General features: G+C 43.0%; 1 long non-coding RNA gene across 1 annotated transcript; it reads left to right on the top strand.

Annotated features, from left to right (window-relative positions):
• The first annotated feature begins 28,957 nt into the window (after window positions 1-28,957).
• On the top strand, window positions 28,958-53,748 carry LOC125428185. Its single transcript, XR_007243786.1, has 3 exons — window positions 28,958-29,056; window positions 47,464-47,473; window positions 53,737-53,748. It is a non-coding gene; the product is annotated as an uncharacterized LOC125428185 (long non-coding RNA).
• The last annotated feature ends 18,341 nt before the right edge of the window (window positions 53,749-72,089 follow it).

The following is a 72,089-nucleotide window of genomic DNA, read 5'->3' as shown; positions in this document are numbered from 1 at the left end:
GGCAGGGAAGTTTTCTGTGCCCCATGCTGTGCTGGAAGCATAGGTATGGGATAGAGGGCACAGAGTCTGCATAGCTGGTGTTGCTTGCTAATTCAAAACATTAAAAATAAGGGAGGAGGCTACAGTTTCATAACTCCATCACAATACTACACAACCAACTTGGATTTCCCTATGGGATGATTACCGCTCCATCAGTTCAGACTCAGGACAAAGCTACTTGTCCTGATGGTGAACATTATAACCTTGAAGAAACACACTACTAAAATAACAGAGGGCAGGGTGGTTTGTTCCTGATTAAACTTTTCATTTAAAAGCTTTGGTTCAGCTTTAACTGAGAGTGAGGAGAATATCCCCTGGATCAGTGTCATGTGATCCCAGCCAGTTGCAAATCACATCATAAACAGGATGATATTACTAGAATGCTCATCAGATTTGCCTTCATAATAAACTCACTGATGAAAAGCAGAGCAGAGGAAAAGAGGGAGAGACTGACTGACTGCATGAATGAGTAAGCGAGTGAAGTCTTCAACAGCCACAAGCGATCAAGTGAAGTCTTCAACAGCCAAACATACCATGTTTGAAGGTGCTGATCAGATGTGAGCTGATCACCCATTTTGTTCAGTTTGTGTAAACAGCAGCAAGTACTTGCCAAACAGGTTTGCATCAGGTTTCTTGAAAAACTGTGTATGTGCAAAGGCACTGCCAATTCAAACCAACCTGCCAATGGATTACTAGATGAACACGGAAGGGTGGGGTTTTTTTTATAAAACACAGCATTTATTTATGACTGATTTACATGATTTGACTGATTTGTTTGGTTTTTAAACAACTGCCTGCTGAATAGAACAGCCATGTAGCAAAAGACGAGAGGCTGGGGACTACAACTCAGCTGGGCTGTAAAAGAATATCCATCTGCAAAAAGTCAACAGTACTGAATGATTAGGAAGGAACATAGTATGCAACCAGGGAATAGGATGCCAGTCAAACCAGTGGATGATCAAGTAACCATAGTTCTTTTTTAAAATCTGACTATACTTTATAATTTAACCTGTAGATTAGATTGTAGATCTATTTGATCAGAAGGTGAGATGATTTAAAAATAAATAAATGAACAAATAAAATATAATTGATTAGATTAACATTTTATGGGCATTGCGAAAAATCTTCAAAAAGGGGGTCATTTTTTAAAAATTGCCAAAAAGTTTCCAAAATGCTGTACATTCATCTCTGTCTTAATCTAATGATTTTTATTCCAGCCCTGAAAGCTTGGTGCTTGTCAGCTTGGCATAGTGGTTAAGAGCAGATGGACGCTAATCTGGAGAACCAGGTTTGATTCCCCTCTCCTCCACAACAGTGGTGGAGTCTTATCTCATGAACCAGATTTGTTTCTGCACTCCTACATTCTTGCTGGGCGACCTTGGGCTAGTTACTGTTCTCTCAGAACTCTCTCAGCCACACCCACCTCACAATATGACTGTTGTGGGGACAAGAAAGGAGTTTGAAAGCTGCTGAGTCTCTTTACAGGAGAGAAAGGGGATGGTATAAATCCAAACTCTTCATCTTCTTGTCCATCAGGTTCTTTTCACTGGGACTTGGTGTGGGGGTAACACTTTGGGGATGGAGACAGCCAGGTCAGTATTCCAGCCCATAAGCATGCCACCTTTTCTTTGCTATAGGAAGTAGTATTCACAGATTTAACCACTGTTCATAGAAGCTATTAAGAATTTGCTGAAATTTCTTGCCTTTTAATCCCATTCTATGTATTTCAGTGGGGTTTTAAGCATATAATAGATTTAGGATCAGAATTTCTGGCACCAATTTCTGATACTTGCCAAACAAAGTAACGATCTGCAAAGTAACGATCTGTGTACTGTAGTCTCTAAAAGCTTCCCAAGGTGGCATATGTGTATTTCAACTCTCACGTCCCACTGATTAAATTGGGGCTCACAAGTTGAACTGAAACAGTGCCAGCCAGAGTGGTTTGTAGAACATGCTTTTTTAAATGCAGGGAGGGGGTTAGCCAGATAATATTTCGCTGGCTCCCTTCAAATGCAATAGAATACAGTCCTTAAAACCAACATTCCCAGCAGGGGATGGTTCTTTTTCTGCTGATGTCATCATGGTTTCTCAAGCATTTTGCTAACAACACATTTGACACATTTTTAATGCAACTGCTGAAGCAGGGGAACTCACTTTGTTTTTGATTGTAAGAAGCAGCAACAGCAGGAAAAGATGTGGCACCATCTTGTAGGAATGTGAGAAGATATGCTTGTGACTTACTTGGCATAATTTCTCTATAATAATGTCATCCTGTTCACCCATCATTGTCATTCGTACCAGCAACCCTTGCAAATTCCTAACAGAGGGTCAGGAAAAGTTATTTTAAAAGCTGACAAGCCTGGCCTAAAACAGTATCTGTAAACATATCTGCAAGATAAACATTGAATTGTATCAGTATTCTTATACCTGCACTAGCCCATTTCAAACTTAACATTCTGTTGCAGAATACTGGAAGAAGCAGAGGCAATCTTGCTGTCTTTTAACTAAAAGGGGGCTAGATGAACTTTCTGGTGCTGACTTGGCTTGTCTGGAGAGCATACCATCAGTACATATTTTTAAAGTCCAGTGAAAATTCTTGAAATAGCAGGGCAATGAAGGGGAAAGGAGTGGGGTTGCCTTGCTGTTTTTCTAACCCTTTTGAAATATGAACTGAATAAGCTCCTCAAGCACAGTAAAGGAGTAAACAGTCAAGGATATTTATAATTACACAAGAAAGGTTTCAAAATTTGTGTAATAGTAGTGGATTCTCGCTCATCACTAGTGGTGCTACACACATTATTCAAAAGGTGTCAAATTATGCAACTTTATTTTGCATAATATTTACAATAGAAACGCATGACTTAACTCTGGGGAAGAAAGCATTTTCTCAGTAGCCAAATATTATAATTTGAGTTCTGGAAGTACAATATTACAGCAACAAATGCCATCCTTGAGGAAAGACACCTGGATTCTGTGCATCCATACTGTACACTTAAAATGTTATAAAATAATCATCCCAAAAACTGATTCACAACTTTAGGGGAAAGTAGCACAGAAATGTTCTCCTCCTATCAAAATAGTGGTTGTGGAAAAGCAACAGCCAACACCACTACAACAACTATTGTTATGCCCCAGCAATATGGTCTATGCCACACTTGTCCACCCACTCAGGATGACTTCTGAGAGAAGTGCGATTTGGGATGGGGGTATTTTGAATTCTGAATGCAAAATGACATCTGCTGATCAGGGTGGAGGACAATGCATTTGACATGTGATGGGAGTCTCTCATTTGTGATCCACAACTCTGGTTCCCAACATCTGGCTTTGTCTGCACAGCATGAGCCAGTGGGTGCCTCGTCAACAAAAAAGGCTATACTCCCAGGGTCATCTGAGACAGGGCGTCCCACGCATAACGCCTCTGTATGCTATGGAAACATTTCCAAAGACCTTAGGAGGTGTGGGAGGAGAGGACAAAAGAGGCAGCAGTTTCCAGTTTTCAACAAATGATCAAATCCCTGGCAGTGCCATGGGCTCGGACACATATATCGAATGAGTAGAATTTGCGAGTAGAATTACATTTTGGCATAACATTCAATTTAAGCAATATTTAATATATATGCATAGATGCTATAGTACTACTAGTACAGTTTAGTGTGGGTAGTCAAGTCCAGCAATGGCAGTCATAGAGACAACTCTCAGCTGGTGCCTCTTGGTCAAGCTTCCTTCTCCCCTGGCCCTATTTTCTGTTCAGCACAGTCAATGGGGCAAGCAGCTGCTTCACAGTTAATCAGTTTGATTGAGAAGGACTAATGATAAGTCACAGTCTGCAGTTTGGATTGGATCATCGGGTGGCTTTTTAAAAAAAATGCAGACTCTCAAAAGAGGCCAGGGATGCACCATTTCCTTGCTGAGGCTTTTCAGCCTATGCACTGGGGCTCTTTTCTAGTCATTCTAGTTCTGAAATAAAGATATGACTTGTGGGTGGGAGGAAAAACTTCTGGTGCTTGGCTTCTCCCCAGAACTGGGCTCTCATGGAAGACTTTGTGGCTGCTCTGAGAGAAAAAAAAGCTTGGTTATGCTTGAGGAGTCTCTCAAGTGAGCATAGAGTTGTCTTTATCAGCTTTGGGAGCTGAACTGTGCCAATTATTGCTGCTGCCAGGTCAGGTGTAAAGAACCCGGCAACAGGACAGCTGCTGTTTCTAACATTCAGTGATCAGTGACAGAGATTTTCACAGCCTCCCAGGACATTGTCCTATAACCTCTCACTCACAGGGGGGGAGCATCACCTCTGCTTTCAAAAAGATGTCACAATGAATTTGTACCGTAGCTCTAGGGTGTCATTCTAAGTGAGACCTATCCCTTTAAGCCACCAGAACAGCTAGAACTGGGAGGCAGAGAGAAAGAAACTGTTCACACTCCAGCAAAATATTTCCTGGGAATCACACTCTGGACTTTTTAGACACAAGATGTTAGCACTGTCTTCCTCTGTCAAGCAGCTGCCTGTCAGAAGGATGAAAGCAGTTCACTTCTTTTTTTGTTTGTCTTCTCCCAGTTTAACTTGTCAGTGACCTCGGGGCAAAGGAAAAGACATGGTGAGCTTTTAGTAAGAACAGCCTGCCCTGAATGCAGAGAACTCCAATTGGCTTCCAAAGCTGAGCTACCATCCAAGCAAACAATTTTGCAGACCACCTTCTTAGCAGGAGTATATCTACCTAAAATGGTGCCCAGCACAAGCCTGGGTGCCCCACCTCCACTGGGTGAGGCGCAGTTGAAGGCTGGCGAGTGGGGTTGACCCTATTTGAAATCTCCACATGGAGATTGTGAATGAGGCAAGCCGGCTTTCTCTGTCCCCTTCCACATGAAGGTTGGGTGTGGCCTGCATGTGGAGGGAGGCGGAGGAAGCTGGGCTCACTCCGTTTGAATTCTCCATGTGAAGATTGCAAACGGAGGCAAGCCAGCAAGCTCTGCCCCCATCCCCACTGGGAGGTAAAATGTGGGGCTGGCCCCACCTCACCCTCTACATGGAGGGAGAAGCAGCAGGGGTTTTTGGAGAATGGCTGGGGCCAGGCTGGATCCAATCCTAGTTCCAGTCCCGCTCAGACTGAAGTTGGCTGCTCTGGAGCCTCTAGCTTTTTACTATTGGCTCTGATAAGGTAGAACTTGGGGTGGAGCCAACAGTATAAAGCTAGACAGAGGGATTGAGAGCAGCAGGCTTCAGCCTGAAAAAGGCTGAGGGTAGGCTTGGATCTAACTGTAAGATGCAACCTGCTTAGAGCTGGGTCCAAGCCTGGCCCTAGACGGGCTGAAACAGGACCTTTCTGTCCCCATTTCCACATGGAGATCGGTGTGGCATGCCCAAACTCCACATGGAGTTTAGCCCAACAGTGGGGCACAGTTGGGGTGGTGGTGGAGTGCCGCCACAAAACACAACTCCCAGAAGTGGTGCCTAGGCTTGAGACCCCCCCTTGCTCCACCAGATGCACTACTGCCTCTTAGTTAACATGGGAAGGACAGTGTATAGGCCACCAGGTTTGGAGGAGAGTATGAGGGGAGGTCAACACTGCACTTCATTTTGGTTTGATCATCCAGCCAGAGTGGCAGGATATGCTGCAGTGTCCTATGGAACACAGTCTCACCATGTTCCACAGCATTTTTTTCTAGATACTTCTCCTCACTCTTCTACTTTAGCACTGTAGCACTAAAGCTTCCAGTGTCATTCAAGCACAGCCATCTACAGAAGTGCCAGTTCTTGCTGCTATCTGCTTCAGAGCCACTACAGCATCAAACAAAGGTTGTGTCTGGATCTTTCCCATCAGACCCTCTCTACCCAATCCAGATATGGCATGCAACATGACTGTGGGACCCCAGGGAGATCACAGCCCCCAGAATCTTGTCTCTCTAGTCAACCCCTCATCTAGCATCCCTTAAAGCCACACCTTTCCTGCTTTTTGGCTACCAAACCCTCCTTGACATGCCAACCCTAATCTTTTTCTGTTGACATTTTTTAATCTACAGCTGCCTCTTCTGTTATTGCAGTCCACTATATCCTAGCTAGGCTAGTAAAGTTGAGTCCTTCTATATCCCAGAGTTGACTATGTTGTGAGTAGAAGCAGCTGCATTATTGGATTGCTTTGACGGTGTAGTTCCTAGGATCCATTAGCAATGGGTTACAAGTCGAGTACACTGGTTGAACATTTCAGCCCTCATTGGGATCCCTGGAGTTGAAAGGGCAGAGTATAAGCCTCTATTCATAACCAGTGAAGTATACAGTAGCCCTGCAAGCATCTGTGTTGATTGACTGATTGGGGATCAGGCGGACTGTGATCATTCAGTGATGGGTAATTAACACAGGAGGCCCTCCTGCCAAGACCAGCTCTCCTGCCTTTCAACAGCAAAACAAGGCTCTTGAATGTATGCTTCCATGTGCTGAGTCAGGGTGTGGAGAGGCCCTTGAGCCTGGAGCGCTTTTCTGTACACAAACAGATGTGGGGAATGAATGACAAATATGTGTCAAGAGGGCTTGAGTGTTTCAATTTATTAACAATTCAGATGTTATTGGCCTGACAGGCTAGACCAGAGTTGGACATCCCTGGGCTAGAGCATACAGATGTGCCAAAGTGTACAGAATGGATGAAATCAGGCTAGAATGGGTGAAGAGTGCCATATGACCTGGCTTACTGGTGGTTTCTAGTCTAATGATATTTTGGCTGCGTAGCACAGGGCCAGATCTGCCGATGTTCTCTTCTGTCATTGGCTGATGGAACTTAAGAGTTTGTTGTTCAATAGGGGATTGTGAACATATTCACCATTCTGTTTGGAGTCAGAAGAATATGCCTTTGTCTGTATGCGGTGAATTACTTATCACCCCTTTCTCCATTTGTCTAGGATAAGTGAAAAAGTGGAGAATACCATGCAAAAAAGGGGAGGGGGACCCTCAACAATAAATATGTTAATTAGTTCACTGGCTTAATGCCCATTGGGCAAGGTGGGCAGCTGCCCAGGGCATCACCTTGTGGGGGGCATCAAAATGCTGGGTTCGTTTTTGGGTATTTTAGTGGTTTTCCATTGTTGGCCTGCAGGGGGCGCAGTTTTTCTAGAAGTCTCAATTTCAGTGGGACATTTGGATGAACTGTCCTTATGATACCCCCCAAGTTTGGCGTAGTTTGGTTCAGGGGGTCCAAAGTTATGGACCCTCAAAGGGTAGCCCGCATCTCCTTAGCAAAGAATGGGGAATGGGGCACCCCCTTTGAGGGTCCAGGCAAATTTGACCCCTGGAAACCAAACTGCACCAAACCTGGGGGGTACCATAAGGACAGTTTCCAGATGATACCCTGAAATTTTGGAGCCGATACATCAAAAAATGCGCCCCCCTGCAGGAACATCCCAGAAATTTGCCCAAGAATCTTTGTTCTGCATTGAGTTTTCTGTATTGCTGTCCATGGGGGTTGCAGGCTGGGGGGGGCATTTATGAAGGCACCATCTCAACAAATCCTTTTCAGGTCTCGACTCAGATTACTGCCCTGATACTACGCCTCTAGGTTTGGTGCAGTTTATTCAGTTTGCGTGCTATGGACCTTCAAAACTGTAGCCCCCATCTCCTATTAGCTCCCATTGGAAACAATGGGGGATAGGGCACCCCCTTTTGGAGTCCATAACTTTGCACTCCTTGAACCAAACCTCACCAAACTTGGGGGTAGCATAAGGACAGTCTCCTGATGATATGCTGAAATATTGGTGCTGATATGTCTAAAAATGCACCCCCTGCAGGCACCAATTTCCTGGTGCAAAAAAAAATTGGTCGTGGTGGAGTGGCCGCTCATGGGGGGGGCATCCAACTCAGGTTTTGCCCAGGGCTATGGTTTGCCCAGGGCTGCCTCGTTACGCCCCTGAATTAGTTCAAATTGTGTGGAAAAAGAAGTCATAAGCACTTTGATAGTGATTTTCAGGTTCTAGGTCAGCAAACACAGGAAAAGAGGAATGGTTGTTATGTTTAGGGCTTATGTCCTATGTCTCCTCCACTGAGCTCCTGGAGCCCTAGTTACACCTCTGACTATCATTGATGATGTTGTTTAACTTTCTGGAAATAAAAAACACCCTGATGACTCACACTAAATGTCAACTTATGCTCAGGCACCCCTCAGCAGCTCCTCTTTTCAGGAAGCTGTACCTTTGATAACTACTTGGCTCCTTACTAGTATGAATGGCTGTGACACACAAATTTGATGACTTAAACTAATAGTTGAATTGCCTCACAAGTCATGGTTGTGATTGGTTTTTTTGGGGTGGTGGTGTTGAGGCACAACAAAGAATGAATGATATGTCCTAGTTGGTTAGCTGTTCTGAGTGGCCTACCATATATGACTGAAATGGGATGGGGAGTACAGATAGGTTTCTGAGGAGAAAATTCCAAATGTACGGTTGGTGAATAAAGACTGACAGTTCAAGGCTGAGGGGTAACCACATGTGGGTGAGAAGAGCTTGAGGTGCTGTTGGTAAGAAATGAGTGCTTCCTCACAATGCATATCCTCAATCCTCTCACAATCAGCATCCAAGTGTACCAGAGCTACATATGCCATCACCAAATTGTTTTGTCTCGGCACTGGGAGCTCGTGTGCTCTTCCATTTCAATGAACATGCTGTTGCTTGGCTTCTCAAGGCTGTGTTCCCCACAGTAGCTCAGAGAAGTAAAAAAACAGAGTGCTGCAACTTATTTCCTTGTATTTAATATGCTGCCCAATGTTTCCCTTTAGGCTTTGCCACTGATTCCATTTTAATTGCCCGGCCCTGACATCCCAATAACACTGCCTCCTCTGAGGAGGAAGGGGAGGTGTGAGCTTTGTTTGAAGGAGCTCTGGCTCTTACAAGCACATGCTGAGCCATTCTTTCCTGCCACTCCAGTTAGTGACAGCAAAGGAATCACATTTCTCCCAGCACCTTCCCCCCACCTCCCAACAGCATGTAAATTTCAATCTAAGCACATTAGCTACCACCTTTTTCTGATTTAATTATAGCAGGAAGACATGCTAGTTATGGGTAAAGTGTGTTTTCTTTTCCTCTTTCCTCTTCAACTTACAAGGCTTCTTGGCAGTTTTTCTGTTAATGTTGACTTCATCCCACACTCTCATTTAGAAAGAAGAATTTTGAGTCTCCATGTATACATTTCTAAGTTTTCAGGTTTATTGGTAAACAAAAACAAGGATTTTGTATTGCATGTGGGGTGAGAATTTTGTGCCTCCAAATGGACATATTTTCTGTTGCAAGCACAGCATGCTGGGAGAAACTGCTTTAGCCTCATCTCCACCATGCTGTTTTCCTCTCTACAAACCACTCCCATGGATCAGCTATTGGCTGCACTGTGGAACTTACACATAGCCACAAAGGAAACATGATTTTTACAATGGACCAACAAGTGGCTACCCGGAGTGGGTTGAGGATGCAAAAATAAAGTTCCCTTTGCATAACACACCAAAGTCCTTGAGTTGTTCCCCTGCAAACATGAGGGCTTCGCCATGTGTAAACGGAGCCTGACTCAAGAACATTTTCTGAAATTAAAAAGAACATTCTGCTGCGTCAGGCTACATGTCACTTTCTGCCCTGCCAACCAACACTGGGCAGCTTCTCTTCTAAGGAACCTCTGCTTATAATACCCATTAATTTGCTTCACTGCGATGGATGACTGAGACATAGAGATGCACAGAACTAGTTTTATACATGAGAAAGCTAAACATAGAAGGGCACAATCCATGTAATACCTTTTATTGGACCAACAGACAGGCACAAAACTCTACAAGCTTTAAAGATCACTAAAGCTCTTTGTTAGACTTGATGTTACAAAATTCAAAGAGATAGAAGTATAACAGGCAGATTCTCATGCTATGATTTTAAGTGTTGAATTGCCTCATGTCTATTAAATCCACAGCCTTTGAGGGCTTGAGGAAAACTGTAGCAAAGGAAGGGCAATAGGTTCTCATTGGTTGGCCTCTATGAAGAGATGGAGCTGAAAGGACATAGGCTGGAAAATCAAAAGCCAGGTTGAATGGCCCCTGCAGTGCTAAGCAGGGCTCTTTTAGCTCCTGGCTACTAGCACCCCTCTATGTGAGAGGCCCACCAGAAAATTTCCTTGTAAATTAAATTAAGTCTTCTCCTTGGCTCTTCCTATGAGACAGGAAAAGGATGCCCTTTGCACTTGGTATTGAGTGAATTCTGTGGAGGGAATTCTATATGGAATTAAAATAGCTGAAAGATTACAGAAATATTTCTTGTTATATTTTGTCGGCATTGCACCAAATCAGTAGATAATTTCTCAATGAGTATTAGAAACCTTTTGTGTGTGCCTATCAGCATTAAAGAAACTGTGCTTCACGCCTCAGTGAAAGGAGGAGGCAGATGGGTGTTTGTGTAAAAAGAAAGCACATTTGAGGAGGTAGAGCAGAGAAAGAGAGGAGTGGACAGGCTGCTGGAATTTGCAGCAGACCTGGGACAGTGCAGGAACTCTTTCTCTAGGGATCTTATATGAGCTGTGTAATTGCCTGGAGCAGGTATGCAGAAAAATATGAAATCTTTAAAAAGAAATATTATGTGGTTTTTTAAAAAACCTCAAAATAATAGCAGCAGCACAATATCTTTAAGAAACGAACTCCTTCAGTTCCCCATTGCTAGGCAATTACACAGTATTGTCAGCCTTCAAGCTGTGGTTTCAAGGCAGGGGATGAGAGAAGGATATTTTCTAGGGAGGATAAACTAGGATCTGGCTTGGCAGCACCCAGGGGGTGCCTGGTTACTGCATAATTTGCATGACTCACTAGGACCTACTGCTTGTTTCTGTTCATCAGCAGACACCATACAAAAGCCAGTGAGGTGTAGTAGTTAGAGTTTCAGACTAGGATCAAGAAGACCCAGATTTGAATCCCTACTCTTCATTGGGTGATCCTGAGCCAGTTATACATTCTCATTCTATTTTCAACATAAATTATCTCATAGGGTATAATGGAGGAGAAGAACAATGTGTAAGCTTCTTTGGGTCATCACTGTAAGAAAAAGCAGGGTATAAAATAAATAGACAATAAATATAGCTGAAGATTGGGGCAGATAAAAGGTAGCTTGATGGGTAGATGGGAAGAAGAGAAAGGAGTAGAGAAAGCTGGAAGTATAAAAGGAAGAGGGAAAGAAGAAACAAAGCAGAGAAGGAGATCTAGAGGTGCTCCCCACAAGTCCTTGTGGGTTTCCCATCATGCAGCTGGGACTGGCCCAGCAGCCAGCACTATACAATAGTTTTCCCAGGTATAAGCTGCTGAGTGAGGGAAGGAGGGAAAATTAAACGGGACAAATAAAGGCAAATCGGTTGGTGGGTGGGAATGAGAGGGAAGTAAGAAAAAGGAAGAGGCTGTGAAGGTTTTTAAGAAAGGGAAAGAAAAAATATGGAGGAGAGCAAAATGAGACACCCCCCCCCCAAGTCCTTGCAGGTTCTCCACTTGTCTGTCTTTACTACCTGCAGTAACCAAATTAATCCTTTGCTGAATGAAGATGTCTCTGGAGACCTCCAGCACATCACCAAGTTCCATAAGTGTTTCTGTGTTGAGACCACCATTCCACCACAGACTATAGCATGTTAAGTTTACTGTTATCAATGTGCTTAAGTGTGCTTAACTCTGCATTGGATTGTGGCCAGACTCAGTGGTCACTCATGGACAGAATATGATTGAGTTCTTGACCTCTAATCTGTCATCAACATGTACATAATAAATGTCGTAAAGTGCTATAAAGAAATGATGTCTTTAGGAAATGGCATAATTTATTTCTTCAATTTATTTACTGCCTTGTTCTTCAGCTGGTTGCTGAAGTTGGGGGCTTGTATATTTAAACCTTAATTCATCATATATATGTAACTAAATAAAATACTTTCTGGTAATCAATCAGACCAAGCATATATTTCACAAGCATCACTTCTTTCTTTGGTAATAGTACTGTTGAGTAAAGAGCCTTAACATTTACACAAAAACTTCCGAGTATTCTTCTCCCATTGTGACAAAAAATATAGTTAGGAGGATTTATAGCTGTGTCCTAAATCAGATATGAGTATGACAAGCTTCAGCTTGGCATATCCATGCTTGACTTATCGGTAAACAATAATTCCTTCCCAAATTACAGTTGTTGTCAAGGGAGAAGCTTGTGAGAACATTTCCATGAATGGAAATTTCAACATGTGAGGTGACCCTGAAATTACAGCTAAATTAGGAACTGCTTTAGCTTCAGTGTACAAAGAAAGACTTCTTCACTGCTACAGTTAAACAATCCAAGAGAGGCACAACCATCCTTTTTCTATTCCAGTAGTGAGATAGTTTGGAGGCAACCAGCACTACATGCAAAGAGCCAAAGCCTGTTTGGAGGCAACCAGCACTACATGCAGCCATCATCAAAGAGCTTATACAGTCCTTACTACTGGCAACAAATCCTGCATTTTGCCTCCCATCATTGATTCTAAGATATGCCTTTCCTTTGAACTGATTTTGGGACCCAGAAACCTAATGCTGTAACTCATGGGGTCATGAGAACTCACAGAACGTACCCTGATGCTGTAAGTTATAGGGTCTTGAGAACTTTCTGCCCTGCTTTCTGCTCCAGCTATCTCTTTCTCTTTCTTATGGGGAGGCAAAGCATATTGTCAATTATTCAGTTCTTAAAGTGAAGGAGTCTGGGAGCTGTAGTTCTGCTGGCCCATCTGTGTTTGGAAAACAGCACTCTCTGGACTTTATCTCCCAGACAGCTTTCTTTAAGAGATGAGTCATCGCCAGTACAGCTTGCCTTTTATATAGTAGGATAAGTCAGATGGACTCTGCTATTTTGCCATTATATATAGATTTACACTGGTGTGCCCACCTGTACCAAAAGACACAGCCAATCCAATATTCAGTCTTCATTCAACCACTCATGATTTTAATGCAGGAATACATTATTTTTACTGTTTTGTCAGTTAGACTTTTTTGTTTGCATTTGTAGATAAATAATTCTGGCTAAGGTAGAGTCCAAAGCCTTCAGGTAATAACCTCAGGTATGTGGTGCACAATGGTAAGCTGTAGTACTGCAGTCAAGGTTCTGCTCACAACCTGAGTTTGATGCTGACAGAAGTCAGTTTCAGGTAGCCAGCTCAAGGTTGACAAAGCCTTCCATCCTTCTGAGTAAAATGCTTACTGAAGGTAAAGTGTAGATGACTGAGGAAGACAATGACAAAACACTCTGCCTAGTAAACATAGTCTGCCTATTAAATGTCGTGATGTGATGTCACCCCATGGATCTATAATGGCCTGATGGTGGCATAGGGCACTGCCTTTAATAACCTGAAATGGTTCTTCTCTAAAGGAGGAAAAGAAAGGAAGTAGATGGCTTGTGGGAGAGAGAGGGAGATCCCATGAAAAAAAAACCCAAAGCAGAATATTATAAATGTTTGTGAGAGAGCAAGGAAAGGAAACAGTGATCTTTACACACTGGCTTGTTAAACTAAGATTCCATTGAGCTAACATCCCTGAAACTCATGTTCCTGTCCCCTCAGTTCACTGCTGTACACAGACCAGCAGAGCATGACAGCAGAGGGGAGTCTGCCATAGCATTGTGAGGATGGCTGTACCCATGCCCAGCATTCGTAATAGGTAGATGGACATTCCTGCAATCAATGCAAGAATCCAGCGAAGAATTTCAGTCAAATGTCCCTTTGCTCCTGAGTACTTAGTTGTGTCTCTTGAATGCAAACTGAAAAGTGTCTTTCATGATTTGAGACCAGAAATACACTTGGACTAACTGTACACCATGAGGAATTTGTTTAGAACACTGGTTTTCATCTGGTGGGTCACTTCTGATGACAGACACTTAAGTCATGACCTGGCTTCATAGCCACTACTAACATATTTTTTCTCTTCTCTTTTTAAGAGATGGAGAAAGAAAGATTAAAATGGAGAGAAAGAAAGGTAAGAATAGACAATTAGAGAAAGGAAAAAAGACTGACAGCAAGATAAACAGTTGAAAGCCCTACGTATGTGGTAAAAAAAAAATAATATGAGGGGTCCTATGTTTCAGGTTGGGGTTAAGGTAAATCCTGTGTATGAAAAAGCTGAAGGATAAATTTAGATCTTGCTGCTGGCTGCAGAAATAATTGAACTTTGGGTTTAGGGATCTCTCCTGTGTCTTTCACAGCAGCCTGGCATGCAGAAATTTAGCAGGTGAAGCTTTTCCTGGCCTGGAGATAAAATAAGAGAAAAGTCTGAGCTGCTTAGCTGATTTGTGTCTGCTTGCTGTCAAGGGCAAAGTAACCTGGACCAGTAAGAAGCTGGTAGTCCTAGAAGTAGGGTTGCCAGTTCCAGGCTGGGAAATACCTGGAGATTTTGAGGGTGGAGCCTGAGGAGGGTGGGTTTGGGGAGGTTAGAGTCCGCCATTCAAAGCAGACATTTTCCCCAGGTGAACTGATCTCTGTTGCTTAGAGATCAGTTGTAATCCCAGGAGATCTCCAGCTACTATCAAGAGACTGGCAACCTTACTTGACAACCAAGCCTAACTGTGGTTAGGGGGACATGGGATAGATATTTAATAAAATAAAATGAAAAATAGATGGATCTCTTCAGTATAACACTCTGGAAGAAGTTTTTGAATTTTCCAGTCCCCTTGATCATATAGGTTTGTTGACTGTTTGCACAGAATAAAAGTGTCCTGCAGCTGCTGTGAATGTTCATTCACTTCTGTTTGTTGCCAAACACCCACTCCAAGATCTTGAAGCTGCTTCTTGTCATTGATATCTTCATACTGTGGGCTAATCTCTCAAAAAGAGGAGTTTGATGCTAGACAGCCTTTTTGCAAGTAGCCCGAGGGAGGCTTCCTTGTGGAGGAATTGATAGGACTTTTTCATTTCTACTTCCTAGGATTAACTGGGGTAGCAACATAGATGCTTCTTTGCCAGGCTAGTTCAAGGGCAACAAAGGTGTAGATCAGTTCCAGATTCCAGAGCAGGCTGTCCTGCTATGTAGGTTACTTTCTGTCACAGGTTGGTGCACCAAAGAGGCCAAAAATGGTGGTGCTTCAGGTAGGAGGCATTCTATTGCCTACAGTCCAAGGATTAGGTATGGGCCACCATTTAATCAACAATTTCCTTATCTAAAGCCTGTAAGAGACTCTGATGCTTCCAGAATCAAAACATAAAGTCACGCTGTTACACTGGCAACACATCTCCTTATTTGTGGAAGAAGCAAGGTTGAATTTTCCCCAGCAACTTATTATACTGCTTCTGCCTTCTTATCTATGTTGCTACCCTGAGAAGTTTTATAAATGGCCTCTGTTTTTCTTCCTAGACTTTTCATGTGAAAGAGATATTTTGACTGGTTTTGAATTACCATGCATATCTCTTATCATACATTCTCTGCCTCTATATCATGCACTTACACAAGCCTCTATAATTGGATTTTTTTCTGTTTTCTTAGAGGTAACCTCAGAGTCAAACGACAGAATACAATTGCAAATGAGTAGGGTTTGAGTTGCCCAGAGCCAACCCAGTTTCCACTTAGGTGTACAGCAGTTGAGCCCAACAGCATTTTATAAGTCTGAGGGAGTCCAAGTCACCCCATGACTGTGATGTAAAGGGGAGAAACTCCTGCCTCCTGCTCACACTATTTTCTTTAGCCAAAATGGCCCTGGGAAGGGGTTCCCTTCCTCCAAACGGAAAAGTCTTCCGATACCTAGACTTGTGATTGACTGATGATTGATTGATTGATGATTGTTTAATTGATAGAGAATATTTCTATGCTGTCTTTTTAGAGTTCTGCTTGAGGTGGCTTATAATTAAAAATCACAATATAAAACGCAAGTCATTAAAAAAACACGAGGCGCTAACATAGGTCACATAAAAATAAAACAGACCCTTTTGCAGCTGATAAGATAACCCCCTAATTAAAAGCCTAGGTAAAAAAAGACTTATTTTTGTCTTGGCATCTTATGCAACATAAAGTAGATGCCTGGCAAATCTCAAGGGGTTGGGCAGTCCAAAGGTGGAGTGCCATTGCAAAACAGAGTCCGTCTCTAGCTGCTACTCACCTAAGCTCTGAATGCAGAAGACCAGAAAGCAAGGCATGAGAGGCAGCTCTTAACTGGTGGTCGGATAGTGTGGGAGGAGATGGTCCTTCAGGCCCTGGTGGCAAGCCATGTAGGGCCTTAAAGTAAAAACCAGCATTTTGAATTGTGCCCAGAAACAGATGTGTAACTAGTGCAGATCTTTCAGCCCAGGTGTGATATTATCCTTGTAACCAACTCCTGAGGGTAACCTGGCCATCACATTTTGGACGAACTGAAATTTCCAAGCTGATTTATTTGTTTGTTTGTTTGCTTGTTTGATTTCTAGACCACCCTCCCCCGAAGGGCTCAGGGCGGTGAACAATGATAAGACAGTCCCAAGTAAATGATCAGAGCATGAATGACTGTGTCCAGCATCAATTCATAACATGAAAAACGTAACCTGGTGGTGAAGGAAGAGTAGCCAATTTTGTTGCCTGGTTTTGTTTGAGATTATGAAGGGAAACAAATGAAAGTATAACTCTTATTTCTTGGCAACTCACAGCCATATCTAGCTGATTTCTGAGATAGTTTTCCCAATTTATTCAGATTAGGAATATGTTTTGTTTCAATATCTGTTCTGTGGAGTAACTGGTACAGCCCTCGTCCCTGCTAATGGTCACCAGGTACAAACTCATAACCACAGCAGGCCCTGGAAGCAGTGTCCTGGAGAAGTGAATTACAGCAGGCATTATGGATGGAGTCAGTTTGATTTCATACTACTATCTCAGTAAACTCTGGCCTGGTGTTTCGTATGTTGCTCAATGTGCAGCCTGCCTGTTAGGGTCTTACTGGATTGCACTGGATTTAGCAAACTGTATTATGTGCAACAACAGGAATGCATGGAGTTAGTTTATTCAGCACAACCACGGTCATTAGTAACATGTGAATGAAAAGCTGACATCCTGTAAGTCTTTTGAGTTCTGAAACCACAAAGAAACAAACATTGTTGACATGTCTCAGCTTTGCCTGCACTCTGCTTTTAAAAAATCTTGGAGAAAAAGAAAGGAATGTGTCAACTATAGTTTCTGTTATTAAAGAAACCATGGAGGTGGGGGTTGGGCCCATCATTAAAAGAAACTACTGTGTGCAGGCCATCCACAAAAGCAGTATGATTCTTAGCTGAGAAGGGAAATCAGACAATGGTGTGGAGGAGGCAGCATCATGGAGAGACACAGTATGGAAAGGAAATTATTGTTGTGGACTTCTGATCACAGTTGTTTCATCTGTCCTCCAAAAGGAATGGGAATATTTTGTTTAACATGCTGTTTAACATCTATATGTGTCCACTGGCCAAATTGGTCTCCAGTATGCTGATGATACTCAGCTGTATGAGTTTATTGGAAACCATCCAGATGCCAGCTCTCTGGAGGCTGTAGTGCAGGGGTCTTCAAACTATGCCCCCCCAGATGTTCATGAACTACAATTCCCATCAGCCCTGCCACTTAGCCATGCTTGCAGGGGGTGATGGGAATTGTAGTCCATGAACATCTGGAGAGCCATAGTATGAAAACCCCTGCTGTAGTGGAATGGTTAAAATAGAGCTGGTTGAAGCTTAATCCACCAAAGACAGAGGTCTTATTGTCATACCCTTATATAAAGCAGTGGTGCGACCGCACTTGGAGTACTGTGTCCAGTTCTGGTCGCCGCATCTCAAAAAGGATATTGAGGAGATAGAAAAAGTGCAGAGAAGGGCAACAAGGATGATTGAGGGACTGGAGCACCTTCCCTATGAGGAGAGGCTGCAGCGTTTGGGACTCTTTAGTTTGGAGAGGAGGCGGCTGAGGGGGGATATGATTGAAGTCTACAAAATTATGCATGGGGTAGAAAATGTTGACAGAGAGAAATTTTTCTCTCTTTCTCACAATACTAGAACCAGGGGACATTCATTGAAAATGCTGGGGGGAAGAATTAGGACTCATAAAAGGAAACACTTCTTCACGCAACGTGTGATTGGTGTTTGGAATATGCTGCCACAGGAGGTGGTGATGGCCACTAACCTGGATAGCTTTAAAAGGGGCTTGGACAGATTTATGGAGGAGAAGTCGATTTATGGCTACCAATCTTGATCCTCTTTGATCTGAGATTGCAAATGCCTTAACAGACCAGGTGATCGGGAGCAACAGCCGCAGAAGGCCATTGCGTTCACATCCTACATGTGAGCTCCCAAAGGCACCTGGTGGGCCACTGCGAGTAGCAGAGAGCTGGACTAGATGGACTTTGGTCTGATCCAGCTGGCTTGTTCTTATGTTCTTATGTTCTTATGTTCTTATGTCCTGGGGCTGGGCCAGGAAAGGGTGGATGGAGACTGCCAGCTCCCAGCTCTTCATTGCATGCAACAAACACCTATGCTGACTGTCAAGAGCTTGAGAGTGATCCTAGATGCCTTCTTATCAATGGAGGCCCAGGTCACAAATGTGGCACGCCTGCCATTTTACCATCTTTGCCAGGCAAAACAGCTGGTCCCTCACCTGTCCCAATCTGAGCTAACTACACTGAACCATGTAATAGTCACCTCCAGATTAGACTACTTCAACTTGCTCTATGCAGGGATGGCCTTGAGACCTCTCCAGAAACTTCAGCTGGTACAAAATGCAGTGGCCCAAGACCTTTCGGGGACTTCATAGTGAACTCATATCCAGCTGCATTGGCTCCATGTGGAGTACCAGATCAGATTCAAGGTTCTGATACTAATCTTCAAAGCCCTAAATGGTCTAGGATCATCATGCCTGGCAGACTGCCTCTCCCCAAATGTCCTCTGAAGAGATTTGTGCGTAGCAAACTACAATCTGCTGGTGGTCCCTGATCCTAAAACTGTCCAACCATCCTCTACCAAGGCCTGGGCTTTTTCAGCCCTGCCCTGGCCCTGGCCTGGTGGATTGCTCTGTCAAGTAAGACCAGGGCCCAGCAGGATTCACTGCAATTTTTCAGGCCTATAAGACGGAGCTGTTCCGCCAGGTCCATGATTGAAGACTGCAACAGTTTTCCACCCTGCTGGCCTTCCTTCCCCATCCCTCCCATCTTCCCTCCCCCCAAAATGACTGATGAAAATATTGGTGTGAGGGCAGTGGTGAGCTTCAAATAATTTAACAACCGGTTCTGGTGGTGGGATTCAAATAATTTAACAACTGGTTGCATACAAGCACCATTTTAACAATTGTTTCTGCTGAAGTGGGGCGAACCTGATGAATCCCACCACTGTGTGGGGGTCATTTTGGTTTTGATTGATTTATTCTCAGATTTAATGGCACCAAAGTTTTATGTATTATGGAATTTAATTGAAATGGTATGGGTTTTATTGAGGGATGTTTTATAATGTTGAAAATTATTTGTTGTAAACTGCCTTGAGCCAGTTTGGGCAAGGATGGCCTAGAAGACAAATAAATACAATAAAAAAATAAAACTAAATATTTCATAACAATTGTAAATATTTCCTCAATGGATCTTAATTGTAGTATGACTCTGGCCACTTTCCCATTAGGACTTGAAAGCTTCCCACCTAGTTGAGGAGAGGGAACAAATGGGTGTCTGTGTGTCCCTCACGTCTTTTGATGCTGCAAAAGACGTGAGGGAGAGGACCAGAGAGACTTTGATGGAAGATGGTTGGCGCCCCTTGGAAGGTGCAGTCTCTCTCTCTCTCTCTCTCTCTCTCTGTGCCTCTGTGTGTGTACATGTGTGTGTGCCCCCCCTCTGGAAATCTGATATGGGGTAGTAGGGTTGCTGTCCTATAAGTTCTTTTTTGCTTCTACCTGCTGCCCATATATTTGTAAAATCACCTCATAAAAGGAAGACATGAGATAAGAGACCAAATATAAAAAGCCTTGCCTGAGGGGAGTTCTTCCTTATCTGCTGTCTAACTTTCAGGAAAACAAATCTAGGTTTTTAGAGATATTCACACAAACCAGATTCTTTAATGAGAGAACTATTCATCTGGACAGTTATACTTGGCACAACGTTACAGTCAATTTAGCCAGTGTGGTGTAGTGGTTAAGAGCAGGTGGACTCTAATCTGAAGAACCAGGTTTGATTCCCCACTCCTCCACATGTGAGGTGGAGTCTCATCTGGTGAATCACATTGTTTCCCCACTCTTACATTCCTGCTGGGTGACCTTTTGCTAGTCACAGTTCATTCAGAACTCTCTCAGCCCCACCTACCTCACAAGGTATTTGTTGTGGGGAGAGAAAGGGAAATGAGTTTGTAAGCCCCTTTGAGTCTCCTTACAGGACAGAAAGGTGGGGTATAAATCCAAGCTCCTCTTCTTCTTTCTTCTTCATTTATTGGATTGTTCCCTCTTTGAGAAACTTCAAGTACACAGTTTTCTCTTTCTCTCCTTTTGTGCCAGAATTTCAGGCAAGAGGTTGGGAAGAAACTTAAAAAATGCATGTGATGGGCCCAACATGAGGACTTTTGTTCTGTCATTCATTCAAGATCCCTCAATTGAATAATGTTGAGAATGAAATGAAGGTACTTTTTAAAAAATATATTTTGAGATGGACTATTTTTTCCAGAAACAGTGGAAGAACATCAAAGCCACACTTTGAAATCTGTCTCAGTGTATAAATAGCTTTGCTGAGAGGTTCCTTGTGCCTTCTGCTCAGCAGAGTTCGACTGAGAAAAGGGTTATAAAAAAGAATTATTCATTTCCCTCTCCTAATTAACTACATATTGGTAAAACATCCTGGGAGAATTGGGTTAGGCAAAGTAGGGTGGTTTTCCAGTGTCCCTTCTTGTATGCACTGGAGAAAACGACATTGCCTGTCAAAACCTCTCCTCCCCCTTTCAAGAATGAAGAATGTAAGATGTTTCCATCCTGACATATTCTTGACGGAGATTGATGGGAGGGAAATGGAATTTGCAGAGCAGTGACCTAATGCAGATTGTGCTCCGCTTGGGGACAGAAGCATCCAAGGCTCAGTACGCGAAAGTTGTTATTAGGAAGCTGACGTCCACCGAGAGCTGGTATCTCTGGAAAACACCTGATCTGACTGAAGCGCTGCGAATGTCTCTGCACAGACTTATTTCTGCCATGGCTGATTGCTGCATGATACTGAGGAAGCTAAACTGCTCTTGTCATTGGGGAGATGGTGCTGAGCCACAGAAACCTGTTTTGTGCAGTCTTTGAAGGGAGTTCTATTTGGACAGGTGTAGCTGAGCTTGAATAATTTACCTAAGCACACGGTTAGTCAGTTGTAGATGCTGAGTGAGATTAATTACAGAGCCTGGGAAAATGGCAATGGGGGTGTTTTTGTAAAAAAAATGTTTTTAAATTAATGGATTTCATGCTGCTGAAATCTTCCACAGACTGACAGCCCCTGGAGGCTGAAGTGCTATTTGTGTTGCTTATGGAACAAGAACAGCTCACGGAGGATGGTGGGGACTTTTGTTTGTCACCCCCTGCTTCTCTGCTTTCCCTTCCTGCCCTTAGCAGTGCCCAGTGACAGCACGTGTACTACAGTGGACAATTGTCTGCTCAAAAGCAAAAGGAAACTACAAAGTAAGGCAAATAGCTCAGCAAAAGTATAAATAAAATAACCAAACACAAATGTAATAAGTACATATATTCCCATGACAAACACGAAGTTCCAAAATTGTGTAACAAATATCTCTGCTGATCTGAATTTGTTAACCTGCTCCTACGCATGGAGCCTGCTGGGTGTTCTTGGTGTAGTCACAGTTCTCTCAGAACGCTCTTAGCCCCATCTACCTCACAAGTTGTCTGTTGTGGGGAAAGAAAGGAAAGGAGTTTGTAAGTCACTTTGAGACTCCTTGGGGTAGAGAAAAGTGGGATATATACCCAACTCTTCTTCATCATAACAATGTCCCCTCAACTTTTCAAAAATATAACCAATGGCTAAATAATAACAATACCATAAATAGCATGAGAAATATCACTTAAATATACAATTTAATGTTGTATAAATCTGAAGGTTGCAAGAAGCTCCTGAGTACTACCCATTTTGAAAAAGGGTAGTATTGTTTTAAAATAAGAAGTACCTGGGAGCCTATCTTGCCCAGCATATCAGGCCTCCAACCCAGAGATGGTCTTTGAAGCAGACTAAACTAGCCTTGATTATTTCTGCCATTGGCCTACCTGGTTTTTTTCCCCATCAGTCCCAAACTGAATAGCAACAGGCAAATTTAAATTTTCATACAGGAAAATTAATAAGCAGGTGCAAATGTGTAATTGACAAGCATTTTCCCCTGCCCTGGGATGGTGGAAAGTCTATTAAGACTGTATCAACATGGTAGCAGTTATGTATCTAAGTAGTGGGTTTGAGTGGGGGATAGATTTGCTTCCTCTGGTCATTGGCTCCCACAATCCAAATGAGACCTGGATGCCAGTTTAATCATTCACTTAATAAATATTTTCTTCTACCTTTCTCACATCTGGTTCCCATCAACTTCGTTGAATGTTACTATTATGGGAGAAGGCAAAAAAGTTATCTCTTTTCCACTCCATGCAGAATTTTATCATGTGCTCTGTCATGCCCTCACCCCATCATTTTCTGAATTGAAAAGTCCCGGACTTCTATAGCCTTTCCTCGTAGAAAAAGTGCCTCAACCCCATTGATCTCAGTTTTGTTTTGAGCATATACTGGAGGAGGGGTAATCTATGTATTCTACACTTACAGTCCAATCCAGAGGCCTGGGCAGGCAAGCACGGCACTGCTGCCAGCCACCACACTGCCTCCAGAGGGCTTTTTGGTTGCATGGGGAGACAAAAAAGAAAAGTAAAAAAATCTGCTACTGAAAAACCCTATGTAGGGGTCCATGGACCTCCATGGACCTGACTCAGGTCAGATCCTGGGGCCGCGGTATATCCAGTCAAAGCTGGGGTGGAAGGCAACAAACGCTAACTCCACCCCCAGCCTGCTCTGGAACTCCCTTGCTACACTGTATTGGGACATCCCAGGAGGCTGCCACAGCCACCTACTGGTGGATTTGCCCCTTTGCCAGGACAACTGCCCTAGGGAGGGCATTTCCGCTGAGATAGGGCTGTGCCGACTCCAGGAGTTGCTTCAGCCCCCGCACTCTGGATTGGGCTGTTAGTTACTTGGAGGAAGGGTGGAGGAAATGCAATAGATAAAAGTACTGTAAAATGTAGCATTACACTATAGGATACCCCCTTGCAAATATTTCATCTGAATTTCAAAGGTTACCTATTCTCTGAGGGAAAAAAAATGCATGTCTTATACCAGTATAATAGTTAAACTCCAGACGTCATTGTCAGTGGAATTGATGGTGAAATACCAACAATCTTGATAGAAGAAAAGCTGAGAATTTTATGAACACAGTGTGTAGTTTTGCTCAACAAATGCTTACAGAGTAACCAGAAACATCGTATACAGAAAGCTAATTTTAGGAATGACCCATTGGGTATATTTTGGAACCTTTTCCATAAATTGTCTGCTATTTCCCTTCAGTGTCTATTCCTTTGATGAGAGAGTTATTTCTAATGCTGCTAATTTATAGACATAATTCCAGAGTAGACTCACTTGCAGACAATTAAAATATACTACTTTCTAATTGCAGACTATTACAAAGTCGCTGCCAGATATTACAAGACTGCCAACATGTATTAAGTAAACAGCTCTTCTGAAGTCCACAGGCTGCCCAAATCAGCACAGAATCTCAGTCTGTTGGTCTGAGGATTACTTTGTCATCCTTGAAGCTTTTATTTATACCCAATGGCTTCTGGAGACCAGATGAAATATGCAGTGACCATTTCATTCACTTTGGAGTCTTTTTGCCTCTACAAATTTGTCCAAAATGTGTTGCTCCCAAATTGTACCCAAAATCTGTCATCAGAACTAGGGCCTTCAACTTGTGCAGAATCCGATTCACTGTCTAATGAAATGATATACATGATTGCTTATGCCAGGCCAGTAATGCTTTCAAAAATCATACCTTCTAAATTCTACATTTCTAAATTAAGATTTTTCCCCAATATGCTTCTTAAACCAGCCACCCAAATTAATTTAAAAATCCAGTTGAGATATGCTGACTTACTACAAATAAAGAAGAATTTGGTGATCCAACTCCAGTGTGTTCTGCTTATCTTCTCAATAACAGGGTTGACTAGGATAGCAGTTCTCAGATTTCAGCAGTCCAAAGACCCCATGTTGATAGCAAAATTTTCTTGGACCCTTAAGCTCTCCTCTCCTCCCTTGCCAGTGATAATCTGAACAGCCCCCTCCCATCAGAATGTATAGCAAGCTGTACATGTAGCATGAAGGCTGCACCCATGCTCTAAAGTATATGCTGGTAACTTGCTTATTGGTTAGCAAAGTTCTGGTCAATGGCTGGCCAAAGACGAACAGGAAGGCACCAGAAAAAAATCTTTCAGAACTTAAGAATGTAAACATTGTAGTACTTTGGTCCTTCCAAAGCATTTTCTTGGCTACTCTCTTCTAAAAGTACTGTGGTGATTACTGATGGCATTATTTTGGCATGGACCATTGTGTAAATGACTGGCTCTTACATTTGTTCCAAAACACAGGCTCTTTTACAGTGTGCATGATGTTTGCTTGCTTGTCAGTTTGGCAAGGTCAAACAATCAGTCAAATAGCCCAGCATGATGACCATTCCTTAAGGACCAAAGATCTGTCGGAAATAGTCTTGCACAGGTTATTCTTGTCTGCCACCACATAGACTTTGATCTATCTCTGTGTTATACAGAGAAATTTGGGCAGTTCGTCAGCTGGTCTAGAAAGGGAATTTCAGTAGTTACCAATGACATGGAGTGTCTTGCGACTTAGCTAATAGCTATTTGCGTAATATATTAACTAGCATTCCCAGGGCTCTCCTACTCAGTTTTCAAAAAGAGGACAAGGCACTAAAAAGAAAATTGGTGCCTTAGGGTTCATTTATATGATCATGTAAAATATAGTACAACAATATTATTTCTTTTGTGCAATTACCATGCAAACCCTTCACTGGTAACTATGAAAGATAGACTGGGGAAATAAGGGGCAAAGAATCCAAATAACTTGCTGTAGAATCTCACTTCCAAGGGTGGGATGCCTGTACTGCTGTATATCTGTTTTAAAAATGGGAAGGCTAAGCATGTGCTCCATTGCTAAGAAAGGATCCATCTTTGTCAATTTCATGTCCACTATTAAAACTGGTAAGTGAAACTGGCAAGACTGTTTTGTCTTCATCCCATCCTACTAAAGTAAAAAAAAAAATCTGACTCAGCAGTGGAGCATTGGACTTTATGCTTGATTTTGCTCGAAACTCAAGTTTTCAGATTCAAACTGTAATCTGACAGATGTAGTTGATTTAGGCCAAAATTAGAAACAGGCACGTTCAATTAGAAGCCAGGATCTCAGACCAATGTCCTGCTGTATGCCACTCCTATAGCAGGATAGCAACTGCAAGCCAAGGCAATCATAAATTTTATGCTCTGGGATTTTATGGGCCCATCGCCTGAAACTGAACTGGAGAAAAGCTGTTTTTCAATAGTAGAGGGCAAGCCTTGCACACAGGGCAATCCCAGGTTAATTTACATGGTGTTTTTTAAAAAAGACCTCAATTATTCAGAAACTGGAAAAAGCAAACTCAATGCTTCCAGCCCAGTTGAAATCTATACTAGTATTTACAAATATGTTTTATAACACAATGCAGGGAACTTCTCAGAAGAGGGAGCTCAGGTCCAGTACAGGAGTTTTAGAAAAGTGGAGGGGTAGCCACAACACCCTTATCCCTCTCTCCTTCAACCCTTGGTCCACCCACTGCCCAGGCTTGTCCTCCTTGACTGCTTTAGCGCTGTGTCCAATAAAGGCCTGCCTAGAAGCAGAGTCACCCCAGGCTCCTCCACTGTTCTTTGGTTAGGGTGGGGCCTGGCCCATTCTCAGTTTCTGGGCCAATGAGCCTCCCTCTGATTTCTGCCTCTGTTGGCCTCACCCATTCTGAGGCTTCAGAAAGGTCATCTTCCTGGTTGGTACTGCTCCGAGGAGGCCACCATTACTCTCCTCTGCTTGATTCCAGACCCCTTCTGTGGTGCCTGCCATAGCTCTGTTCTAGCCCCCTAGATTGCCAACAGGGCCCACTGTTTCTGGGGTGGTGTGTCTTCATTCCTTCTTCATTCCCAGAAGGGGATCCTGCATCAGGCTCAGCATGATGCCTCTCTAGGGTTGTCATCTCCAAGTTGGCAACTACCTGGAGATTTTAGGGGGTGGAGCTTGAGGAGAGTGGGGATTGGGGAGAGGAGACATTTCAGTAGTGTATAATGCCATAGAGTCTGCCTCCCAAAACTGCCATTTTCTCCAGGTGAACTGATCTCTGTAGTCTGGAGATCAGTTGTAATAGTGGGAAATCTCCAGCCACTACCTGGAGGTTGGCAACCCTATGGCTTTCCAAGCTTCTGCCTCCATTCCCTTGAGGCTGCAGCCCTTCAGCAATGCTCCAAAGAGCCATGTGAGTGTAAGGATGGATTTTCCTGCCCTGACAATGTTGTGGTCTCCCTGCCTTGATCCATAGTTGCTGGTGGGCAGGTGGGACTCTCCAGCCTGATGTTGCCACATCCTCCTGTCCTGGCCTTGAAGTTGCTGGTGAGTGTGGGGAGGGTTTCACCAGCCCCAGACACTCATTCACATCAATTTAAATGCTGACTTATTGGAGACAAGCAGATGACTACAGGACCTCTCTCCATGCCTGGAAAAGATAACAAAGCTGTTAAAACTAGTGAAAAGAAAGGAAACTGCTAAAGTTGTGACTGAAAAATGTGACTGAAAAGATGACACATTGATGTATTTCCTCCACTAGCATAATTATTTCGGATGTATGTCTGCACTAACACAGTTCACTTTTTTGTTCACCTTATCTATTTTGATTAGAGTTTGATCTAGGATATGCCTGTGCCAGATTCCTGAAAAATGCTTGCAGGCATGGGTGCAGGTGAAGTACAGCCAGAGAAGACTGATGTGTTACAGCAAGATCCTCCAGCCTCACACCTACCTCTTCAACCAGGTCAAAGACAATAACTGATTGCAAAGTGGGTTTTAATTGGCACATGGTCACTAATGTTAGAGAGGAATGAAACTGGGTCTCTTTCGAAGAATAATAACTTTACTTCATAACATTATGGAAACACAACAGCAAAACAGTAGACAGAGAAGCAGTTTACATCTTTTTTTGAGGCAAATATGACACTCACTGACAGTCGAAGTGGCACTAGAGGGAAGGGGCTAGTTCTGGAGTGAACATTTGGAGCAAACAACCCCCTCCCTCCATAAACTGTAAACATTCCATTCAAGTCAGGCTTCATTGATTTCTTCAACAACTAAGTGCCAAATCATAGTGTTTACTCACCTGATTTATAGCTTGTCTTTAGGTCAAAATTTGTATAACTGTTGTGGTCTCTGTCATGTTGTGGGGCAAAGTGAGCCAGCCCCCACCCCCTTTATTGCCACTATCATCACTTTGGGTAAAATCCAGCCCTCCTCTTTCTCACGTGCTTTGCCAAAAGCCAGTCTCACAGGGGTATCACTTTGTAGCACACCCAGCAGCCAGGGAGATGGATAAGAACTCGTGCAGACTCTCCCAGTTAAACATGATTTCTTAAGGCATAAACTCACAGTGTTGCAAAGGACAGAATTTAGGTACAGTAAGAAAAATAAACAAAAAACAGTTGTTAACTAAATACAATTCATGTTACCTCTGATCTTTTTAGCAGTTGCAAAATGCCCCTGTCCCTGGTGATCCGTAAGTGGCTCTTGCATCGTTCTCCTCAGTCATCCTTCATGGTAAAACACACACTCCACAGAGTTCCTTAACAAAGAGTCCCCAAACAATGCAACAGCTCCCACTTTCTGACACCATTCCACATGTCTTAGCCATGTAAGGCCTCTGCCAATCTGGGTGCTAAATCTTGGCGCTCCAGCACACCTTTTGATTGAACTGTCCAATCAAAAGGTGTTAACACATCAAAAGCATCTAATTTTGGCCTAAATCAACTACGTCTGTCAGATTACAGTTTGAATCTGAAAACTTGAGTTTCGAGCAAAATCAAGCATAAAGTCCAACGCCCCACTGTTGAGTCAGATTTTTTTTGCTTTAGTAGGATGGGATGAAGACAAAACAGTCTTGCCAGTTTCACTTACCAGTTTTAATAGTGGACATGAAATTGACAAAGATGGATCCTTTCTTAGCAATGGAGCACATGCTTAGCCTTCCCATTTTTAAAACAGATATACAGCAATACAGGCATCCCACCCTTGGAAGTGAGATTCTACAGCAAGTTATCTGGATTCTTTGTCCCTTATTTCCCCAGTCTATCTTTTTCTCCCTGTTGGAAAAGGATGCTCTGAATCCAGCAAAGAGCGCCTTCTTCCTTGACACAGAGTCACCTCAGCTTCCTACCATCACCATCACAGTCAAGGCATCTCTTACCCCCCTGCCCCTCATTTCATCATAGTGGCTGGCTTCTACAAGGGCCCGGGCTTTCTCAGCCCTGGCCCCTACCTGGTGGAATAAGCTCCCTAGTACAATCAGGGTCCTGGGGGACATCACTGAATTTTACAGGGCTTGCAAGACGGAGCTCTTCTGCCGGGCTTTTATCTGTTGCCAGCCAGCCTGAGTTATACTACTGTCAGCCTCCCATGGGTGTCATTTGTATGTTTTATTGCCATCTGTTTTTACCATGGGGGGTTTAAATGTGCTGTTATTGTTTTAACTATTTAATCTGTTTTTGTGGTTTTATACATTGAGCTCCTTGGGGGAGGGCAGGATATAAATAAATAAATAAAAATATTAGGGGGTGGGTCTTTATCAGAGGAAAGGAGCCCTGTGAGGCAGAGTGGTAAGCTACAGTACAACAATCAAAACTCTGTTCACAGCCTGCGTTTGATCCCAACAGAGGTCTGTTTCAGGTAGCCAGCTCAGCGTTGACTCAGCCTTCCATCTTTCCAAGATTGGTAAAATAAGTATCCAGTGTAGATGACTGGGGAAGCAATGGCACACCACACTATAAACATAATCTGCCTAGTAAACATGATGTGGCGTCATCCCATGGGTCGTAATGACCCAGTGCTTGCAAAGGGGAACTACCTTTACCTTTTTTCTTTATCAGAGAAACATTATCACATGGGGGAATGAAGCGTTGAAAAGATTTTTTAAAAGCAGGACCAACTTTTATGGACAGTTCTGTGGATCATGGTGGGCTTTCCCATACATTTAAAGAAGAACCACACAATACCTTGAGAGTCCTCCATGGAGAGTATTTGCCACCACTGCCTTCAGTGTTATGGTCTGCCCTTCCAATAGGCCGTATTAAGGGTAGAATTTACTAAGAGGGAACCATGTGAGAGATTGCTTAGCCTTCTAAGCCACTCTTCCTTATTGCTTCCTGGTTGCCACCACTTTATCAAGAAGTACCAATAAATGATTAACCCTTGCTGGTGGGAAATAGTAGTGATACATTATTAGAAGTTGCTTGCCAGGGCAGCAACATACCTAAGGAAGGAAATGGAAGAAATTATGGACTGTGGAGAAGGAGGGCATAAAGAATGTGGCTGTTTCTGGTATCCAGTAACAACAATCTATAAAATGGAGGGAGGGAGAACCCCCAAAAAGGTTTCTCTCCATTTCAGACTTTCTCTTCATTATCCCACATCTAGTCATTTGCAGTCCACAAAGCTAAGCAAGGCAAATGAGGATGTTTCCTAGTTGCCGCGGCAACATGATACACCTTTCAGTTGCTACAGCAACCCAGGATAGTTTTTTTTTTTAAATTCAGGAAAGGTAATTTTTCTTTTCTTCACTGTAGTTTCTTTTTTATCACTTCCCTCAGGGGACACATCGCCCTCTCGCTGTGCCGTAGGCAAGGTGGGATGGTGGAGATAACGAGCCTCCTCTGTGTCAGCACCACAGTGATGGGCTCAGCAGAGAGAGGTGGGATGTGTTATCTCTGCCTGAAGAGGGAGGGAAGCCTCATTCCGTGCAAGAGGAAAGGACCTGTTGAAAGGGGCCTTCCTTGGCAAGTAAAAGGAAATTCAGTGGAGTCTTGCCAGCAAGTCATGGACAGCAAGATCAGTGTCAACATACAAAGAACCATGACAGGATAAACCCTGTTATCCCCACAGACCTAATCAGTACATGGAGTTGCTGACACACACGCACCCCATCCCCAACTGCAGATATTATAAATAATATATAGGAGCAGACCCAGTCACATAATACTGGTTTAGAGATGCTAAGGTTGTTTTCAGGTGGGGTAAGAATACCTGTCGCTCCTGCCATGGCAGCAGCAGTAAGAGGACACAGCCCTTGCTGTGCTGCTGATCCCCACTCTTCCCTACTGTGTTTTCTGTGGGACTTCGCCACATAACCCACAACCCTTCTTTAAAACCTCATAAAGGAGTATTTGTTCTTTCTCAGCAGCTCAGTATTGCTACCGTGTGGCTCCAAAAAAACCCTATAAAGGGATGAAGGCTAGCTCTGCCATTTTGAAGGTGAAGGTTAGTTTCATCCTCCTCCTGATGACAGGAAAACATCCACATGGGCACACCACCTGTAGCTGTCCCTCAGTTCCTTTACTTCAGAGAAAATGAGCTTTGTATTTTTTTTTCAAGAATGAAAGGGGGAAAAACAGGCTCTAGATGAATTGTGCCCCAATTGGGCACAATATCGTCCAGATGCTCTCCTTTGCTATTGAAACTTCTTCCTGTCCATGCAGGGGCGGGGGACCCCTTTCTGGAAGCAACTTTGATCTGCAATTAATATGAACAGCTTTTCTGAGGAAGAATGGATCTCTCCAGACATGATAAGGATTGGCCTGCAGTCTGGGTAAAAATCCCTAAGGGAAACTTGCCAGGACATCAGCACAGGAGCTAGTGCTGACAGCATTAAGGAATCCAGAAACCTAGGCTTAGGTCAAGAGGGGAAAGCAAGGCTAATGTTAAAGTTTGGAGAGCTGAGTTCCTGTTGGGGTTAGGAAAACAGTCTCAGCAGCAAGATTAAACATCCAGGTCTTTGGAGGACAAGAAAGAGCCAGTGTTGGAAACACAGGGCTTTCGTTGTATGAAGAAATCCACTCTGGCCTCTAGAGCAGATCCAGATGCTCCCAAGGGTCATTAGTTAATACCACAGTGTACTTTAATATGGGGGAGGTTCAGGGAGTGACAAGGTTAGAGGTCTAATGGTAGACTAGAATGTGCAGAAAGACAGTGAAACCAAGAGCAAGACAAATGTGCAGACAGACAAGACAGAGATTCTTCCATTCTCAGGAGCAAGGAGTGGGGGCAGCAGACAGATACGTAGAAAATGCTGACAGATATAGTAAGAAGGTATTAGCAAACTCACAACTCACTTGTGGGCGACACAAAATTCATTAATGGGCTATCAGACTGCAGAAGCTTAGAGCACAAACCTGGATTCCACTGGAAGAGTAAGTCTTCTTGAACAAAGATAGGTTGTTTTTAATGGATTATTTCAGCAAAATATTTTGGAACCACTGTTTGTGTGTATAAAGTGCCAACTTATAGCCACGCAGTAGGGTTTTCAAGGCCAGGGACTAAGCCTATTTATGCACTTGGGGTCTCCTTCAAATTGAAAGTACATACCCCTCAGATTTGTTTCTCAGTTACGCACATATTTTCTCCTTCAGATCAGAGAATCCTCATAGTATCCAAAAGCCCTGAGAAAGTGTGACTTTTTCTATCTCTTTGCAGGAAAAGCAAAATAGATCAGCATGCATTTAGCTGTCTTTGGGTTTTCTCACTCTTTCTGCCTCCCCCCCCCCCCCCCACATCACAGCAGTTTCTCCCACTCTTTGAGCCATTATTTCAGAAGGATCAGAAGGGCTTCTTTTTTTAATCCAGTGAAATTGCCAATAAATTGATATGGTCTAGCAAAGTAATGTTAAACCAAAGATGGCAGAAATAGAAGGCAGCAGGCATCCTCCCCAAATGGAGGTTACTCAAAAATAATGAGGAAGTGGGGGGCAGCAAAATGGTGGATCGACTCTGTTAGGGACACTTTGCAGGAGAAGAATCGCCAGGCAAACAAGAAACCATGGGAAAACCCCACTGCATAGCAAATAGCTGCAGGGTAAGTAGTGCATGCATAAATGGCCTAACAGATGTGGTTTGACATTGCCTTCCTCTGCATAGTGACTGTAGTATTTCTTGGTGGTCTCCCATCCAAGTACTAACCAGTACTAAACCTACTTAGCTTCTGAGATCAGATGAAATCAGGCTAGCCTGGGCCATCCAGGGCAGGACTAGAACCACTGTACTAACAGTTAAATTTGGGCAATGCTGCGCCACAAGGGGGATCATTTACACAACACGTAAAACAATTACTGTTATTTCTCAGTTTGATCAACCTGCATTTTATTGCTACATTTGGTCAGATTCTTTTCCCTACTCGTTAGCTGTCCCAGCATCTAGAATATTATTAATGCAAGTTATTTGCTAGCTTGCAACAACCAAAGGAATATGCAGAGCATCACTGTAATCTCCCTCTCTTGTTGTAGTCAATAAACATGACAGGAAATCTTCTGGATTATCTGTTCTATAGCTACCTGAGTTTTCCACAAGAGAGGAAATGCACAGTGCAATCAGCAGAGTCCTACCTTTCTGAATCCGTTGAAATCCATGATTTTAGAAAGGCTTGCCTATGAATAGGCTTACACTGCTGGTTCTAGTAATAGTTAGTACTTTGCCCCTATATTATTTCAAAAACTTGTTTCTCTCTGACATGGTGCTCAGAGCCACAGATGCAGGGGGAGTATAGGTGGAATGCGTAGGAACAGAGCTCAAATGGAATTCATACTCAAAGGTATGCTGGAATAAATCCAGGATCCCTGCTCTTTGATCTGGTAGCACATGACAATGGTGAGTACTTTAATTTTTATGTATGTCACTCTGTGGTTGTACCTCTGATTTTGTCATCCCCTCCCCCCAACACACAGAGAGATAATTTCTTGCAGAAGTGTGGATGTCAAAGCCATTATGAGCTGCAGACTCTAATGCAGTGAGCTGGGTTTGATTCCCTGCTCCTCCACATAAAACCTGATGGGTGACTTTGGCCCAGTCACAGTTCTCTCCAAACTCTCTCAGCCAGCCTTACCTTACAAGATGTCTGTTGTGGGTGAGGAGAATGGTAAAGGGACTGTAAGCCACACTGAATCTCCTTACAATACAGAAAAGCAGGATATATATTTTTTTTAAAAAACATTCTTCTTCATCATCTGAGGACCTGCAGAAGGAAACCTATTCCTCTCCATTCTGTAATGGCTACCATTCATATGGCACTGGCAGCTCAAAAACAAGTGATAACTGATGGTGTTGGAAGTGGGGTTGGGGATTGCAAAAGCAATGCCATGGGTGCAGAGCTGCAGTGGACCTGGAAATAGTTTTCACTTGCCCTTTCCCCTTTCTTATTCACTCTGGGAGATTGCAAGCAAATGATCAGTGCAGATCGAAAATACAGTTCTGACTGCTTCTTAGCACAGCAATTTTACAACAATTGAACCAAACAGAGATTGGGTTTGTGGAAATCGATGCCATGGTTTTTCTGAAGGTGGATTCCACCCCATTAAACTTTTCCATGTAGCAGGCTACAACTGCCTCAGCCTCCACAATATAATGACCACATTACCAGTGGCCCCTTGGCCCCAAATCATTAATTGAGCATGCACATACAGTGATGGATACAGAGGAGCTGAACCAGAAATGGTTTACATATAATTGCATGGCAAAGTTCAAAGACAAGGCTGCCACTCGACTTTCCACAGTCCCAAATTCCCCACTAACGAGCTGGCCCTGTTCTCTCTGGGGTGCTTTGTCATTGTGCAGGGAAAGGGCAGGGAAGAGGCCTTGCCTGCTTGCATTAGTAGGTTAACGTCTAGATTTTAATTGGTTCATTGTCCACCAAAGGAGAGAACTTAAAGGGGGTGGGTTGAATGCACGGGTCACTTATTGGAGCCATCAGAACTGGAATAAGTATAATGAACCACCTACAGGCCAAAGATAAGCGAGAGGCTCTGTTGTTGATGTCAGAGGTGACAGGAAGCAGTTTGGTGACAGAGTAGTGTTGAGAGGGTATTATGGCACATGAAATATCTGTTAAAAGCCCATGCTGTCTTCGACAAAACCTTTCAACAAGGCACCAGGCAAACTCCTGGTCGTCCTGTTATGCTGATAACTGTATTAATGTATTGTTGAAGGCTTTCATGACCAGAATCACTAGGATGCTGTGGCGGGGGGGGGGGGGGGGGTGGGGTTGTATGACCATGTTCCAATAGTATTTTCTCCTGACATTTTACCTGCATCTGAGGCTACCAATGAAACACTGGGAGAAAATACTACTGGAACACAGCCCAACAACCTGGAAAACCCACAACATCTTAACTGTTAATGTTGTCACCCTTCATTCCCATGGCAAATTGTATGCATTGTCATTCTTAGTAAAGATCTGTCCTTTGTCATTAACTTGTTAGGTGATCTTTAGCAATCCCCATCTTTTAATTTTTTTAAACCGGCAGGACATTTGTTTGACTATGTGGGACTTGCTTTTTAGTGGTGGATGAAGATGTCAGTAGCAATCTCCTCTCTATCTGGAATAATATACATTCCCAGATATATGGCACAATACCTTCTGGATTTTGTTGCTTTCCGCTGGTTTTGAACCTGGCCATTATGTTATTTGGGGTGTAAAAAATCACGCTACTCTCATGGCAAGATCATTATCTTCTTCAAGTGGTACACATGCCTGCCTTTGCAGACATATGTCCTTTCACACTATTACATTGCCACAGTTTAGAGCCATTGAAACCAATTTATCAAATTTCCCTCAGAATCCTCTGCAAATTTTAATAGTGAATATTCTCTAGATGTGCAGATATTCAGCAAACATTCAATATCGGCATTTTGAGGTAGCAATCAGACACTTGAAAGTCTCTTACATGTAACTATGAATATTTGACAACATCTGACAGTTGACATGCAGTTGAAGTCAACATTCGTCATTTCTCAATCTATCAGGAAACATCTCCTTGAAAAGATGAACATTGAGTAACTACATCACCTGAAGGAATCCTATCTGGGCATGTTACATTGCTGGGAGACAGAATTTACTGCCCAGTCCAAGTCAATTGACATAGGTTGGGGTTAAGAAAGGTCAGTAACCAATCATATGGCAGCTCCGAGAGATGGTGCTCTGGGGTGTCTGTTGATGTTTATGAGATAAGAGAGGATACTGTGGTGATTTTTCCCTGGCTTGTATGGATCTTTGAGCCCTTGCCTCCTCAATGCAAGAATCCAGAGATTCTGCTCTGTTCATTCCCCGGTAATTGAGAAGATCCATTCATTACTCAAGAGCACTTGTGGACAGGAGGAGCCCAGGAAGATTAACACAACCCAGCATTTGCCTTTGGTAATAAGAGGCTTAAATAAAAATGTACTCGCTGGTGCTGACCTCTGACCGCCAAGAGTGCTTTGCAGGAACTTTATTGCTTCTTATGAAATGAACACAAATGTGTCTTTAATTCCTTCCTGGAGCCCTGTGAATCACACGGCTCAGGCAAAGGTAGCCTGGGACTTGTTAGGGAAGAATTTATGTGACATCACATGGAGTTGGAGGGGGAGGATGGTTTAATCATTTTTAATTACGTCCCATTGGAGCTGCACTGGGCCTTTTGAACAGGATCTCTCCTCAGGCCTCCCCTGTCTCTCTGTCACTCATGCTTCTCCACTGGAGGCTCAGCTTGTGCTGGCCATGTGAAGGCGTCCATAAAGAAATTCATTATTGCCTCCTCTGTGCTAACGAGCTGTGGTGCAAGGACAGAGCTGCGCAGATTCCTCTTTTATTGGCCCGTGAAGCCTCAGATCACTTAGTGAAGGTCTTATAAAGCCCTGGATTTGTTTGCCAAGTTCTTTACATAGTCAGTGTTTCCATAAGGCAATAGGGCTACTTCTGTGGGCTCCACCAGTAAAGGACAGTCTGTCTGAGTGTGGGCCTACTAGAACTGTAGAACCAGCAGGCTCTCTGGACAAAGACCTTAACATATGGAAAAAGGTTTCTTGACTGTACCACTTCAGACTGCAAGCTGGATATCTCATAAGTGAATTCTCCCACATAGTCAAACAAATGTCCCGCAGGTTTAAAAAGCAGATGTTAGAAAGAAGATTTCCAGTTTAAGATTTTCCCTAACTGATTCATTTTCTGTATTGTCGAAGGCTTTCACGGCCGGAATCACTTGGGCGCTGTGTGGTTTCCGGGCTGTATGGCCGTGTTCTAGCAGCATTCTCTCCTGACGTTTCGCCTGCATCTGTGGCTGGCATCTTCAGAGGCCCCTTCCGCACATGCAGAATAATGCATTTTCAATCCACTTTCACAATTGCTTGCAAGTGGATTTTGCTACTCTGCACTGTAAAATCCAGTTGCAAAGTGCATTGAAAGTGGATTGAAAGTGCATTATTGGGCATGTGCGAACGGGGCCAGAAGATCCTCTGAAGATGCCAGCCACAGATGCAGGCGAAACGTCAGGAGAGAATGCTGCTAGAACACGGCCATACAGCCCGGAAACCACACAGCACCCAAGTGATTCATTTTCTATTTGTAGTATTTCTTTCCACTGCCCCATGGAAGATCTTTCTGTCTTGCACACACACCCTCCACTTACAATCTGAATTGATACAGTCCAGGAACAGTTTTACACTACTGCTCGTCAATCTCCGCCCCCTGTGCTATACCCTTTTCAAGTTAAAGATGACACCAGATTTGAGAATTCATACCCCATTTCCTGGATAGTCTATATTCTAAAATGCTCCATTTGAGTATAGTGCCTACCTACCAGTACTTCTATCCCCAAGGCACTAGAATCCAAGTGAAGCATTCTAAGACAAAGACAATCCAGGGAATGGCAGATGAATTTTCAAATCTGGTGTCATCCTTATGTTGAAAAGGGTATATCTGTGGAGCTGCTATTGGACTACATACAATAGTTAGGGGAACTTATCAACCACTGCCTGAAACATAGCTAGGGGCATTTAACACACTGCTCCCCTTCCTCATGCATTTTTAAAAATGCGTGGCTAGAATGGTAAACATTAATGGCTTGTTTTTCTTCAGAACATTTCCATACAGTATATAATATAATCCCTCCTACAATTCAGGCACATTTTTAAAGTGCACTTTAGTAATGAATCTGAGTAGGCCAGAAGGTGAGTGTGATCTGTTCTAGCAATCAATTAATATACATTTTGCTTTTATTGGTTTGAGGAAACTGCTGCAGGAAATAGGAGAAAGGTGGAACAGGATTCTTACCCTCCTATTTTTCTTGCCCTCCTCCATATGAGTTTTATTAATGTGTGAATGTTCATTCAGTCTAGTGATATAGTAATGAAAAGGGAAAAACTACCCATTGCTCTACAGAAATGATCATCTGAGTGATCCCTAGAGCCCTTTTGCACATGCAGAATAATGCACTTTCAATGCACTTTAATAATTGTTTCCAAGTGGATTTTGCTATTTTGCACCGTAAAATCCAGCTGTAAAGGGCATTGAATGTGGATTGAAAGTGCATTATTCTGCATGTGCAAAAGTTCATAAGCAAAGTTCATAAGAAGCAAAGTGCCCCTAGATTACCTGGAATATATTATTCAGTATTGTGACCCAGTTCCAGTTGGCAAAAAGGGTCTAACAGCACTTCAAGATTTATGAGGGTGGTTACTGCAGACTGACGTGCTGTTGTAATGCAAGAGAATGAAATCAATAGAAGGTTTAAAAAATTGTACTGGATGTCTTTGCTTTTTTTATAGTTGTCAATCCCCTGCCTAAAGAGGTTTTTTAAAACAAAAATATTCCAGTTAAAATAAAATAAGGAAACCCCACTCACTCAGATCTTTAAAACATTGTTTATTCAGCTCTCTTAGAACAATTCTAGCAATGTGATTTTCATTCACTTAATGCTTATGATTTAAAGTGTGTTCATTTTGGTTTCTCTATAAAAGTCTCATAAAATCATTCACTGAGGAGTACAGATTTCATTTGCCCATAAACATGAGGTTTATATTTTCTGGCTGTAAGAGAATGCCCATTATTTCTTCAAATATCACTGCATTTGAGAAAGCCCTTTCTTATGTACAGAAGAAACAAATGGATTGTAATTAATTACAATCTCAAAATGTCTTTAAATAGGTAAACATGGTTAGTTCCTCCAATTGTTTCCTGAACTGTTTCCTGAACTGTTTTCAGAGCTGATATTCATGGGCTGAACCCTTTTGTTGTTATTACCATGAACTGAGTGTTGGTCAAGCCCCTTCTGTAAATTTAAATTCTTTGATGTCGTTCAGTTTCCTTCCCAGCAAAATGGATGCTCTCAACATCTATGCCCGTGGTGGCGAACCTTTGGCACTCCAGATGTTATGGACTACAATTCCCACCAGCCCCTGCCAGCATGGCCAATTACCCGTGCTGGCAAGGGCTGATGGGAATTGTAGTCCATAACATCTGGAGTGCCAAAGGTTCGCCACCACTGACTATGCCATGACTACAGCACAAGTGTTAACATATTGTGTAACCAGTTGAAACACATTCTTTTACAACACCAGTCTTTTACGATATCAACCTCACACGGCCTTTACGATTTTAATCTGTTCAACATTTCCACTGGGCCTCAACAATGGCAAAGTTGTACCAGCAGCCCACAGACAACTACTACTACCACAGCTACCACCATAATGGGGTGTAAGCTCTGCATTTTGCTTCAGTAGCAAGAACTGCAGGCAATGCTAATCAATTATTCTGGCTGGTAAAACAGAGAGTAGAGAATGTTGAGTAGACATAACAAGATCTCCCCAGAAATAATTCTGAAGAATCTAAACTTCCTTCAGATATTTGTTTTGCCTCTGAATGTTCCCCAGGACCTGTGCCACAGCAACACTGGGCACCATGCAAAATGCAATCCCAATGGTTCCAAGGGTCCCTGTACATTGCTGAACACACTCACCGCAGTGTGTGTGTAGCAAGAACTATGGGAATTATATTTCTTGGAATTCCTCATGGACACTGGTGCATGTTAACATTGGTGCAGGTGATTGCAGTAGGATGTAGGTTACAATGAGGTACTGCCACAAGCTTTCTGTATTCCTTAACCAAGGTAAGCAAACAAAAAGGAGCAATGAGAAGCATTGAGGTAGCAGACCTGAAAAAGATTTATTTTAGGTCAGAGGTCTATGACTGAACCTAAATGGAAGTGAGAGACAGAGTGACCAAATTTGATATCTGGGCACCCCATTTTTGGATCCAGCTGTTTGACAGTGGTCTGTTTTGGAATGGGTATTTAAAATCCATGTACTAAATACATTATTCAACTGTATTATAAGATTCATTGGTCTCCTGTTTTCGAACTTACAAGGTTGTGTGTCGATAGAATTTAAAAGCACTTTTTGAAAGTTGCTCAAATTTGGCAAACCTAAGCACTCTGTCAATGGACAGAAAAACAAAATTGGAACAAAATTTGCCACCACAAATCACAGAAATTTTTGCCAAGAAGGAAATAACTAACTTACCTAAGTCTTTAAGAATCATCTTAAAGTAGCTGTAATCCTCCAGCTAATGTAGCTGTTACTTAGTAGAGCCTGCAGCCACCAAAGATGGGCTACGGGCATCGGTGGTGGCTCAGACAAAGAAGACATTAGCAAGTCTTTCCAATAATTTATTTTTAATTGCTGCTGTCAGGTGGAAAAGGTTGATGGGTATAATGGTGGTCACAGCATTTTGGTGAGGTGTCTGAGAAGAGGAGGACATTGGATTTATACCCCCACCTTTCTCTTCTGTAAGGAGTCTCAAAACAGCTTACAACTCCTTCCTTTCCTTTCTTCACAACTGACACCTTGGCCCTTTCTGCACCGCAATGGTATAAACAATGCCGACGCACCCACCCCCCCGGGACCGTTCGCATGGACGGTCCCGGGAGGGTGGCAGCCGGCTGCGCAGCCTTTGCACAGGCTGTGCCATCGTTGAATGCCTACCTTGTCTCCTGGCTTCCAGCTCGTCGCAGAAGCCAGGGGACATGCCCCCACAGCCTGGAGCAACAGCTCTGGAGTCGCAGGCCAGGGGGGCATATCCCCTGGCCTCTGTGATAAGCTGGAAGCCAGGAGACAAGGTAGGCATTTGGGGAAGGGGGGGGATGGCGCTTTCCAGTCGCTGCCGTTCGCATGGCAGCGTTTGGAAGCCGCTGTTTCCGAAATACCTCGCTCAGGGAGTGAGGTTTGGAAACAGTGGCTTTGCACCGCTCGGGGGTTGTGAGGCCGCCCCTCCCCAGGGACGCTGTTTTTAGCGTCCCTGGGATGCTGTATTCTGCCTGTGCGGAAACAGCCCTTGTGAGGTAGGTGGGGCTGACAGAGTTCTCAGAGAACTGTGACTAGCCCAAGATCATGCATCAAGTTTCATGTGTAGAAGGTTGGAAGCTGCATCCACACATCAAAGTCTATTGCATTTTATTGCTCCATATATAGTAATCACTCGGAACTGAACTTTCCAATGTGGACAGACCAACCCATGGTCATTCCATAAGGGAGGTTTTGGCAACTATACTTATTTGTCTATATTTTTCTATGTGACATCATCCTCTATTTTTGCACATTTTTGAGAACAGCCATTTTCTTCTGCGAAAAACTCTGCTTTTACTAAACTGGGGTGGGGGGTGGGAGATCTTTCCCTAAGCGTTGTTACTGGGACAATCTTTTTTATGTGTCCAGAAGGGAAGGTACTCCTTGTGTTCAAATGAAAGGCAGTAAACTGCCTTGGAATCTTTGCTGACACCAGCAAAAGCTTTGTGTGTGTGTGGGGGGGGGGGGGGGGGAAGGGGGTTGTTTTCAGGGCAAGTAATGCTCTTATGACATTATGACAATATAAGGTGCGAGTATTGTCCTCAGCTCTTGTGATTAGCATTTGAAAAGTTACTAAAGTGCTCTTTCCCTAGGCAATCCATCTTCTCATTGTAAATAACCAGAATGGGACATCCTATGCCTTCCAACGATTAGCACTACTAAAGGATTTGGTGCTGGATCAGCACTGTGCAATTGTTTGGGGTTTTTTAAAGTGTAATTGCATTATTCTTAAGAAAAGAAGAAGAAGAGTTTTGGATTTATATCCCCCCTTTCTCTCCTGAAGGAGACTCAAGGGGGCTTGCAGATTCCTTCACTCCCTCTCCCCATAACAGGTACCTTGTGAGATAGGTGAGGCTGAGAGAGCTCTGATGATCTGTGACTAATCCAAGGTCACTCAATAGGAATGTAGGAGTGAGGAAACAAAACTGGTTCAGATAAGACTCTTCCACTCATGTGGAGGTGTGAAGAATCAAACCTGGTTCTCCAGATTAGAGTCTACCTGCTTTTAACCACTATACTACACTGGCTGTTAAGCAGCACTTTCCTTTCCTTCCTCAGTTGAAATTCCACGAGGGAATGCTCTTGAGCAGAAGAAATAGCTATGACTTAAAAGATGAAAGGAATGGGGGGAAAGGCTACTGCTAAAGTAGTTTTAGGATCCTTATCAAAAATAAAAAATACAAGCATCTTATGATTAGAAATTCAGAATAAGAAGCTAGAAGTAAAATAACATAACATGCTCTAAGATCCTCCAAGATCAGGCACTCAAACAAAATATGAAAAGAGGTATACAAGTTACCTAAAGGAGAAGGACAAAGATGGTCAGAATATGGAATATTCAAATCTAACCTGGCAAACCTGAGAAGGGTTAGCATTAAGCCTAGCCAGGCAAAAAGCCCTTGCATAGTGAGGGATTATTAAATAATATACATATGACAAAAAATTTTTTGTGGGGAGAATATCAAGGAATTGAGTGGGGCAGACACAGTGTGTTAGTACATAGTACTCAGATAATCAAGGTTCATGGTATGCTTCTTAATTAAAGCAAAATCTCATATTTTCCATAATTTTAAATCATACCAGGTATTATACCAATGGCCAGCAACTTTGCATCAAGAAGCTCATAAGGAGCACTAAGTATGTACAAATTTTTGTTACAAGGGGGCAGAGAATCATGATGGTAGCATGACAACAGCAGGGGCAAGAAAATGCTATCTACAGCTTTTTCTGCACAGAAAATTAAAAACATTTTGCAAACAGTGTTTTGGCTCTTTTTGTCCACATAGCATGGGAAAATAAAGCATTTCCGGTGACAACAGTTCTTTCTGGGATTTTGTTTTGTTTTCTGTGAGCTATCTTCAAAGCTGTGGAGACATGGAGACTCAAAAGCTGTGCATATTGCTGATTCTTATATCGTGTCTCCATATCCTTGAAGATAGCTCACAGAAAACCAACTAAGACAACAATCAATTTAAAGAGTAAGAAAACTTCACTGGTGAATATTACATGAATTGAAATTGGGTGAAAAAAAGGGAGGGAGAGCAAGGGGGAGATTCATGCTGACTATTTTTTCTTACTGTTTTCTTTGTTTTTGGCCTGAAAAGTTGGCTCCCTACTACAGAAGAGTTTTACTAAATAAGAAGGCTAAGAATGCAGCCTTCTTCCATTCAGTTTGCTAACAACAAATGTCTACCCAAGAAAGCAAAGCAAGCAAGAAAAAACTTTGTTTTTAAGATGACTAAGGTCTTTTTATTGGCAAGTGATATGTACCATCATCTTACAGTGATTAATAGTTTCTCAGCCTTACCTTCTGTTATGGTACCAGACGGTCTGAAAGCCAGCTAAGAGAGAGGTCCCAAATTGGGTGGCCAGGCAGTTTCTTTTCTGTATGAGCAGAAGAAATAAAGGCCTTTATGTGGAGGGCACCTGGGACAAAACATAAGACTACGTCTGACTCAGCTAAACACATAGTGGGTTTGGCAAAAGACAGTCATCAGTAACGCAACGCCTTGGATGGATAAACTCGCAGGCTGAGAACAGAATCTACTGCCAAAGATTGTGAAACTGGATGCGGTGTTTTCTTTCGTTCATTGGAATGTGATTTTTTTGTTTTATCCTATGAATAGATTCCTGATCTGCCCTCCTAAACTTCCTACAAGTAAGGTAGATATGCAGAGAGAGCAGCACAGGTTCTGTATAGACTCATTGAAACGTAGCCAGTTAAAAGTTGGACAGAGAAAAAAATAGTTTGAAAGAGTCATATTTCAATCTGGAAGAAGTTCTGTGGGAAATGACCCGCTGCACTCCTTTCCCTCACCTGCACTGCTAATAGAATTTACTGGCAAGAAAAAATGTTTGTTCTAAGAATTATTGCAAAAAAAAAGATTTCATTCTTTCACATTCTTTTCACACTCTTTTAAAAACAGTTTTATCTACATTTATTTTCTTGTTTTCAAACATTATATTCCAAGTTTTCTGTTCAAAAGGCTCAAGGCCGCTTTAAGCAACAGAATAATGAATATGACTATAAATAATAATCATCATCATCATCATCACAGGATACTGTGATTAATATTAACAGGCTCTGAGAGATTTAGAAGGATCAACAGGCCCTATTCCCCCGTTTCTCTCCCAGCATGGGTCCTTGACCAAGCAGTTTCTGTTCTCAGCTCACCCCATAAGACAGAATGAAATAGATCTTCTGAAGATGAAGGTTCCAATCAATTGTTTCAGTTAATAGCTATTCATAGGCCATTCCTCCAGGAGCAAGATGAACACTTGCCATAGAATCAGACTTAAGAAGGGAAGAACTGAGTTCCAATTACATTTAGTCCAGCAAGCCACCTTCGGTTTCATTTCCCATAAAATACTCCTAGTCAGCACTGCCGGTGGCCCTTTCCCCACTTACCTTAACCCGGGGCACTCTCCACTACAGGGGCGGCGACAGCACAGCCGCCCTGATGCTGACGCTCTCGCGCCCCCTCAGCGCACGGCATCCCTGGCGCTCCTCAAAATGGCGCTCCTCAAAACGGGTCGTGGGGACGCCCAGGCGCGCGCCAGAGATGCCGTGCGCTGAGAGCAGCACGCAGCAAAGGGTGGTCAAAGGTAAGTGAGGAAAGGGCCTTTGTCTCATTGCAAAACAAAGCCAGGTATTATAAGATGAGAATGTTGTATTTAATGGTACTCTCCATGTGATATGTCTCTGAGTTGATTAAATATGCAGAGATAGCACATAGTACAAGCCCTTCCAGGTCACTTAAGACAGTGTATCTTAACTGCTTAAGTAGATCTTAACACATTTAACTATTTGCCATATCAAGAACTGCATGCACACAGTGTTTGCCCTGCTTGCCTGTTAGCTGGATGCTGGGGTGAACATATCACCATGCCCACTTCTCTCAGAAAGTCCTGAAAACAACTGCTATGTGGAGAATAGATTTAACCCAATCCCATTCTTAAATCTATTTAAATCTATTAAATCCTTTGCTCAGAAGGGTTATACCATCCCACCTGCTGCTTCTTTTGTCCTGGCTTCCTGGAGCCAGCAAAGCAGTGAATCTGTTTTGCGTCCTTGTTTCATTTTGTGGGTTTAGTAAGTCAAGCGCTCTTTCCAGGTTTGGGCAGAGTTCTGGGAGAACAAAGCTAGGGTCCCTTGTTTAGGCTGGTGCACAGCTGTGACTCCCACCTGATTCTCTCAAAGCAATGAGGCAGGGGAAATTTACAGCTACAATTTACTAGCATAGAGGTTCAGGTCTCTGCTCCCACAAGGAAGGAAAAAAAGGAAAGAGCATTCTGGAGCCACATGGAAACAAGTAGGCTAAAGCAGCACAGCTGAATGGGAGAATCACAGCCCAGATTCAATGGATATCACCATATTTTACAATATAATCCCAGAGTGATTTAACAGTCTGCCTGTAACTTTTACTGATCTTTCTGAAGAGTCTGGTCCAGAGGGATCAGTTCTGATTAACACTTCTTGATGCTCATGTTGGGAGGGACTGATGGGAATTTTAGTCCATGAACATCTGGAGGGCCTGAGTTTGACACCCCTGATTCTAGAACAACAACTGAAATGTGGCAGGGTGATTTCAGACATCAGTATTGCCTCACATTAGACAGACCTCCCTTTCAGACAGGTTTTTTTGCATCTCTCTTGCAAAGGGGTGCAAAACCATTTACAAGGGAGGAAAGAGGAACCACATTCCTTCCCATGACCCAATTGAAGTGGTCAGCTAGGCATAATATGGATAGGGATGTGTACATGGGGATGCTCATTGGAAAGTGCAACCCAGTGAAAATAAGGCAGTGCAGTTGTATAGTCGTCTGCACTAGTTACTTGCCACATGTGCTCACCTGTTCTCTGCCCCAACTATTGAAATAGAGCTGGATCAGTGGAAGAGTCTTGCTGTGCAGTATGACAAGACAGGACATGCTTGCCCTGTTGCATGGGTGATGGATCGATTCCTCCTTCCCCCTCTGCAGTAGCAACTGATCAAGGGAACAATAGATTCAAACAGGTACAAAAAGGCATGGACCAGTACAAGAGCAGGAGGTTGTGAACATTTTCACACACATCCAAGGAGCAATTTTCTCAATGAAAATTGCACTTCACAAAAATGTACCACGTTAATTCACATGCAGAGAAGCAAAAGTGCCCTGACCTGGATGGCTCTGGCTAGTCTGATCTCAACAGATTTCAAAAGGTCTTGGCCCTGATTAATATTTGGATGGAATTCCACCAAGGAATTCTTTGCAGAGGAAGGCAATGGTCTCTTTGTAGAGGAAGGCAATGACAAACCACCTGTGATAGTCTCTTGCCTTGAAAACTTGATGGGGTTCCCATAAGTTGGCTGCAAGTTGATAGCACTTGATACACACACACAGAAACAAAAGCAGTTTGCACATATAGATGTATCCACAAACATGCCTGTGTACACAAAGGCATTCGATGGTCTGTGCAGAGGCATTTACAATATTATCTTATGTTGTCCTTTGCCCCCAGGCATATCCCTTTTGCATTTGTTAGCACAGTCAAGTGATTCAGTCCTTATAGCATCTTCATGGCAAGCAAGACTCACTTTTACTATGGTATTTTGCCCATAAGGAACTTATACTATATAATAACTGCTTCCATTAAACCACCTTTTTAAGAGGTGTCTCTTGTTGCAGGAATGGGCACCACTATCTGAATAAACATGTCTGACCAAAAGATCTTCCATAAAGCTGGTCCTGAGGCTATCCTTTGTTTCTCCAGATGTGATGTTGCAGACCAGGGCACTGTGTGTTTACTATCTGGATTCTCTTTCAAGGGGGGATCTTTTGTTCTGCAGAACCCTTGCTCTTATCACAGTCAGAGAGCCATAACTTTTAACTTCTAATGCTCTTGTGACAGAGATAATTAAGTCCAGATTTGTTGCACAGGGAGATGAATGAATACTCCTATGTCATATGGCAGATCTTAGGCTATGCAAGAGACACGTTAGAACATGAGTGTTAACATGGTGCCTGTGGTTGCCATGGGGCACATCAACACCTTTTTGGAGCTCACAAAATGCTTTCAGAAGTGTGTAGGGTTTGGCCCACCAGGTTTTCTGATTGACTACTGGAGATTTGATTAGTTGTGCAGATTTTTTTAAAATGCTGCTTTGGCAACAGCTGCCACCACAGCAAAAGGATCTACATTGTGTTACTGAAGTAAAGTTGTGGCAATCATTTTGTGGCTGGCTCCGCCTCCTGTGGCAACCATTCTATTGCAACCATTTTGTTGCTGCGCCCACCATGCTGTGTCAGAATTTCAAACATGCCTGCAGGCTAAAAAAAACTGGGGAGCCCTAGATTAAAAGCTCCTAACCACTAAATTTTCTGGGAAAGTGGCCAAGGATACTAGTGCCCCATGTGATTCTTGCAGTTGAAGTGAACACTAAAGAGCAATGCACTGACTGAAGTAATCATATAAGGCTTTGGCTATTATGTTACATTATGATTTTGCCACATGCAGATAATCTTTGTGCAGGAAAGTACAAGTTTTCCCTAATGTGTAAAGTACTATGATTGTTTTCCTCTGCAGACATACAGATCATGTTGCCATATAACTGTATGAAAAATGCTTGCCCTTAACTTCGCATATTGTAATGTCTCCCAACATGAATGATCTCTTTGAAAGTGAACAATAACTTGTGAAGCAGTCATAATATGCCTGCCAGGTGCATATTAGGTCTTAGGGCTGAGAGTTTAAGTAAACCTGAATGAAAAACAACCCGGAAAAAAGCAATTTTTTTGCCACCACACCCCTCCGGGGAGGGGGGGCTATTCAGGCAGAGAAAACCTGAGTAGCCATTAGGCTTTTCTCAGCATTTGGCAGTGGGGCAGCCAGCAGAGCTGGGTGTAGGGGTCAGTGATCCCTATACCAAGCCCTCCCCCTGCCAGCTGGGAGATCTGATTCCTGCAAACAGCCCTCCCTCTGCCTCTGAAGTTAGAGCTGGCTTCAGAGATGGGGAGGCAGCTGGGAGTGCTGTTTGCAAGGGTTGGGAGACCTGTTCCCTAAAAGCTGCCCTCTCCCCCCCCCACCTCTGAAGTCAGAACTGCCTTCAGAGGTGGTGAGTTAGGCAGGAGAGTTGTTTACGGGGGTCAGGCAACTCAATCCTTGCAAATAGCTCTCTCAACTGGAGAGACTGGGTTGAGCAATACTGAAAATATTCGGATTCGGGCTTATTTGGGCATAAAATTATCTGTATGCCTGAATAAGACAAATATCATATTCAGAATATATTCGGGTATACCGAATATGATATTTGTCTTATACATCTGGGTATCCTGAATAATTTGGGTTAGTCTGATTCTTTTTGTATTTTAGTGTTTTGGGGGGTTTTATCTGTAGGGGGTGCATTTTAAAGCTAGCAACACCAAAATTTCAGGGTATCTTCCAGAGACTCTCCTGATGATACCACCCAAGGTTGGTGAGGTTTGATTCAGGAGGTACAAAGTTATGGAACACCCCCCCCCCCGGGGATGTCCCCATCCCCCATTGTTTCCAATGGGAGCTAACAGATGGACCCCCTGAACCAAATGTCACCAAACTCAGTTTGCATCATCAGGAGAGTCTCTGGAAGATACCCTGAAATTTTGGTGTTGCTAGCTTTAAAATGTGCCCCCTGCAGGCCAAAACCGAAAAAACACCAAAAAATACCAAAAAAAATCAGACTGACCCGAATTATTCGGGATACCCAAATATATTCAGGTATACTGAATATGATATTCATCTTAATTGGGCATACAAATAATTTTATGCCCGACTAAACCTGAATCTGAATTTTACCTAACATTTTCAGTATTGCTCAACCCTGTCCTCTACCATTGGCCTGGCAGAACTCCATCTTATAACAGAGATCAGTTCACCTGGAGAAAACAACTGCTTTAAAAGGTAGATTCTATGGAATTTTTACACCTCCAGTTGAGGACATTCCTGGAGATTTGGGGGTGGAATCTGTGAACAGCAAAGACCTCAATGGGATATAATGTCTGCCCTTCAAAGCAGTCATTTTCTCCAGGGGAACTGTTCTCTGTGTTCTGGTGATCATTCATGCCAGGAGATCTCCAGGCCTCTCCTGGGCTTTGGCAATACTAAACGAACCATTCTGAGGCCCTGTAGGTGAGATGTGACATGGGGGTTGTTTGCATTGTGCGAGAATATTGTTAAAAAGTTCCTCAAAGAAATACGAGGATATCTATAAATGTTAAGAGATGTGCTTTACTGTCATTTGGGGTAGGGTGGGTTAAGAGAATTAAAGTGAAGGCTTTATGTGTCACTGGTCAAGCAAAAGATAACCATGACTTCTTGAGTCCCTAATTTCTTTAGTATAAAATTGTATGGAATCAAGACAGACTATCTCTTAACTGTTTCTGTACTAACAGCATACTCTACTCTTACTGTGAGCTGTGTGGGACACCAAGATTTATTCACATGGGCAAACAGGGATGCACTTTGGAGTGATTCATGTTCTTGTATGAACTCACTAATGAGACCAAAGCACACCAGTATCTGTCCACAGTGTGTGTCAAGCAAACTTGTAAAGGTTATTTCTGAATGATCTTCTGCAAAAAGGAGTCAAGTGATATAGCAGTTTCTCTGATGGGGAATTAGCATCCATCAACAAGAAATAAATGGAGTCCAGGTTTTCAAGCAAAGGGTGATATCTGGTTTTTCTCTTTCAGTGTCAGGCCTCCTTTTCTTGCCTCTTCCATTATCTCCTTATCTATTTTGCATACATGCACACATATACTGCAGAATCCAAAGAGACTTCAATCAAGCTCATATAACTATGCTGTCAGATGCCCATCAGAATTCATTCCTTACTTGAGAAGACAGGCAGATAGCATAGCTGGTAGCATTGCCAGGTCCTCGCAGTTACTGGCAATGGATGAAGGAGTAAGGCTGACAAATCCAGGTTGGGAAACTCCTTGAGATTTGAGGATGAAGCCTAGCGTTGCCATACCCCCACCAAGGATGGAGGACCTTCACTCAGAGCCCTCCTCGCTCAGCCACTGCTTAGCTGGCTGGTGAGTTCTTACCAATGTTGAACTTACTCCTAGCCCCCATATTGTCACTGATGCATTGGCATCACTTCCAGCATTCATCAGAAGTGATGTCATCATTGTCATCAATGACATGGGGATGCACTGGTATTGGAGTTAAAACTCTATGGTAAAAATGGCTTCCACCATAAAGTTTTTGTCATAGTACCAGAGAATCCCCATGTCATTGGTAACGTGATGACATCACTTCCATTTTCAACACATCTCTGATAATGTAGAGGCTAGGACTCAGTTCGACACAAACCCTCTTCCCTGCTAGTGGCCAGGAGGTGCCTGGCAACCCTAATAGAACCTCAGTGGGGTACAGCACCATAGAGTCCAACCTCCAAAGCATCCATTATCTCTAGTGGAACTGATTTCTGGATAAAGCTGTAATTCCAGAGGATCGTCAGGTACCACTTGGAGACTGGCATTCCTGACTAGACCTGTTTGTATCACTTTGGGCACAATGACAATTGTACATGTTCCATTTTTTAAAGAAAAAAGCAAGATCATTGTGTTTCAGTGTCTTTCTGCAACTGGTAGACGTAACTGGATTTTTATTGCTGATGTCACTGACTTTTTTATTCTATCTTTAGATTGTGTGATGTTAGATTTTGGCATTTGATTTTTGACTTCAATTGTTTTGGAAATGAGAAGCAAATATTTTGTTAGTGAGAAGCAAATATTATGAGAAGCAAATATTTTGTTAGTGAGTGAATAATCTGATTATTGTGAGCTACATCAATCAAGTGTTTGTTGAGCATATAGTGTTAACAGGACTCAAGGCACTATGTTGGTCAAGGTGCTATATTATTCAGAGCAAGGCCCAGGACCTGTAAGATCACCAGCCAGGAGGATTTTTTACACTTTTGTCAATAGTCCTTGTGCCTACAGGCCAGTCCAAAGTCAGCAAGTGCAGCTTTGCCCATCACTGAACCTTCATAGATGAAAAGGGTCATTTGCTGATGGTGCCAGTTATGTACCTTTTGAAAGTATATGAACTCTACCAGTATCAGGAAACTAAGTAGCAGTTTTGGCTGTTCAGAACTAGGACTGAGAGGAATTCATATCTCATTCCAAATAGTGTGATAACTTAATGAGCCCATAGCTAAAAATTGATTCACCATCTCTTTGAGGGAAAATGCTACCTAAACACAAGCCTTTCCCTACCATGTAACAGCCACTAGTGAGGGCAGCACCCTGATTCCTTACAGGCAGATCATTTAAACCAAGAATTTCTTTTTGGCTTTCAGGAGTCTAATGATGAGGTAAGTTACTAATACAAGATCTAAACCTGACCTTAGCTGCTGAAAATGTTACTTAAAATGTTGTCCTGAGTTTGCAGACAGCTCCAAGAATTCCTGTGTCTACAGTACACAGTCTAAATATGGTCTGGAGTCAATGGCATACCAAGAAGTCTGGACCAGCTAATCTCAGTTTGCTAAACCTTCTTGCTAAGAAGGCAAAATAGTTTGTGTCATTAGAAAATCTTTTCTGTAACTTTGAGGCCTACATTTCCCACAGCCCAGAATTAAACCTGAGGGACAGAAATGCAAGGGATGAAAGAAAGAATAGGGATGAAAGGAGGAAACAACTCACTTCCTTGCATTAGAGATTCAAATCTACCTTTCATGTGCTGTTGTTTCTCCTGAGGGGCGGGAAGGTGAAATGAAAGTGAGACTGCCTGGCTATGGATGAAAGAGAACGCCTGATTTCAAGGCATCTCAAATCCACCTGCTCTGCCCTTTAAGCAATTAGGTCAGAGGAATGCAGTCAGGAGGCAAAAGTGACAAACTTTCAGTTAGAGAGCATGGAAACAGTGGGGAATCCCCTCTTCTGTATTAGCATATCATAACCAAATGATTGTCAGGTGGGAAGGATTCATGGGACAAGGGACAGGTTGATCAAGAGTAGGGGTACAACCATGCTTCTTTTTGCACCCCTCTTCATCCATTGCAGAGGAAGGTCTTTGCTGTGCAGCACTTTCCTTTGATGCTAGGTGATGTTTGCCTGACTGAAATATTTTATATTGCATGAGTGGAAACTTGCAGCACTGGAAGAATACATTTTGCAGTGGAGGACTGACCATGCAGTGGAAAACAGTACAGCCAAAGCCAGTCCTAGAATCCAAGCCCATGTGTTTCACACTGCTTGGTTTCCTCATGAACATTTTTTCCTGTCAAATGTACACAATTTTAAATGTTGTTATGCATTAACTATGTAAAACTGGTGTGTAATGGAAGCACTAAAGGAAATAAAAGAAACATACCTGCAACAATGCCAGTTACAAAAGTGTGAGAAATTAAAAGGCACAATGACAGCGCAGTAGTTGAAAGTGCTGTAATAGTGCCATCAAGTCACACCTGACTCATGCCTACCAGGAGTGAGCACAAATTTTTTTATTTTGGTAAATTTCAGGCTTGGGTTTTTAAAAATTCAGCAAAGCCCTTGGCTTTATTCAGCTTCTTGTCAATTTTTTTTGGTTTTTAAAATCCAAAATTTACCTGATAAAAAAAAGTATCTGTGCTGCACCACTATTTCCCAACTCCACGTGGACCAGAGAAATGGTGGTGGGGAGACCTTCAACTGAATGTTGAACTTCAGTCCTGCATCAGCTGAAATTGTACTCCCCCAGCCCACCACCCAGCCCAGCCCAGCCCAGCCCAGCCCAGCTGTTATTTCTCAAGTCTAAGTGGACGTGGGAAATGGTGGCAGAGAGAATTTTAACTGAATGCTAGACTAGAACATTGACTTGAACTTCTTGCCCCCCCCTCCCCCCGGTTGTTTCCAAAGTTCAAATGGATCTGTAAAATGGCAATTGGGGGGGGTGGGATTTGAGATCCAGTCAAAAAGTTTAAAAAGCTGAGCTTTTCCCCCCAGCAAAGGTAAAACTTGGAAAAAGCCAGTATGGCTTTTTCGGGGGTTTGGAATGATTGAGATTTATTGAATCACCACTCTAATGCCTACCTTCCAGGGTTTCCAACACAAGATATGTTTAGAGGTGGTTTGCTATTACCTGCCTCTGCGTAGCAACCCTGGCATTCCTTGGTGGTCTCCCATCTAAGTACTAACAAGGACTGACCCTGCTTAGCTTTTGAGATCATCAGGTCAGGCGAATCACAACAATTTAAACAAGGATCAATTAATATATTCCCAACCAAGAGTTATTCTGCAAGAGATATGCTACAAAATGAAGGGATGAGTGAGGAGAATTTCGAGGTTACTGCACTGCCATGTGGCACTGAACATAAGAACATAACTAGCCTGCTGGATCAGATCCATCTAGTCCAGCACTCTGCTACTCGCAGTGGCCCACCAGGTGCCTTTGGGAGCTCACGTGCAGGATTTGAAAGCAATGCCCTTCTGCTGCTGCTGTTCCCGAGCACCTGGTCTGCTAAGGCATTTGCAACCTCAGATCAAGAAGGATCAAGATTGGTAGCCATAGATTGACTTCTCCTCCATAAATCTGTCCAAGCCCTTTTTAAAGCTATCCAGGTTAGTGGCCATCACCACCTCCTGTGACAGCATATTCCAAACACCAATCACACATTGCGTGAAGAAATGTTTCCTTTTATGAGTCCTAATTCTTCCCCCCAGCATTTTCAATGAATGCCCCCCTGGTTCTAGTATTGTGAGAAGTAAGGATTTTTGGGATGCTCTGCACTCAGGAATAGCGATGTCTAATCTACAAGCCATCTAAAATAGCTGCAGTGCCAGAACTTCAAACTGCAATGCCTGCATTTATTATTCAGTGAGCAGCCAAATCACTCAGAGCAGGTCTGGACTGCAGGGACTGGAAGAACTGAAACAGCCAGCAATGTAGAAAAATCCACAGAACCTATTTGTATTGGATTGTAGTTACAAGGGGTTATGTAGAACACCCAGCAACTTTAAATTCAAAGAATCAGCCCTAAATATTGGATTGTATCGTTTACACTTCACAAACAATATTTTGACTACAAGAGGTTTAGAAACAGACAAATGAAAATTCCCATTCTGTATTCTCCTGTTATAAAATGTGGTAAAGTGGGTACATTGTAAAATAGCTTCGAAATGATTTTTGAAGTTAGAAAACAAAATTTAGTTATTAAGTGGTATATGCCTTGTATGCTGGAGAAGCAGGAACAACACTCATGATTGTGATCCTGAGGTTCAGAATCTGCATGAAGAAAATCACCTCTTGGCCTTTTGACTAAGGTCAAGTGTAGAATCTGCAAGGAAAAAAAAAAGAGAATTGTTCCAACTTGGAACATTGTCCAGAATCTTCCCTGGCAGTAGCTTAACAAACTGACAAACACACAAGCTAGATTCTTGCATCCCGTAGAGTAGAAAAAGCAGCTGATCTGTTTGTTGGGTTGTCAGTAAGCCAGCTGGAAGCTGCTGCAAGGAAAGGCTCTGTAAGAAGCCCTGAGGGACCATGTGGATTTCTTGTGGATGCACCTCAGCTCATATCTTTAAAGCAGATCAGAGGAAACTTTGAAGTGCCTGAGGGATGGAACTGGCCAACAGTTGGCCTCAATTAAACCAGAGAGTAAAGGCCTCAGAAACAAACTCAAAGTGAAAAACTGCCTAGACAGCCAACTGACAAGTAGGGAAAACCTAGCTTGGCCTTGTCCCATGCCATTAGTAACAGTGTGAACTGCAAAATTAGCATGTGAAAAAGGTGAAAATAATCTATGGATTATTGGGGGGGGGGGGAATCGTATTTCTTGTACCTGAGGGACTCTCCAAAGCAGTTTGTAATCATAAAAGTAGATCACTTGAAGTAACACATTATTTAAAAAAACTAAAGAGAGCAAATAACACAACACACATAATACAGCAAGCCTGTAGCAAATCAGGAGAAGCTAAGGTCCGCAGCAAACTTAACCTAAATTAAAAGTCCAGTTCCATAGCAGGCTTGATGGTCTCCTGGGAAAGTGACAAAAAGCATAAATAAGGATGTTCTACATTCTTGAGTGAACATAAAAAGAACCCTGCTGGATCAGATGAATAGTCCATCTAGTACAACTATCCACACAGTGGCCATTCCTCTGGTTGTCCAGTAACAGGGTATAGAGGCTTGGGCCTTTCCCTGATGTTGCTTTGTGGAACTTGTATTCAGATGTTTACTGTCTCTCAATGGCCAATTACGCACAATGTGTTTGCTTTGTGATGGGGCGAATGTCTGTCACAGCAAGATTTCTTGTATGGACCTCTGTTCCCTCAAGCCTCGTTTTCACTTTCCATTCTTTCTGTGACAAGCAAGACCACTTTTAGCATGACTTTTAATTTGCTTCACCACCAGAGCAGAGAGATTTGCCAGTGAGCACAACTTTGCCCTGGAGATCTTTCCTGAGCCCATAGCCAGCCTTCACTCTCCCTCGCATTGCTTTGCATGCCTTCCCCCTTGCCCTCCCTTCCATATTGCTGGTTACTTCAAGTAACAGAAAAGAAGCTCATCCACACAATACTGACCTCTAATTCTTTTGATATTTCAAGATATCTCTATAAAGAGAGTTTGGAAATAACAAGCCTCTTGGGTGGCAGCAGCACCAACAGCAGGAAGTGTTGTGTGGAGGGGAGGGACAGGAAGAAAGGAGGAAAAAATATCTGCTGTAGAATAGTCCTCCCTTCTTTAGCAGCCTGTGGTCCAGAGAATTGCTTTGCCTCTTTCATTTGTGGTAGGGGGAGGATTACTTTGGGAACAGTAACATCAACATAAGTGTACCTTAAAAGTCTTGACCACTGGGTGCCTTTAAGAATCACTTGGTGGGTGGAGTTAAGAGAACCAGGCCTGAAGAGCTCTCTGCAGAAAAACTCTGGGAAAAGGAGGGAGTGCCTCCTTGCATGTAAACAGAGAAATATGAGCAGAGCCCTCTGCAAGCAAGAGAAATGAAGAATCCCAAGGTTAGCATTCATGGGTAATGAGCCACTGAAGTTTTTCGTTAGTCATCATGGCTAATAGCCACTGATAGACCAATCCACTAAGCTGTCTATACCTGTAGTCATCACTACATCCTCTGGCAGTGGAGATTACATTTTATCACTCACAGGGTAAAAAAGTGTTTTCTTTTGGCCATCCTTAATCTATTGCCCATTGGTTTCATTGGATACCCTCAAGTTCTAGTTTCTCTTTGTCAACTCTCTACCACCCCATGAATAATTTTATAAACCTCCATCATGCCCCCCCCCCTTCGTTGTCTCTTTTATAAACTAGTCTTAGAGTCTTCAGTCTTTCTTCATAGGGAAAGTGCTCCAACCCCAAATCATCTCATTGCTGTCTTCTGTACTTCTTTTTTAAGCTTTGCTGTATACTGGTTAAGAGCAGGTAGATTCTAATCTGGCGAACCAAGTTTGTTTCCCCACTCCTACACATTAAGCCTGCTGGGTGATCTTGCGCTAGTCACAGTTCTCTCAACTCTCTCAGCCCTTCCTACCTCATAGGGTGGCTGTTATGGGGAGGGGAACGGAATTGAAAGCTGCTTTGAGACTCTTAAAGATTGAGAAAAGGGGGTGTAAATCCAAACTCTTCTTCTCTTGTTCATACAGAGTGGTGTCCTTGACAATAGAATAGTCTGTAAGTAATCAGGCTAACCATGACCAGATCAGTCATCTCTCAGAATGACTGCAGCAGGTTCATCAGAGTTAGTTGGCCAAAAAGCATTCTAGGCCACGCCATGTGGACATTCAGGAGTAATGCCAAATCCAAGCTGGGCATCTGTTTGTCCAAGGGAGCGTATAACCCCATTCATTTTTCAACTCTTTTGTAAGTTAGGAATTTAAACACTACAGTGACGTACGACATCATTCTTATCTCCTTCATTTTATTCTCATAACAACCCTGCCAGGCAGGCTGAGAGAGTGGCCCCTTCCACGTGGGCCAATAAACCCAGCCTGGGGATAGAAAAAAAACCTGGAGAGTAGATCATTTTATCCCGACTGCAACCCACTCTGTCTGTGCTGTGCAGAAGGGGCCAGCATCTGGTCCAGTGTTACAGGGCAAGCTTCCTTTGCAGAATATGGAGTTAAACCTGGGTCTTCCAGATTCTACTCTCTTACACAAAAACGCTCCTCAACGTAGAATCATCTATATCCATTAAATACTGAACCTCACATTTTCTTCATCCAGCCTGTTACTGACTCCAGACACCAGATTCACAACTAATGTAAAATCAGTTAAAAAGTAGAGGTGAAAGTGAGAAACAAGTAGAATGACATCTGTCCTCTAGAATCATCCCAGCTTGAAAATCATGAGAGACAGAATAGAACCACATAGAATACCATGGTCCAAAGGCCTTGGGGTAGAGCTATAGATTCCTAGCTCCATTCTTCTGTACTCTGCCCTCCAAGGCCTGACCTAAAACATTACAAAATGGTGCTTCCCAATTTTGCCTCTTCTACAGATGATAGCATCAAGCACTGTGGAGAAGAACCAATAGAGACATATGTTCCTTATCCAGTCTCTACTAAAAGTCATCCATCAAGATAACTAAGGCTGTTTCCATGCCAAAGCCAGGTTGGAGTTCAACCTGACACTTTTCAATCACCTGCGGATGTCTGTAAATCAGACTGCTGTTAAGCACAGGAGCAGAGGTTGATAGAAAGTTGCAACCTCCTTCTACCTCCTTATGAATGGAGCATGTATTTCATTGCCAAATATGCCTAATATCTAAATGTATACGTTGTGGTCTGTCTTCAAGTAGACTCACAGTTATGTCTATTCTCCATCAGCTGATGAAGCTGGTGGGTTGAAGATTTGGAAGACCAAAATCCTATTTGAATATGGTGATTTATCTCACAGCTGTGTGGCTTTGTTGGCAGCTCAAAGGGCAATATTTTTGCTGCATAGTCCCAATGCCGAAGAGAGGAGTGTTAATGTGGTATGCTGCATCCCCAAGTCTTAGAAGAGTCTTAGAAGAGAAAGGCAGCCTATTAGAGGGAACTTACACAACTTTGCATTAACAGACTGATGAGATTTTCCATAGCCCTAAATACGAACAGCTGACACTTATGCTTCTGGATCCTGATGGAAGCTGGATCTTGGCAGCCAATCAAACTTCATCCTTCACATGCCCCGGGATTAGCTGAGTGAAAGGAGCTAGTCTTGTAAAGCTGTCATTTAGAAGGTTACTGTTGATTTAGGGCCACTGATTCTTGAACCCTTGACCTTGTCTAAGCCCATCCATAACAGTTCCACAGCACCCTCTTGACATAGCTGAAGAAAGGGGGTGGAAGCCTACCCTGGCAGCTTAAACACAGACACATGTGGTTGCAAATCAGAGATTCATCGTCTATTCTTGGGGCAAGTTCGCTGTGTGACCTTGGCACTTTTTCACAAATGATTTTGTGTAAGTCATTTTTAAATGGCTGAGAAACAAGTCAAAAGGTTTGGATTCTGCAAAATAACACCACCACCCCCATGAGATTGTGCTCAAAATCAGTTTAGTACTAAAGCATTTTTATTTTCATTCTAGCAATCTAGAGGTTTCAGATAAGAGAACAGTTTGATAAGATGTTTCTCTTGACTTAGGTGTATTATCAAGTTTTGATACAGACTTGTTTCTTAATGTGCTGTTCCCAAATAGTAATCTAAGTAACAAAAAATACACGCGCAATACATGATCAGTTTTACAACCAATGAAAACTCCGGTAAGTATTGTTAATTCTAATTCCACGTTGTGGGATATAGTATGATTTTTTAAATTACATGAAAAACACCTTTTTAAAGAAGTTAGTAGAACCTGGTGTTTGGAGGAAAGTTGCGGAACAAGAGACAAATTATTTTAAGAAAAATTTCTTAGTCAAATCTACTTCTGCTTGAAATTCTCTGCACTGCCCAGAGGCGGAGTGAGGCAGTCCTCTCGTGCCACGGCCAGGTCGTCTGCTGCCCGAGGGGCAGGCTGATGACCTGGCCGTGGTAAGGGGCAGCCAGGCACTGCCCGGGCAAGCCTCGGCCCACCCCTCAGGCAGCAGCTGAGCCAGCTGACGGCCCGAGAGGCTTGCTGGGTGGCACCGGGCTGCTCTGCACCATGGCTGGGTTGTGTGCTGCCCAAAGGGTGGGCCGACAACCCGGCCACGGCACAAAGCAGCCAGGTACCACCCAGGCAGACCTTGATCCACCCCTCAGGCAGTGGCTGAGCCAGCCGACAGCCCAAGAGGCCTGCCTGAGCGGTGCCTGGCTGCTCCGTGCTGTGGCTGGGTCGTCTGCTGCTCGAGGGGCGGGCTGAGGCCTGCCTCTTGACCCAAAATGTGGGGAGCGATTTTCTGCATGCTCAGGGCATTTGCCCCCAGATGTCCCCATTGCATCTATGCCATTGGTAATATGTAGATATCAATGGCAGAAGTGGTGTGTTTTTGTTTTTTGTTTGGATGGCTTAGAGGTAAAAAGCATCATCTGGATAACAGCATCCCATTAAGCCTCTGTTAAAGGAACAGGATATTTCTTTTCTTCAGGCTGTTGGCAACCCAATAGGACACTGAGAGATAAGGGGTTAATAGAAATAAAGATAGGTGGGTGATAGCTTGGACATACTCTTGGTGATGCAGAAGAAAGGAGTTGGATAACTCCATAAGGTCTGAGTATTATACCTGAAGAGATTTCAAAAGGCAGCAAGATTTTAATAAGATATTAACTCTACGTATGTTTGTAAGCCTTTGGCTGCGTGGTCGAACGAAAAGGAGATATTCATCACTGGATTCTAGTAATTGGGCCTTGAATTCTGTTTTATTGGCTTATTTCTCCAGGCAGCAAAAGCAACTTGGAGCCAAACCCAGCTCTCTCTTCTACCTAGGGAACTATGAAGCCAGAAGTCTTTATTGCAAGTTGGGTCCCAAAGAGTGTGTATAAACCAGTTCTCTGAACACACACTCATATAAAAAGGACGATTATTATTAGGGAGGTGAAAACCTGAAACTGCACGTGTTGTCTCTGAGTCCCTGAACCTGCATAATCAATCAAGGCTCAGCCCAGGCCCCTCACCTGCTTCCTTTCCCCTCTTTGCAGTGCAGGGAATGTGTTGGAGGGAATGAGACTCTCCTGAAATCCAAACAGATCCAGAAGGATTGGGGGTGGGGGAAGGGAGCAACGTATCAAAGCACAGTGTAGCCTGGCCTGTCTATCTTGGCTACCATCAGCATAATGTCTGACCTCATCACAAACTCTTGACCTGTTTCTACATCTGCTCTAGAAATTAATTTTATAGTCAGTGGGACCATTAGAGGTGTATGTGTCGTTCCTTCCTCCTAACACAGAAGAAAAACTGAAATCTGTCAGAAAGAAAGTATCCTTTTAAAAATTGTTTGTAACAGCAATTATTCATTACTGGTGAGGTTTTCATTTCCTTGCAAAAGAGACCACTATGCAAGTACACATCGAAGTGAACACACCTAATGCATGTATGAGGGTGTGGTGAGGGGTAGAGTTGGGAGTTTCTCTTGGCCTGGACTCATAAAGCAGAATGTGGAATGGATGTCATGCGAGTGCTCTCCTGGGTCTCATAACTGGCATCTGCTGCTCTAACTGCCTGTTTCTAGAGTGGAATAATAAGTATTAAAAGGCTTTTAATCCATTTTATTCTTCAGCTATTATGAGCAGAAGCTCAGTCAGTGCCAGTCCTCGTCTGCCTTCACAGGCCATTCTGCAAAAGAAGACAACTCACTAGCTGGGCTTCTCTGGCACAAGAGCCCTCATCCTGAGGTACAGGTCTGCCTTCTTTTACTATTTGGAGTTAATTTTTTTTAAATCAACACAGTTAACATGCTTTGAACATGGACCAATCAAATCAAAACCCTGAAGAAAGAAAGGAAACAGTAACTTCAATGCAGAATGTCACTTCGCTTCAGATGCAATGATTAAAATAACAGCTGAATTGACATTTCACATGCAAATCAAATTTAAAATGTCATGGGATTTAAGCACTGGCTCAAGTGAACTTCTTTGAGGTAGATCCTTCCCAGGGAAATACAGAAAGCTGTCTTCTGAAATGACACTCCCCATGACGAACTGCAGTTGGGACCAAACTGTACTTGTCAGTAGAAAACTTTCTCCATGAAAATGCCTCTTTCTCTTCCCTTTCCAGGTCAATTATTTCTTTTGATGGCATCAGTCTCAGGCTATGCACAGCATGACAGTAGTGCCCTCAAGCCCTGTCTGTGCTACTGACACATCTACCAGCTTCCCAGCATGCCTCAGGCTCAATGTCATTCTGGCCATTACTGTCAGTAAGAATGACTGTAATTGACTTCTCTAACAGTAGGCAGACATTCTCTGCTCTTCCTGGGTGAAAGAAGAAATAACAAGGGGCCTTTATGAGTTAGGCTCATATGTTATGTAGGAGATCCACAATGGAATCGTCTAATGTATACATTGGGGCCACAATTTGGAGTGTAGCTGTAGAATAGAAGAAAGGACTTTTCTCCCTAAAAATAGTTTTCAGTTAGAAAGAAGTGTTCCCCTGACTTTTGATGGAGTTCAACTGACCCTTGCAGATTCACTTGAAAGCCTTAGGTCATACTGGATCCAGCTTTATTATTGGAGAAGCAAGTTAATTCAGCTGCGAAAAAGACCTTCTGTCAACACAGCCTAGCCTTTAAGATATGGCTGACTTGGCCACCTGGATCTATGCCACAGTAAACATCAAGACTAGACTACAGTAATACTCTGTACATTGGTCTCTCCTTAAAATCAACTCACAAATTCCAATGAGTTCAGAGTGTCATGGCTTGGCTATTAACTGGAACTAGACAGAGCTTGCATATTATTCGGATTCTGGAGACACTGCATTGACTGCTCACCTGTTACCAGGCTTAGTTAGCTACTGTATACAAAGCCCTCCATGACACTGGCCTCTCTAATTTGCGGAACCACTTTTCTCTCTTTGTTCCACCATAGACAATGTCACTCAAGTCAGCAGGGCCCTCTGCAGGTGCCAACCTGCAAATGGGCAAAGTCAACAACTGCCTGTACTCATGTCTCTGAGATAAAAGAACTGAGGTGCAGAATCAGGATGAGTGATCAACCCCAAGACTTTTAGGTCAGTTTCTCCCAGTCTCCATAAAGGAAAAGGCTGAAGTACAACTCAAACTCAGCCATCCTGCAGGGCCACCATCAACCGATACAGAAACCTTATACGTGGTCTTAAAACACCTTTTTGATTTTCACACATGCACACTGATAGCAGGACAAGGGCTGGGAAAGAAAATTTATATGGCACATGTGAGTTCAGTCTTTGATATTTGATTTCGCCCTGATGTACTGTGTTTAAATGCTCCAGCCCATACCTTTCAATTGCATTTCACAATTCAATGACATGTTGCCATCTGCAAACCATAACCACTGTAAATCTCTTTAAGTATTATAATGTTTGCCCCCAGTGCAGTCTTCATCAAAGAGTTCCACAGCAAACATTTCTCTTTGTGTTTCTATTGTATGCACATTTTTCTTGAGTAATGAGCTTGAGGGGGCACCAGTCTATCCTGTACAAACACATGGGATATTAACCGATGCTTTCAAGTCCTCCTCTTAAACATTTTTCATAGCTCCCCACTTATAAAATCTGCTGGGATGCCACCTATCTGTCAGGACCGAGCATTTCAATGACAGTGAAATATCATCCATTTCCTTAGCAGAAGTATTTAGGGGGAGTGCCAGAAAAACAAAAGCTTTTAAAAATTAGTCCCGATAAAGCAAATGTTAAGGAAAACATCTGAGTGTTGATCTTAAAGATTAATTTTTATTCTTCCAGCACACCAGGGAAGCTCTGTGAGTTCTCTTCCAGGTGGCAAAAACAACAGTCTCTCCCATCTCTTTGATGTTCTCCACCATTTTCATGGGTCTCTCTCTCTCCCTTGAGAGGTTGTGGCATGTTGTGTCCATCAACACAGGCCCAAGTGTCTTTTCTCTTATCTCCAAATAATTTTTTTATTGATTCCCAAGCAGAGCCCCTAATCCTCCCATAATAAATCACTTGCCGACACTCATATTCACTTAGGCAGGCAATGTTAGTCCATGTGGGAAAGGATTTCTTTGCATTCCTATAAGCCAACATCAAGAGATGTCTGAGTGCTTGGAGGGGGGTGGCGATTGATTTTACCATACTGGAAAGAATGCCTCTCCCCTTAGCATCAGGCTCTCTTGGAATTCTCAGCAATCCCCGCATAGCCATTCTACCCTTCAAGGACCCAGAGCCCCCACCCTCCCCCATCTCTAGAATCCAGAAGGCTTCGTCCAGATGATCACTCAATGTCTGCTCCAACTGCATTTTATCATTAGCATGCCACTTCTGCATGTCCTCCATGGCCCAATATCCAGCCCACACATTGTAGGGAAGGGCAACTTGCTTTGCTGCAAGGAGGTTTTTTTAAACTCTGGGGATCTCTGCTCCAGTACATGAGAAAGAAAGCATAGAGTGGTGGATGCTGAGGAATCTCTTTAAGTTTGCACTTTAGCAACTGTGTGAAGCTGGGTATTCTGTTTTTAGAATGTATATTGCTCCTTTCCAAATCAGTTACAACCGCTAAACACAACAATCTTAACATATCAAACTACAGGCAATTCAACCATATCATATAATCAGCAGCAGATGGTAAAAATCACAATTAGGACCAGCATACCCCAAATGCCTTGGGGAACAAAAGAACTTTTAAAAAATGACCTAAAGCAGAAAATACTAAGTTAGGTACAACTCCCAACCACCTTCCCTAAATGGAGGAAATTAAAGAATTCATCTCCTCCTCAAAATAGTTGTTTTTATGTTATTTATTTATATTTTATGTCTTATTCATTCCAGCCCCTAATTTTATTTCATCTAGCAATGCATTATGAGACAATTCAAAATTATCCCCTGGCTGAAAGATAGACACTGTGCATATCATCAACAAATTCTGTTTCTTTTTTTCTCTGCACTTCAAATACAAATGCTTCGCTAAATTACATAGCACCATTAATACTATTGTGCTGCTTGGGTCCAGGCACAACAGGCTAACAGATGACTGAGGTAACCAGGGAGTAGTTGCCCAGGTTAAACAGTTCAGGGGCCTCATTGCATGGGCTTCTATTTTGTAATTCCATTTTCTGCATTCTTTATAATATGTCAGATAATTTTTCATTATCTTCTCATTTTTGTAATCCTTGTCCTATTGCATTGCTTATGCTATTTGACTGCATTCATTTGTATTGTATAATTTGCTTGAGTGGCAGAAAAAATGGTAGGTTATAAATGAATAAAACAAAATGAAAATGCATGTGTTCAATGGAAAATATACCCATAATAATTTATTTGAATTGAAAAACATGTGCCTTGGGCTTTCTAGAGGTGATTAGGAACCCTGAAAAACACAGATTGTACAAAGAAAGATGTGAACATAAAGATTCTATGCATCTTGGTCACATCGGTCAGGGCTGACCTTGTCATCACAATGCCACAACTCCCCTTAAGTGCAGTGATTCTATAAACCTAGAAGTAAAAAAATAATCGCTATAATCTTGAAATGTGCCCAATTCAGTACCCACATAGTCTGTATGTGTGGCATAAGGGCAAATTTCAAACAAACATTGCTCCCATTCAGCAATGTTCCCTCTCCCAGGCTGACTTGGCCACGGTGATCCATGCCACGGTCACCTCCAGGTTAGACTATTGTAACTCGCTCTACGCGGGCCTTCCCTTGCGGCTGACCCAGGAACTGAAGCTGGTCCAGCATGCGGCAGCTCGTCTTCTCACAGGTGGTTCTATTAGAGACCGCATCTCCCCCGTACTGCGCTGCCTGCACTGGCCCCCAGTGGAATTCCAAATCATCTTCAAGGTGCTGGTGTTGACCTTTAAGGCCCTTCGTGGCCGGGGGCCCTCATATCTTTGGGACTGTCTGACCCCATATGTCCCAAATAGGCCTCTGCGTTCTGCAAAGGTGAATCTACTGGTAGTCCCTCACCCCTCAATGATGTGGCTAGCCTCTACCTGGGCCAGGGCTTTTACGGCCCTGGCCCCTGCCTGGTGGAACACTCTTCCTCCAACTATTAGGGCCCTGAGGGATCTTGAGGAGTTCCGCAGGGCCTGTAAAACTGAGTTGTTCCACCGGGCCTTTGGGGAGGCTGGCCAGGGATCTTGCTGCCCCGGTGACATTTCCCCCTGATTTCATCAGTACCATCTTTGGCCTTCTGCCAGGTCCCCTCCCGAATGTGGGGCCGATGCCGTAAACTAATTCTGTGTTTTGCTGCTACTGTGTTTTAAATAATTTTAATGTTTTTATGTTCATATTTTATTATTATATGATGCCTTTTTGGCCTATTGTTCACTGCTCAGAGCCCTTCGGGGGTTGGGTGGTATAGGAAAATTAATAAATAATAATAAATAATAATTGCATTGATCATTTTAATAATCTGGCTTTATGGGTTTCAGGAACCGCATATGAGACCCTGGACCACAGAGCAGGCTAGAAAACTACAGTTATCCTTCTCAGTCAAGCAGGCCAGGTGGGAAGCAATAGTCTACCCAATGGCTTCTGTTTGTATATATTGTTCCTCTCATACTGATCCATCTGTCTGAGTATCTAGAACTTTTGGGCTGTTTAGCTTCTAGCCTCCTTATAGAACAGTTTGTCTGACTTAAGCCTGTACCTAACCGATCTCCTACCTTTTGCAAACCCCATTTAAATTTCTCCTGTCCTCCTTACCTCAAATTAGTCACCCATCTGTTTAACCTCACTTGTCTTCTCACACCTTGAATGAACCTACAATACATTTAATTAATTGTTTCTCCCCCTCCGACTTTCCTTCTTTGCCATTATTTGCTTCAGTCCAAATACATCCTGTAACTGATATTTGGTTTCCTGTAGTTCATTTCCATGTGACTCCACTTGAACTGAATTTGCACCATTCTGGGATTCTTCATCCCAGAAACATGAGTTGGTCAACATTTAGATCCTATCTTTGGTGGTCTCACCCTCCAGTTTTATTAATTTGTACTGATTTAATTTCTAATCTACATCCTGTTTTACATAATTTCCCACTGACTAACACACTGTAGTCACTCTGTCATTTCCTTCTGTTCCCTGCCATTCCTACTTTGGATAGTCACTGATTCACCATTGGATTACAGAATGCCCATGTTAAACAGACCTAGTCAGAGGTAAGGCATGTTTCACTCAACACCCAAGTGGGTTAGGAAGAGTCCGACAAATTCAGTGTTTCCTGCCATTCCAAAATTATGTGTGCCACAGTATTAAGAACAACTCATTGCATAACAGTCACTATAAGTAAGTTTACCATGCATGCTTTCAGAGACATTTCCTTACATCTTCCTATTTCAGTACTGCTTTCCTTCCCACTAGTTTTCTTTTCAAAGGCGTCCTTAACAGGTTCCTTCTGAACTTCAAAGCCAATTGAAGGGCACCTAGCTAGTTCCTTTTGTTCTTAGTTTTGAAGACCCCTTTCTTTCTCCCCTTTTCTGCAGCATTTTCATGCCAAAACACATACACACACACACAAAAGGAGAATTTTCTCTTTGTTTCCTTTTCACTTCTCATTTGTCAGCTAAAAATATCTGACAGCACAGTTGAGAGGGGGCAGGCGCAGAGAAGAACAGAAATTGTTTGCGTAAAAGCCAACCACTTGGTACAGATCTGAAATCAAACATGGATGACTTTGGGCAAAGTGTCAGAGATTAGAACATTTTTTAGAAAGGCCTGTTAAGTGTCTTGTGATTGGACAAAGAAAACCATCTGGGTTTGCAGGAAACTATAGACAAGAGATATAATAATTTTCCAAGCAGCTAATTCACACATTAACTGGTTACATAGGTTAGTCGCAAAATAAATGGTGGGAACAAACCCTCAGGTAACCAATTCTCCTCCATGATGCATTTGCAAGCAGAACTGTTGCACATAGACCGTGATCCTGTCATTCCATGTAGCCCTGGACTCTACACAGATTATGCCCACTGTAGAGGGATCTGGATAGAGGATTACTCCAGTCCCCCTAACATAAACTACACATCAATCAGTTAAGTGGACCGTGAGACACACTAACCAACACAGTGAGCGAGTGTCATGCAATTAAAGCCTAACACCATTTTTGTGAATGTGGGCTAACGTGGGAGTTCCCAGTTTTAATTCAGCATTTTAACATGAATTTACAGCCTACCACCTCCTAAACCTCCATGTCAATGTGACTTAAATGTAGACAGTCAGGGCAATCTACACAAAGATAACATATTTTCCATAAGCAAAACTACATCTTTGCTTTTTCATATGGAAAGACAAAGAAGTGAGGGTTGCAGGAAAAGGACCATTGTCTGGTGAACCTTTTGCCACCTATGGAATAGCATTACCATCTGAAAGTGCCATCATGTTTGCTTTTCCTCTAAGCTAACTTCACGGATCTCACTTGCCGCCCAGTGGAGATGGGAGATCATACATGGTACATACAGCTGCATCTCATGTGAAGGAGTGTTAGCAAATTATCAGTGGGTGATTCAGCAGGAAAGCAGTTAATCTCCATCACTGTTGCCTCTTCGTATCCTCTCAGTTCATCTTGTGTCTTTACCCTGGAGAAAAGCACCTAAAGAGTTATCACATAAACTACCCATCATAACTGGAATTCAAGCTTTTGCCACAACAAAAACTAGAACTTATTGTATTTTCTGCAAAAATCATTCCACTTTTAACTGGAATCAGTTGCCACCTTTTTTCTGAAATAGAAACACCCCCTCCCCGACTGTTAGTAGAAACTGTAATAGCAACAAGAGAGGGACCATTGCTGATAATGAGAAAAGTTACTTGAATTTGATGGAATGGCATTCTTTGGATTTTGACGTTTTGAGGCAAGGTTCATTATAGGCCTACTTGCATCCTACCAAGCCAACCTCTGCACGCATACAGAGCAGACACTGATTCAAAAAGTTGTCTATATTTAATCCTATTTTTAGTCTTCCTTCCTTAGGTTCCCAGGTTTTTAAATTTTGTTTTGTTTGTTTTTGGTACATATCTTTTGAGCAGTCACGTGCTATTAAACATTTATAAAAATTCCACCTTATGAACAAATTACACTTGACAAAATATACTAATGTACATAAATACTTCCATAATACCATATATAAAAACGCTACATTTTTCATAGACATCTATGTGCCTCTGGAGTTTGACAGCCCAGACTAATTGCAGGTATCATGATCTTTGGCCGAAGGTTCTAGATGGATTATCAGCCTGGGTTGCCTCAAATTGCCACTAGGTCTAACTGCAGCTGTCTCTGAACCTCATTTTCAAGGCCCAGTGGTGGAGAAGAATCACTCCATGAATGCAAATACATTACCAGGCTGCTGCTCCAATTAGAGAGAAAGTGACACCAACAAACCTAGTACAACAGCAGTATACATAAAAATTGGGGGAAGATATCCCAGTGGACAGAGACCCCAGGTCTTAGGGCAATCATCTCATCTTTTCCTCTGGGTGCTATGCCATTGATGTGATAAAATAGTGAATAAGTTTTGAAGAGCCTAGATAGCAATCATCCTCCCTTCCTCCTTTAGTCCTCCAGAACTGTCAAACTGTAAACTGTTAGACAGTAGTTTCTTTATGAGAAAACCAGCAAGTTTCCCTGAAAAACCTCCCTTTGTAAAGCTTTACTAATCTAGCCTTTTAGGAAAGTGCTGAGGGCATTCTAGTGCATTTCTCAGTTCTTATACGGCAAAAATGAGCCGTAGCAGCAGTGGTGGAATTCAGCAGGTTTGCACCACTTCAGCAGAACCGGTTGTTAAAATGGTGCTTGTAAACAACCAGTTGTTAAATTATTGGAATCCCACCACTGCCAGCAGGTTTGGATGATACCCAGTGTTCATTAAAACAGCCTATAACGTGTCTCAGAATTTTCTACAGTGCCCGGGGGGGGGGGGGGTTCCTCTTCAACAGACAAGTCACTGGTAAAGAAAATGGAGCCTTCGGGTTTATTTCACCTGTTCAACATTCTGTTGGTTTCTTTGTTTCTTTGTGGCATTGTATCTCACTTGAACATTGAGATATTGAAATTAAATTTACCACACATATTCAGGAGACAATTCTACATGTTACATTTAAATATCAGCTCAGCCCCCATACCACCTTCAAAGGAAATGGTAGAAAATGTAAAAGCCTTAGATAGTAGAATGAACTTGGATGTGCATGTTCAGGACACAATTCTAAGGCTTAGACATCAGCTTACTTTCATATCTATGTTGTGTGTGTGGGAGGGGGGGTACAAAAAGTAAAAAACACACTGTAGTGCAAACTCACCAGCAAGAGATTGCAATGAAACTTGGGCCGTTTCCGCACGGGCAAAATATGACGTCGTCGCAACGGAAAAAGAAGCGTCAGAGCGAGAGCGTTCGCACGCGCAGCGGCGGAGGTGCGCAGTCGCGCCGTCGCGAAAACGCTAAACCGGCGCGAAGACGGTGTATTCAGAAAACGCTTAAAACCACTCTTTTTCCCCATGTGACGCATCGACGCCGCACTCGTGCGAACAGCCGCCACGGAGCTGTCGTCAAAAATGGCGTCGGGCCTGCACGGCTTCGCAAGTGCGCAGGCGCAACGTCGCGAGACGCCGCTTCCGCAGCGCTTCCGTGCGAACCGTCACATTTCTGCGGGGCTGCGGACGCCCGCAGCTCCGCATGTCATTATTGAACGCAACGGAATCGCGTCGCTTAATTTCGCGGCATCATCGCGTCGCGACTTTACTGACGTCTTGAGGAAGCGACGCGGTTTGTAAAAAATGCAAATACCAGCTTGACCCCACCAGTCTTTTCTGCCGAATTATTTATTGTGACCTGGTGAACATTGTGCTTTATTAATTTTAAAAGGATTCATTCAACAGTTTGAAACTCTCTAGAACTCAGATGAGAAACTGTCTCTGAAGTTATATTGACTGTCAACTTAGGCAAATATTCATATTCAAATCCTAATGATTTATATATTAACCCCAGTGTAAACCACATCAAAGTGTAAGCTTTTGAATTCTCCTAGAGCACTTAAATTCTCATTCTTTGTCTTCTTACATTGTCTTCCCCTTCTGTCCTTAGTTTTACAATAGCAGTTGCATAAAACATTTGGCAGTCTCAAAAAAAAAGTGGAAAATGGGCAGGAGTCATGTTTACAGAAGAACGTAGGTACAGCAGTTACTGTTATCACTGGACAAAAACGTCTGGCAGAAGCCTTTCTTGTGTGCTGAAAATTATCCCAATCAATTGTTCTCTATTAAAAGCCTAGCAAAATACAAACAGGTAGTAACAGTAGATAATCCAGCACTGGTATACTTAATAATCTTGACTCCTGGAACTTAAAGATATAGTGTGACAGTTGCTATTGCTCTCCCTGAACTATCCTAATAATGGATGATCTGAGAAGACATGATTAACAAACCCAGTGGAACATCAATGAGGCACCAGTGCAATAACACCAATGCAATAACATAGAACACCAATGCAATAACATAGAATCATAGAGTTGGAAAAGACCACAAGGGCCATCAAGTCCAGCCTCCTACCATGCAGGAATACACAATCAAAGTACTCCTGACATATGTTCATACAGCCTCTGTTTAAAAACCTCCAAAGAAGGAGACTCCACCACTCTCCAAGGTAGTGAATTTCACTGTCAAATAGCTCTGACAGAAAGTTCTTCCTAATGTTTAGGTGGAATCTCTTTTCCTGCCCCTTGAATCCATTACTCCGTGTCCTAGTCTCTTAGGCAGCAGAAAACAAGCTTGCTCCCTCTTTGACATGACATCCCTTCCAATATTTAAACATAGTTATCATGTCCCCCTTTAACCTTCGCTGGGGCATACTGCCCATGGAGACGGGGTCAAATGACCCGGGTGCAATGGTGTGTGTGTGTGCAAAATCGCCCCCCCTCCTCCCCAGCGCTAACCAGGCCCTGAAGAGGCGGGGGAGGCGCCTAAAGACAGAGCCTTTTACCATTTTGGTTGCCTTCCTCTGGACACATTCTAGCTTGTCAATATCCTTCTGAAATTGCAGTGCCCGGAACTGAGCACAGTGGTGCTCTAGGTGAGGTCTGACCAATACAGAGTAGGTGAGGTCTGACCAATACAGAGTAGAGTGGTTCAATTACTTCCCTCAATCTAGACACTATATTCTTATTGATGCATCCCAGAATTGCATTGGCTTTCTTGGCTGCCATATCACACTGCTCATGTTCAGTTCATGTTCAGTTTGTGGTCTACTAAGACTCCCAGATCCCTTTCACATGTACTGTTGTCAAGCCAGGTGTCACCCATCCTATATCTGTGCATTTCATTTTTTCTGCCTAAGTTGTACTATCATTGTTGGTTAGGAGCAGATTGAAAATAGCCGATCCCCTTGTTACCTCATCCACCTTCTGGACCATGAAACTGTCTGCAAGGCAAGTGCGGAAATTGTTGGACCTGATAGTCTTGGCAGAGTTTGACTCCCAGCAAATATCTAGATAATTGAAGTCTCCCATTACTACTATTTCTCAGGTAGGGAGTGATTTCTGCCAGCAGGGAGGGGCATAATCCATCAGGAAGCACTGCTCAAAAGAAGAATGAGTAAAACTAAATCAAATCATCATGTTTAACCTACTTAATGAGGCACTGTAGGAAGAAAACCTTTAAACTTTAGATGAAAACATATGGTAGAAGCCAAAAATCCCAACAAGAAACTTAGCCACTGGGGAATTCTTTTATAAGAGGGCATCTGCCCCGTCACTGCACAGTTTCAGATCCCACTGAAGGATGAGGTGGAAAGCTGAATGGGAATAAACAGCTCATGTGTTTCTTTCTCCCTGTGCAGAGCAGAGTATATTGCTTGGAACAGCTCCTGGTCCTCTCACTGTCCCACCCAACCACAATGCAGCCTGGCTAAGATTACCTAAGGCAGCCAGCCTAAAGTTACACTAATGGATGTGAATTCATTGACACTTGTCCCTTTGCCTTGAGCGCTCTCCTCTTGTTACTGCTGTTGCTGGCCCCAGTTGCCACAGTGACACACCTCTTTGGGGAGTGAGTGTAATTTAGACTTCTGTCAGTTAAACAGGAAAAGCTGAGACTGAGCCACAGGGAACCTGCAAGGCGGTGGGGAACTGCGAAAATCTGAAGGCACAGCAGAAAGTATCCTAATCATATGTCTTCATGTCAATCAGACTCAAAATCAAAAATTCTGGTGCCTGAAAAGGGCCTAGGTGAAGATCTGTCTATGTTCAGGGAAGAAATCAGAGCCAGGGGTCAGAAGTGAACTCTGCATTTTTGGGTGGGTTGACATTATTTATTCTTATTTTATCCCACCCAGTCCCAACCATAATTGGGCTCTGAGCAGCTCACAAAATCTAAACAAGATAATACAATAAAGCTTTGCAATGAATAATACTGACATTTAAGCTTGAGTCTAATGAGGGTGCATAAAGTGAGGCGGCACCTAAGCCACGGCCGCCATTGTGGTGGGGTGGGCCCAGTGAGGGCAGTGGCTTGCCTGATTCAGGGAAAGGGGGAGAGCTTTGGGGCCCAGCTTGCACATGTGGGCAGAGGGGGCCCTGATCAGCCAAATGTTCCCGCATGACGCAGCGGGAGCGCGTCA

The sequence above is a fragment of the Sphaerodactylus townsendi genome, linkage group LG03, assembly GCF_021028975.2.
Source record: "Sphaerodactylus townsendi isolate TG3544 linkage group LG03, MPM_Stown_v2.3, whole genome shotgun sequence".
In the NCBI taxonomy this organism is placed as follows: Eukaryota; Metazoa; Chordata; class Lepidosauria; order Squamata; family Sphaerodactylidae; genus Sphaerodactylus; species Sphaerodactylus townsendi.
This window is presented reverse-complemented; position numbering and strand designations above follow the sequence as displayed.